This window comes from Cornus florida, unplaced genomic scaffold, assembly GCF_030987335.1.
Source record: "Cornus florida cultivar Cherokee Brave unplaced genomic scaffold, ASM3098733v1 CherokeeBrave_3.0.0_Hap2_Chr08, whole genome shotgun sequence".
NCBI classification, from domain to species: domain Eukaryota; kingdom Viridiplantae; phylum Streptophyta; class Magnoliopsida; order Cornales; family Cornaceae; genus Cornus; species Cornus florida.
The window spans coordinates 54407528-54479616 of record NW_026775578.1 but is presented as its reverse complement, the minus strand read 5'-3'; the positions used below and the strand labels follow the sequence as shown (position 1 = coordinate 54479616).

Genomic DNA, 72089 nt, shown 5'->3' with positions numbered 1-72089 from the left:
CGTTCAGCAGCTTAAACTTCTACTTCCACCATACCGATGGGCTCCACCCTCTTACCATCAAATCCTAACAGGGGATTTCCAGTGGGCTTGAGCCTCTCCGGCTTGATCTCGAGCCGATCAAATGTGTCCCTCGGCATGACATTCGCACTGCTTCCGGGATCGACCAGAACTCTGCGCACCAGGCAATCCGCCACTGTCAAGCTGACCACCAACGGATCTTCATGAGGGATTTGAACACGCAGCAGGTCTGTCCTGTCGAACTTTATCTGCATTGATGTGGTCTGTTGGTGTAGAGTATTCACACTGCCCACCCTTTTCTTCATCTGCGCTTGCCGTAGGCACGTTCGGAGTAGCTCATCTGAGTCTTCGCTTGGCTCTGGCCAACCATGAATAGCATTGATTATACGAACTGGCTGTGAATTGTGGGAGCTTAGCTTCTGACTCCTTTTTACTTGCTCCATTGGTCGGTTCTGTTCTACCGCCGAGCCTTGGACATAACTCGCGAACTCCCCTCTGGCTATCAACATCTCCACTTGCCTTCTCAAGTTCCTGCATTCGTTAGTCTGATGACCAAAATTGGAATGGAAAGCACAATGTTTAGTCCGATCCCTCTGTTCGAGGGGTTGCCTAATTGGCAGTGATGGATGAAACTTATCTTTGTTCTCCTAATATAACCTTGCCAGAGTGACCTTCAGTGGAGTGATCAGCTCTTCTTCCCTGGACCTCTTTTTGTTTTCCAGGAGGTCTGACGCTGCGGTTGAGCCTGCTTCTGCCTGATCTTTGCCTTGGACTTTTCCTCGGTCGATACGACCGACGCTGTCCGAGTATTGGCCGCCTCTTCTTCCTCCAGGCGTACAAAGCCATCGGCTCTTTCATTGAGTTCATCCATAGTCGTCGGCGTGTTTACTACCAGACTGGTATGGAACGGGGTGCCATGCGTCATGGCCAACATGAAGGCTTGAACTGCTGTAGAAGGGTGGCATTCAATCACCATACTCTTGGTGAGGTTAAACCTGGTGAGAAAAGCCTGGAGACGCTCGTCTTTGTGCTGCTTCATTGTGAATAGGCTCGAAATGTCCTTCGGCGGACGCTTGTTCCCATAGTACTGGCTTATGAACAGATCGCACAGGTTCCGGAAACTATCAATCGAGCCCCTCGGCAAGTTCTTGAACCAACTAAGCGCCGGTTCAGCTAGACTTATAGGGAAACATTTGCACATTAAAGAGTCGTTCTCCGTATTCAGAGCCATTTTCAACTGGATATGGTACACATGATCGATCGGATCGGTTGTTCCGTCAAACAAAATGAAGACTGGCATGGTAAACTTCCTTGGATGCAGAGCATTCAAGATCTCATCAGTAAATGGTGAATCAACCGTCCGAGCCGCTGTTCGAAGGGCTTCATTCTTTCTCTGGAGCCCAGCAGTAGCTCTATGATCTACAGATCTACTCTCCGAACCGCGATGAGTGAGCGTAGCCATGGAGGGTCGATAAGACGGATCGAATGACCGCTCCTCCACGAGCTCTCTTTGCCAAGGCGATACAACTCGGCGGCGATCAACCTCTATTACTTCCTCTCGGTTAAACCTTTCCTGATGCGGATCAAAGGTCATGGCTTCGTTCTGTCTGATCTGCTCATGTCGTGGATCAACGTGAGTCGATCCTTCATGATCCTCAAGTCGACGAACATTTGGCGGCAAATCGTCCATCCTCCTTTCATCATGGTGGAGAGCTGACTGATTGTTCTCTTCCTGCTCGCCTTGATGTGCGATATTAGACTGAATACCTCCTTCACCGGCCAGAAGTGGACGCGAAATCGCCAGCGTTTGCTGATGTTGCATTCCAGCTTTCAATTCTGCATTCTCTCGTTTGAGAGCTTCGATCAAGTTCATCAACTCCTCAAGCTTCGTTTGCTGGACAGCCTCCATTGGATTGGAGCTTTCACCTATCATTATTCCTGAACGGAGTAAAGGCATTAATCTCAAGTTCTTGAGTAGATCTGAGCTTCGTGAGTGCGAATTTTTTCAGATCTGGACTCGAATTATCGAATTATGCTTACGGTTGACTAGATCTGAATTCTCCGAATTCTAAATTCGTCAGATCCAGCCGCAATCGAACAACTCGTTGTTGCGTAGATCTGAAGCCACCTCCGTCAAAGCAACAGGAATCAAAATTCCTCCAGAATAGGTCACAATCTCTCAGATCTGGATCCAACTCCCAAAGATCGAGTTTCGTCTTCACGAATTGGTCTGAATCCACGCGATATTGATCAATGACCGATCAATCTTCAACGAATTCCCACGGACGACGCCAATTGAAGATGCAAGGAATTCATTTCTATTTTCTCTCTCTAGAATTCTTACACTTCAACAGAATGAATCTCTCTATTCATTACTTCTCATATTTATAGGTATTTACAAACACTAATGGACTGCTAGATCTGGCCCCGTTCTTCTGTGGGCTTTGGTCATTTCTGATGGGTTATTCACGTTCGGCCCATATGGCGGTATTTCCTTATGGGCTGGACCCAGCTGCTCGAATCGAATGCCATGTTCGCGAGTCATATTCGGCCCATGTCGCTTCTGGCATCCTCAAGTATGTTGAAAGAAGGCGATTTCGACGGTGATGGAGCCCTCAATCAGATGGAGTTCTGCGTTCTCATGTTCAGATTAATCCCTGATTTGATGGGTCAATCTGAATTTTTGTTAGAAGCAGCAATTCAACAGGAATTCAAACATTATTATTGATTTTTCTTTACTAATTTCTCTCTTGTTTACATATTAATCTCTGACTTATTCAATTGTTGTTGTTGGGTTCCAAAGTATACAGAAAATTAAAGAAAGAAATGAATCATTGGGCATCGCTTGATTAATTATTGTCTCTGTGTTTGAGTTTTTTTTCCTTCCACATGGTTAAATCATGGACTCTTAAAATCGACAATGAGGTTTCTAGAATAATGGGTTGTTAACAGGTATCAACAAAGGAAAGAATCATCCTTTTCATCAACAACATCCCAATTGAGACAACTAGGAATTTAGGGCTCACCATAGCTTAATATGTGTGTGTGACTCTGTGGTTCTTATCTGGTAAGAAGTTTAAAACAAAAGTTCCAAAACTCATTGAGTTGCTCTTAACACTAGGCTAGGTCACTTTAATTGGTGTTCAACACATTACCTTTTCTAAACCAAAATTCCCATTATGCAAGATCTGTTGAACAAGATTTCCATCTTTGCTGATACTCGAAGCTCCCAATTATTACTGTAAATGGATTGTTTTTGTACCATATGCCAAGGTACCGGAACTTCGCAGAGCTATACACATGTAAGGTGAGCTTCTCAGTATATATGTGGATTTATATATATATATATATGTGTGCGTGTGAAGTCGCAGAGCGGTCGCCACTGTGGCTTTCACCAGATTATACTAGGTTCGTTGGAGAAGGTGTTCGGAGGACGGTGATGTTATTGTAAAGAGAGAGCGGACAAAGGGTAAATTAGTAATTGTACTCTTTCCATTACCACCCTCCATCTTATATGCTTGTTAGGGAAGGTCAGTGTAAATTGATAAAACCTCAGGGGAGGTCAGTGTAATTATCCCTTAAAAATATTATTACCAAACAAATTTAAAAATAATTTAATTATAAAGAGTACATGTCATCAAACACCTAAAATATTTTTCACCAAATGTAAATTTTCTACATCTCTAGTTGCGAAAGCACTTCTTTTTCTAACAGCAACGTCAAACGAGCTCTTATACTGGATTGCGTTGTATGGTCAAACCCAAGTAAAATCACACTTTAATATGTTCGCTTTTCTCTAAGTTTGATAATATGGTAGTATTACCCAAGCGGCAAGCCCATTTAATATTCAAACCTAAGCTATAATAATATATATTACCTCTAAGCTCATTTAAAACCCAAACCTAAGGTATGAAGTTCCATTTTTTAGGGTTCTGGAGTACAACCAAAGGAGTCATCTTCTTCCCTTCCTTCTCTCACCATGGTATTCGCGTTTGTATTTGACAAGTGCAACAATATCTCTGATTTACAATTTTTTATTGTTCATTTTACGATAACACCAAAGATGCATTTATTAGCACATGCAGTGAACAATGTTATATTGTTATGAATGGGGTCAAGAAAAAAAGCTTTTCAATAGGAATTGCCAACAAATTCAAATCAAGTCTGAAGATGGTGACTAGTGACATATACCAAGGCTAAAATTGTCTAATTGCCACCCTTGGATGTCCTTACATACAGGGCAATTGCACCCCTATGAAAGGATGACCCTACAAACTAGGGCAATTGAAAAATTACAGGAAATGGAGAAACTAAAAATGTTCTTTGCACTTCTTTTTTGAATTTCCTAAAATGTTCTTTGCAAGTTTTAAAAACCTACCACCTCTATTATTTTGTCAATGCTTCAAATAAATTTCCCGATGTTTTATAGTTTTACTTACTTCTCAAAAAGTTCTAATTTATGTAATAAATTCATCTCGATGAGTACTTGACCGATTCTGCTAATCTCAACTATAAAAATTTAATAAAAAATTAGTTTTGTCCTTCTATATAATGTCTGAATTGACAATATAATTCATGAGCAAAATGATAAGATAACATGTCACTAAATTGGGACATTAATGGGAATTATGAGGATATTGACAAACCTCAAAAGAGGTTTCCTAAGTAGAATTTACCCAATTTTTAAAAGCAAGAATCTACTATCTTTCTTCTAATATTTCTTGTAATTAGAGATTTGAAAATTATGAAATTTACAAACAAAGTTCATTAGTTTAGACTTTTAGTAATACTTTTTAACTTTTCAAAATAAAATGTTGAGGGTTCAAGCTGCTTTAGGAAGACAAGGTGAGTGTATGAATTTTTTTTACTAAAATTAAAATAAAATTATCTCTAGTGATTATTTTTGACATTTTATTTTTTTATTTTCGCTGTCAAATAATCTTGAAAACAATATGAGCTTAGACACCGCGTCTTTTATTATTATTATTATATTTAGGTATGATCTTACACATTGCCCCTACAAGGCAAGCATGCAAAAGAACACTTTTTCAAATAAGGCAAAAATATGCAAAAGAACTCAAAGGATAAGCCACCAAGGCCTAAGAGGTCCCCCTCTCTTCCCCCGCCGGAGGTGTTTATTAGGCCCCAAATCAAAGGTTCTACAACTGAGATGTTTTGTATTCGTTTTTCTTTAAGATATAGGAAAGAACTTCAACTCATCCTTGATAGCATTTTTGAAGTGGAAACTTGGACGATAAGTGCTCCAATTCGGACGAGAACCTAGGAACGATCAGTCTTGCGTCCGGACGATCGGGTTTCTTATCTTGGCTGAGGTCTTGAAGAGCCTCTTCGCCCCCACTCCTGTGCCGGTTGATCGATGTCTTCCTTCCCTCTGTCTATGTTTGGGGTGTGCGCCTATGAAATACTATAATATCATTAAAATTGTAACAACCATAAAAGGTTATATCCGGGGAAAAAAAATTGTCAATATGTGATGCATATAATACTTAAAATAAATTACACAAATTAAACATGAAAGCTCATCAAATTACAGGAATTAAAAAAAAAAAAAAAAAAAAAGAACATGAAAGCTCCTCAAATTACCGAAAAAATAAATAAATAAAATAATCATGAAAGTTCATCAAGCAACACATGCCATATTGTTAACATAATAGTACGAAAGGATTAACTTTTCATCAAATCTGATTGATTCAATTGAAACTAAAGAACAAAAATTGCAAAGTAAATAGAAAACTCATATGCATATTTTTCATAGAATTAATATTACAAGCAAAGAACATAAAGAAAATTACTTAAATTTACATTCATAAGGCTTCAAGAGTGATTGTCTTAGCTTTGGATTCCTATGATGGCCACCTTTTTTGTACCGTCTCCTAGTGAGAGTCCAATTTTTGCTACCGATGACCAATGCTGCACTGCATGGTGTTATTGACTCATATTTACTATTTGATGAAGTTGTTATTATATTTTGAAAAAAATGAAGTTTATCAAAATGTTGAAGTGGACATAAAAAAATACTATTTATTTGCCCAAACTACTCTTACTATATTCATATAACACTTTTGTTTGGAGCATAGATGTACCATAAAATAATTTTTTTATAATTATAATAATAAACAAAAAGGATCAATTTTGAATTTTCCTTTTCATAAACATTGTGCTTGAGAAAAAAGAAAAAAAAATTAATAAAACACATCTTTATTAACAAAATCAAAAGCTATCACTAATTTGTGTTGGATAACTCAATTCAATGTTTAATTAATTAAATTTTTAATTATTAAAAAATTTAAATATTTTAGTAATATATTAAATGACATATATCTTGAGGCCAAGGTGAGTGTATGAGTAAATTTTTTACTAAAATTAAAATAAAATTGTCTCGAGTGATTGTTTTGACATTTTATTTTTTTATTTTGTTAAATAATCTTGAAAACAAGGGCATCTTTTTTGTTTATTTTCATTAGACCCTTTTTATTTATGTGGCTTGTAAACTAAGTTCATCAATATTATATTTGCCACCCTCAAATGCCTCTCAAGGACAAAATGCCAATACTATATCATTCCCTAGGTCACCTATATAATTTTCCTACGTTTGGACAGAAGGGTTACATGTAAAAGTAGAAGAAGGTCTGCATCACTTGGCTGTGACGGGGGTTAATTAGTATAACTTAGATGGATGAAGAAACTTGGATGGTTGAAGGAATAATGATTTGGTGAGAGTGAGAGTGAGAGTGAGAGTGAGAGGTGAGTTACAGAGTGCATCAAAGACTAGTTACAGCGTTCATATATACCAACGAACCACAGGGGCTGGGCAGATAACTTCATTAAGGCTGAACAGTTTTTTTATATATAATTATATATATACACACATTTAATAGATATATATTATTTATAGTAAGAAATTTCAAAAATAAATCCGATAGCATAGATGATTGAAATGGGAAAAAGAAATTTGATTTTGGATCAAATCATATTTATCAAATATATAGTTAGATATATATATATATAGAGAGAGAGAGAGAGAGAGAGAGAGAGAGAGAGAGATTTTTTGGAGGGATAGCAGGCTTTTGAGAGGGGTTTTGCACTACAGCTCATTTGTTGTGGTATTGGGCCTGAAAGTTTACCAATACCCTGAAACTTTGATAAAGATTCAATACGACTATGTGCTAGTGTTAGATTGCTCGCAAATTAGAGCCTGTAGAGCTCATAAGTTAGAGTGGTCTAATGTTTCCCAATTCATGTGATTCGAATTAAATGTCTATTAAATCTCTCTATCTGTCTAAAAAAATTAAAAATAACTCCTCGAGTAACTCGGGGGAAACGCGGAAGCCTTTGTTGAAGCCTTATCATCTTAATATGTCTCATATTTTACAATAAATTTGATTTTAATATTAAAGGGTAATTTTATTTAAGACCTTATTTGGGTAAGTCAAATTATTTATTCAAACAAGAAGAAACAACAGGCTACCAAAAGGCAGCCCAAAACAAGAAACAGAACAAGAAGGCCCCAAGGCCCAACAACAGCCCGCAGGCACAAAACCTCCAAAACAAACAGAGGAGGCCAACAAAGAGAAACATCAAAAAGAACATACAGAAGGAGCAAGCTCAATCAGCATCTCTAGTGCTATCAATAACTAGGAAGTCTCCAATCAGCAGCCACAGCTCGAGAAATCCTAGAATCTTTGAACCTCATGGAGAAAAGGCGGCCACGAATGCAGTCCTAAATAAGCTTCCAAACAACATGAGGAGCAGAGGACTTGCCTGCATAGGTACGTTTGTTTCTCTCTTTCCATATGAAGTAGATAGACGCTGAGAAGCAAAGTCTAGCAATTATAGCATCCATAGAGTTACACTTGTCATTTCAAACATTATCAATCCATCTTGCTATGAAAATATGACTAAGCTCACCACAATAGAAGCCACAAGTATGTTAAACATAATTCCAGATATACGAGGAGTAACTGTATTTGAAGAACAAATGCTCATGTGTTTCATTTTCTCTTCTAGACAGAATGCATTGGTTAGAATCGAAGGGTGTTGATATATTTTACCCTAAATAATAAATTTAATGAATGACACAAAATAACAAATGTAAATAAAGAATACCATTGTTATTTAATGAATGACACAAAATAACAAATGTAAATAAAGAATACCATTGTTATTTATCTTAAAAGCTAACAAACTTTATATATATATATATGTACATTGTGTATGTAAGAAAGTATCACACGCTTAAGAAAGTGGTTGAATACCATTCAAAAGTAAGTGGTCCCTAATATCAAATAAAAATCATAGAGACTAGAGAAATTATCAAATGATTCTTGGACCACGCCAAGTGGTCTACTTCAATTGTTAACATGATTTTCAATAACAAATGAGTTAAAGATAAATTAGAGATTTGAAATTGGAGAACATTTTCGTTAAATAAAATTGTAACGGATCAGTCATGTCCCAAAGACGTACGAATGAGGTAGTTCAAGGTAAGGAGAAATGCACTTTTGATTTGGGTACAGACAAAATTACAATAAAGAATTGATTTTTTTCCAGTTATTTACAAGAAACTCACACGCACCACATTTACACACCCACTTTACTCTTTTGAAAACTCGAACCCTCGTCAACCACTTTGAAAATTAGAGGAAATACCATTGGCCACAAAGACCTTGGTGAAAAAAAATATTTTATTTAATTATTTATTTGCTTGCAAGTACTTATAATGGTAATATCTTGGAATTCTACTTTGCATTCGTTTAATTCAACCACCACATTAAACTTTGTTTCTTTTATTTTTACTCTTGGAATTCTACTTTGTAAAGAAAATGGACTTAATTTAATAAGCCCATTTCCAATACATGAAGAAGAAAATTTGAGACAGGGAACTCCAATACATGAAGAAGAAAATTTTAAAAGACACTGCTGGTTCGTTTCCTATTTCATTTTTCTTGCTTGGTGTACCAGACAAAGGGATGGCACTACAAGTAGGAACTGCCTTGGTTGGATAAACTTGTATGGCTCAATTCAACTAACATCTGAACTGTGCATACTCATGCACCAACATCCCAATGGAGACACTTTTCTACAATGTCATTGCTGTGCTGGTTAATGATGCCAATGACTTGCATGTTCAAGCATTAGTCTTGAACAAATCAGTCGCAACATATCAAAATACTCACCCCAGCAAAAGCCAGTTCATAACACCAGCAAATCATGCCCATATGTCCTTAGCAAAATTGCATGAAACAAAACTATGATGCCTTTAATCATTCACTAGAAAGACTCTGCACACACTGATGTTAACAAAATACCCTCTTTTGTAAGTTAAACAGAATGGGATGTTTGTCCAAAAGATCAAACAAGTAGTGAAACAGGTTCTAGGCCTCCATTTGTTCTGCATTTCCCCCAAGCTCTCTTGAAAGTGAAAGAGCCCCCATCCCATTGCAACTTTTCATTCTCTTGAATAAAGAACACTGACTGAAGCTTGTCTTGAGAACGTAAAGAAACTAACAACAATGTGACCAAACCTCTGCAGCGAAGTGAGACCAGCACACCAAGGGTTATTGATAGGTAGAAGTAGACCTACTGTAATACACACATTGTGTATAATGTAACATAATATCTCTAACTGACCCGTACTAGTTTCCAAAAAACTGATTGAGAAGAAGAAGGAATGGAGCTCCAATAGGCATACCCTCTTATATATCATTACAATCAGATTTAGTCAATTCAGCATCCCAGCAAAAGATAGAAAACACTGCCGTCACAGGACACCTAGGCCCGCCCTTGTTCCAGTAGAAGAAAAAAGAAGGGAAAAAAATGGTGCATGTTGTTAGTGTTAGTTCTCGTATTTTTTAAGCAAATATCCTAATGTTGCATTGGGGAAAAAAATGGTGCATATTGTTAGTGTTAGTTCTTGTATTTTTAAAGCAAATAACCTAATGTTGCATTTGGGAGGACCGAATCAGCACCTTGGACCTCCAATTCCAAATCCAAAACGCCAATTCAGTGCTCCCAAACACCGCAATATAGTTGCAAATGATCTGCATAATAGAATACTTGTAGAAGTTGGGGAGAGATGTCCATAAATTAAGCAAATGGAATGTAAAACACAAATCATCTACAAAGAACTTATCCCAACAGCGTATCATGTAAGATGCTTCAAATGCAACAATGCAAACTACAGTATCATGAAACGAATTGAGATGGGTGAAACAATGCAAACTACAGGTATCATGAAACGAATTGAGATGGGTGAAACAATGCAAACTATTGAGATGGGTGTATATACAATCCATAAATCTGCGAAAAAACAGTGATAACACTATTGATCGATTAATTACAGAATTTAATTTAAAATCTACAAAATCTAATCCATATGATAGTCCATACACATATGTGGTTCCTACATTACTAGAAGGATATGCATAATTAATAAATAAATAAAAACTGTAACACACATGAAAAATATGTAAATCTATATATGAAAAAACCCGGGAAGATCGTGATCACATAATTGGTAGAACATTTGATTTAGGTCATGCAAAAGTTACCAAAAACAAAAACATGTAATTGCATTCACTAATCGCAGAGAAAACATGAGACCTTAAGTGCAAACATGTAATTCCATTCCCTAATCGCAGAGAAAGCATGAGACCTTACCACTTAATCGAGCCGTGGGTGACTGGTGCTCCGCATATGAGAGACAATAAGAGAGTTTTTTTTTTTTTGGGTACGAGAGAGAATGGAATGGAGGAGAAGTTGAAGAAGAAAGAAAAATCAAAATGAACATGGAATTAAAAAAAAAAAAAAAAATTGTCAATCAGTGCATCCGCGGGTGCTCTCTGTCCGTTTGTGACTTGAGTTTTGGCTGGCGAAGTATAATTTGCAGATCTTGGAATCCCTCTCTCTCTCATATTAAATTCACACTACATCATTTCCTGTCTTCTATGGCGAAAAGAATTTGCATAACGTGTGAGAATCCACAATGTCTGTCTTTGATCTTCCTCATCAGATCCTTCCAGAACAATGAGGTCCCACACGTTATGCAAATTCTCTTCGCCATGAAAGACCGTATGATAATATTTAAGAACTACACTTCCCACTGGATTGATTTGGAGTTCGATGGGAAGAGACGAAGAGAAGGAGGCGAGAGAGATGGTCCGTGGGGGTATGTGAGTGAGATGATGGTTACAGGATTAGGGTATTCAACCGGTTAGTGGGGTTAGGTGGGATAGGGATATATATAAACTTTAATTCATTCGTTTAATTCAACCACCGCTTTAAATTTTATTTTCTTTTATTTTTACTCCAAAAAAAAAGGGTAAAGTGCAAATAAGCCCCTGATCTTTACTCTCTTTTTCAAAAAACCCCACCAAACTTCTATTTTTCAAGTAAACCCCCTAAACTATCTAATATTTTGCAAAAAAGGCCAGGCGACACTGTTCCGTCGTCTAATTATCATGTGATCTAGGCTATATTTTCAAAATGACAGTGCTACCCTTATTACTGTTTCAATAATTAATGAATAAAAGTCCCAAATTGTCCATTTGTTAACCCTAATTTCGTTCATAAATCATCGTCTTCTCTGTGGAAGTCTCACCATGGTCACACTCTGCAATTCACTCCAAACTAAACAACTCCAACTGCATGTTCCATGTTCAAACCCCAATATGAACTATTCTTCCTCCACCATTAACACTGTAAGAACCCTTTTTAACATTTATGGATTCTCTTTGTTTTCCGAAAAACCAAGTATATGTCGACATGGCTATTCTTTACCCTCATTTTATTGGATTGGACAAATCAACATGGTATACAAAATCTCTGATCTAGCATCTAACAGGCCTCTGTTCAATATATATATATATATATATATATATATATATATATATATATATATATATATATATATATATATATAGCGATATTGAGGGTTGCAATGGAAAGTTCACTCTTGTAATGGGTTTTTAAAAGGGAGGAAAATATTGATGATAGAGGGGTTTTTTTTAAAAAAATTAAATTGATGCAGTGACGAGGGAGATAAAGTATCAAGATGATTGTTGAGTGGTGGATAACTGTTGAGTAGTGGTGTGGGGAGGTGCTAGCGATGATGGAGATTGCCAAACACACAGAAAATTTGGGGGCAAGCCATAGAAACAAACAAGCAGACGTTAAACTAATAATTTGGAAAAAAAAAAAAAAAAAAAAATCAACAATTTTAGGCTACCAAGAGCATAATCGACTTCCATTAAAATGGGTGAGAGCCCAACATCAAACTCCATGACCACCGGTGAGAAGCTTTAAACATCAACGATGCAATCACAATGACCCCGCTGAAATTTATTGAAGAACCAGCTCGTCGACAAAGTCGACTACCGAAGGTTGCAATTGGTCGGCGATATCGTCGGCAACAGAGAAGGAAAACGGAACAGAGAGCGTAGAGAGAGAGAGAGAGAGAGAGAGTTCTGTAGAGAGACCATGTTTGGCACTAAAACAAGTATTGTAAGGACGTGTTTGGCAGTTGTGTTAAGTGGTTATTGGTGATAAGGTGACGTGTTGTTATATTAGTATTGGATGTCAGATTACATTTGCCACGTTAACAACATTAAACGGCAGCGTTCCACTAAAGGGCAATCTAGTAATCTAACATTTTGGATGACCTCCGGTGACCGTGATATTTGATTTTGTACCTAAAGTACAAATTTTTGGTAGTTTAGGGGGCAATTATTAATTTAGGGAAATTTTGTAGAATTGACTAAAAGTTCAGGGGGTTATTTGCCCTTTACCCTAAAAGAAATGAAAATTTTGAAAAGTTTGAAATTTGAAAAGTTTTTAGGAAATGAATCTCGTCAATAGTGCTGACTCAATGAAAAGAATCTTCAAATTTCCTTTACTTTATTACTACGCGGAAAGGAGATGGGTCTCATCATTTCCTTTACTACGAGGCATTTAGGAAGGGCCAAGTAAAGGAAATGATGTATAACGTAACTGCCATTATTACTACGCGTGCTCCCAAATGCCTCGTACCACGTAATAGCTAGTACGGAGTAATATTTACTCCTACTGCATGGGCATTTAACCTCAAAAGGCATGGGATTACTTGTTTGTATCAATTGAAACTCATCTTCATAACTACTACACAGATGGCTCCCAACAAACCCAAAGCTCCCAACCTCTTGCAACCTCCATCTCTGAGAAATCCCATTGCTAATCACCTCAAACCTCCCTTTCTTCCACCGAATCATCATAGCACAACACCAAGCTATATCCCAAAATTTTTATCCAAGCAATCTCAGCATCCAAAACCCACCAACAGGCCTTCACTGTATCCAAAAACAACTACCACGCAAGAGCAAAATAACCATATTATTCAACCACCAAAACAAACAACACCCAAAGCCATCCTCAAAAAATTACCACCTTCAATCACCTCCCATACACAGATATATCCTCCACCAATCCCACCTTCAGTAGCTGGTCAACAACCTGTACACTTTCCTTCCCCTACCACAAAACTAATACGGCCAATTAACAATGCTACATATAACAGGAATAAACCAAAGCCACCACAACCACAGTCACAGTAACCAGTTCCTATAGGACAGCTCCCGAGGAATTTCAATCCTTTGCTTTACTCATCTCCAGCTCACCAAATCGACAGACTGCAAGAGCAACTCGAGTGGAAGGATGAGAATCTGGAGAAAGCAATGGAAATGTACAACCACCAAAAGAAGATCGTTGCAGAGCTACAAGCTGAGCTTGAAAAGCTTAAGCTACAGATCAACCACCAACAGTCTCCAACAACTTCTCCAGCACCTACTCCACCTCCACCACCATCCTCCACCACGACTATGGAGGCTCCTCCACCACTGGTGGCTGCAGGTTTGGTCTCAAATTCAAATTTGAATTTCAAATCTCTTTGTCTGGTCAACACCTCCATGCAGGCTACATCATCTCAGTTTCCCCAAAAAGGTAATAACAACACATGCTCTCCACATGGTACTTCCCCTACTCTCAACAACCAGCCTAGAAACATAGACCAACCACTTCCACATTATACACCATCAGACAAAATAGACAAATCAGCAGCTTTACCCAAAGACAACTCACCTACTATACCAGTTATGGCACATCTAGCACATAAAACAGATGCCCTACCAATAGATAACACAGTGATCCCTCTACCACACTATACATTTAATACATTGACTTGGTCAAATGTAGTCCAAGTAGGCACAAATAAAATGAAGTTTGAATACTTTGCCCCTACCTCTGAACACTCAACTGTCATTGAACCACTAAGAGAGGTTGTTAAAAAAGGTCTGGCTTTCTGGTCTTCCTACCACTTGGTGGGGTTTTCCATCCACAAGAAGCTTCCTCTCAAGGTTGTTCAGAATGCTGCAACAAAACTATAGGAATCTTTTGGGCTCACAGATACAATACCTGGGGAGGATAATTTCATTTTCAGGTTCAAGATTCCATCACAGGTGGATAATGTTCTCTTCCATGGCCCCTGGTGGATAGCTGGGCACCCCTTCTCACCAATGAAATGGAACAAGGTCAACCAACCTCAACAAACTCAACTAGGTTGCATACCTATCTAGACTAAGTTCTATAATGTCCCACCTAATTACTGGACTGCAAAGGGGCTAAGCCATATTGCAAGTGTTGTTGGAGAGCCTTTATATGCTGATGAAGCTACAGAATCAAGGACCAAGCTGAAGTTTGCTCGAATTTGTTTTAACTTAGATCTCAGCAAATCTCTCAAACAGGATGTTCAACTCAGAATGGATGATCTGTCCTTAGTGGAAATTAGAATTGAATACCAATGGTTACCAAAAATTTGTTCCAAATGCAAGGTTCTCAACCATTCAGAAGCCAACTGTCCTCTTACCTATATCAATCATCCCTATGGGAAAGGTGTTGTCTGCAACTCAAGACCTTCTTCCCCCAAAAACAAGGATCACAGCTCTGCAATTCAACCATCCACTGAGTGGATTACAGTAAGGAAGAAGAGGAACAAAGGAACTGCAATGGCTACTAAGCCCTCATCTCTCCTCACAGCTAAAGCTTCAAATGTTAACCAATTTTCTCCACTGCATCAGATCGACACCAATATGGAAGACTCTACAAATAACCTTGCCTCACCATTTCTATCACCACAAACCCAATCCTCCAACAATACAATTGTCAGTAACTCCATCTCTGGCTCACAATCCCATTCCACTTCTCCATCCCCACCACACTCACCTTTATGCAGCATGAAGCTCAATTTCTCCTCACCAAAGTCCACTCCAATCACCACTCACAAAAATAATACACCATCCATGCCAGTCCAATTCTCAACACCCACTGTCTCTCCAACCACACCCTTCCAGTACAAGAAGCTCAAGGAACATAAGGGCCCCAAAACTATTAGTTCCAAGCCTGTCAAGCATGCTCAAGCATCCAACTCTCCATTGCTGCCTACTTTATCTCTGAGTGATCCAGGCACCTGTATCCCACCAACACAAGGAAAGAGATTGTTAGCAAGGAGCTTAAAGAAATATGCAAGAATGAAAGCTGATATTTTTCAAGGGTTGATGCCAGAGGGTTCTTCAGTAAGCCCAAGGCATCCTGGAGGTCACTTCTCTCATACCTTCTCATGATTTCTTTTCTCACATGGAACATTAGAGGGCTGAACCAGCCCTCTAAACAATCAAAAATTAAGAAACTAATTTCTGAAAGGAAATTTGATTTGGTCTCTATAGTGGAGACCAAAGTGGCATCTTCTAATGTGGTAGCCATCCATAGATTTATAGCCCCTCAGTGGTCTATCACAGACAATTACCCTTTTTCAGACCTTGGAAGAATTTGGATTATGTGGAATCCAAACACCATTAACCTATCAGTCATCCACTGCAGCAAACAGGCTATACATTGCTCCATTTTTATCATTGGTCTTAACATCTCCTTCTTCACTACATTCATATATGCAGCTAACTATGTTATTGAAAGACAGATTTTATGGGATGATATCACCCACCATGCAGCCATTTTTGCTCAGCTCCCTTAGCTATTAATGGGGGACTTCAATGTCATTCCCAACATTGGTGAGAAGCATGGAGGATCCAGGAAGTGGTGCACAACAATGACAGACTTTAAAGATTGCCTTCAAAATGCTGAATTGGAGGACCTAAAATTCAGTGGTATTTTATACTCTTGGTTAAATAAGAGTATAGGAGATACATGCATTGCAAAAAAGTTGGATAGGGCTCTGGTAAATCAAACATAGTCTACTTCTTTTCCAATTTCAGAATGCCAGTTCCTCACCCCAGGTATCTCTGACCATAGCCCCATCTTGGTTACTTTAAGTCTTAACTCACCAATAAGACATACTCCCTTCAGATTTTTCAATGCTTGGACATCCCACCAACACTTTTACTCCTCAGTCCATGAAGTTTGGAGCACATATGTCAAAGGAACTGCAATGTTCCAAGTTGTTCAAAAGCTCAAACAACTAAAACCTATCTTAAGGAACAAATGTGGGAAAGAATTTTCAGTGATTGACTCCAAAATACATGCTATCCAACTTGAGCTCCAATCCTGCCAAATGGACCTGGACTCATCTCCTAGTGATCCCACCCTTAGAGAGTAGGAAACGGTCCTCACCACTGAATTCTTAAGATTGGGGAAAATCCAAGAAGATGTCCTAAGACAAAAGTCAAGAATGGTTTGGTTAAAGCTTGGTGATTGCAACTCAGCCTTTTTGAACAGTTCCCTCACTTCAAGAAACAACAAGAAGAAGATTGTGTCTTTAAAACTTGATGATGGCCAGACCATCCATGACATGGATGACATCAAATTTCAAGTGGTTTAACACTTTCAATCCTTACTAGGCCACTCCCCTCCTCCTACTCACCTTCTCTCTGACCTAGCAATCTTTATCACCAAAGTTGTCCTTAACTCCCATCACTCTTATCTAGTTGAAATTCCTTCCAACAGGGAGATCAAAAGCTGCATGTTCAACCTAAACAAAGATAGAGCTCCAGGCCCTGATGGGTTTAATGCACTCTTTTTTCAGAACGCTTGGAATATTGTTTGCAGGTCAGTCACAAAAGCTATCTCTGAATTCTTCAGAAATGGTAAGCTCTTAGCTAAGGCAAACAATACATACATTGCCTTAGTTCCCAAATGTCAAAATCCAACCTCTCTACATGACTATAGACCTATCTCTTGTGTTAATACCATTTACAAGTGTATATCAAAGTTGCTTGCAGCCAGGTTACAATCCACACTGCCAAATTTAACTGATCAAGCTCAATCTGCCTTTATCCATGGAAGGAAAATCACATATCCTATCCTTCTTGCACATGAGCTTTTGAGAGGTTATCATAGGCATAGCAGACCACTAAGATGTGCCATCAAGGTGGACCTCAAGAAGGCTTTTGATTTAGTGAAATGGGACTTCATCATAAGCTGCCTATCACTACATAATTATCCTCCTAAGTTTGTCTCCTTCATCAAAGCTTGCATCTCTTCTCCATCCTTCACCATAGCTCTCAATGGTGAATTCCAGGGATTTTTTAAAGGAAAGAGAGGTCTTAGGCAAAGGGGATCCTATCTTCCCTTTCCTTTTTGTCATTGTTATGGATGCATTCTCATCTATTGTAGCCAACTATGTGGGAAGGGTGTCTTCTTTCAAGTATCATTGGAGGTGTAAAGAGCAAAAAATCACTCACTTGTCCTTTGCAGATGACCTGCTACTATTTTGCCATGGAGACATTTGCTTAGTTTCAATCCTTAAGTCTGCTCTTGATTTATTTTGTTCAATGTCTGGACTTGACATTAACCTATCTAAAAGTGCAGTTTACTACTTTGGAATAGATGATCACACTCAACAACTGATCTCCTCTCTACTGGGCATTCAAGCAGCATCACTCCCAGTTAGATACCTTGGTGTGCCACTGATCTCCACAAATTTGAAGGCACAGCACTGCAGTTCTTTGGTTTGTAAAATCACCCACAGAGTCACAAATTGGACTTCAAGGTCACTATCCTATGCAGGTAGGCTGCAATTGATCAAGTCAGTCCTAGCATCTACTCAAAACTACTGGTGTAACATTTTTATCCTGCCCAAAGGGATCATTGATGAGCTGAATAAGATCTTTAGAAGGTTCCTTTGGTCTGGGCCAGAAATGAAACTTCCAGGTTCAAAGGTTGCTTGGAGTAGGGTTTGCACCCCTAAACTTGTTGGTGGGTTGGGGATTCCTAACTTGGAAATTACTAATAGAGTAGGTATCTTAAGATTTATCTGGGAACTTCAAACAGATCAATCCAATAGGCTCTGGATCAAATGGTGCCACTCTCATCTCCTAAAGTTTAGGAACTTGTGGTCTCTAAAATTCCCACAGCCTTGCTCTTGGAGCTGGAGGAAAATGCTACAACTAAGGCATACTGCTAGACTCTTCATTAAACACTTCATTGGCAATGGAGCTACTACATCTTTCTGGTGGGATAACTGGGCTCCAAGAGGGCCTCTATGCTCTAGATACACAGCCAACCTTCTATCAGAAAAGTGGATTGAATGAAAAGGCAAAAGTGGATAGCTTTATTGTTGATAATTCTTAGGCTTTCCCTACTGTCTTAACCAATGCCATACCGGAACTACTCACTTTACCTACTCCTTGCACATCCAGAAGTGATACTAAAAGATGGATTACATTCCCTACTGGCAAGTACTCTTTTAGCCACACAGCTACACAATTAGCTAAACCCATTCCCAATGTCTAATGACACAGTCTAGTTTGGCATTCCCCATCTATCCCAAGAATGAAATTTATTCTTTGGTTGGCTGCTCAATCTAAATTGCCAACCTTGACAGCAAGTCTATGGCCAACCACCAAAACATATGTCCTTTGTGCAACATGGCTCCTGAATCTCATGACCACTTATTTCTTAATTGCCCATTCATCTCTCCTATATGGCGTTTTATCAAAGACAAGTGTAGGATTCAGATAGCAATCACTAATTGGGAAAACCTTATACAGTGATTTAGTGCTCGATGGAATGCAAACACACCTAAGAATCTACACAGAAAATTGGGCTTATCAGCATTGGTGTACCATACCTGGGAGGAAAGGAATGCCAGAATCTTCAGAGGACAGAAAGCTTCACAGAGGATTGTTTGCGCCAAGATCTCCTCCACCATCGCTGCGATCTTGAAGCTGGGCCGTCTCAAGGATTGTTCGGAATCTAGATCTATCCTCATGAATTGGAACATCTCACCATCTTCTACAAGACCTCTTTCGCGCCCTCCAGATTGAATCTTGGCGGCGTAGCCGCGAATTGGTGTCACTGGATTGTATATGGTATCCATTGACGGCCGGTGCCGTTAATGGTAGTTATCATTTGGGTTTGGGTTCTCCCTTGTTGGGCTGGTTTCAATAACGTCATGCTGTTTGGGCTTCTTGCTCTTGGGCCTAAGGCCTCTTGTACATTTTCTATTTAATGAAAATTGCTTTAATTTTCAGAAAAAGAAAAAAAAAAACTCATCTTCATTTTTTATATTTTTAAATAAATAATAATAATCATATGTTTTATAATTATAGTTAAAATTGAATTAAAAAAAATCTAACTTTGACTTGTATATTATTTTGAATGAAAATTTAAATGTGCAAGAATCTTAAGTTTAAGTTGATGGTAAGTACCTTGAAATGAACTCGCGTTGTTTCCTTAATAGTCTATCATTTAATTTTTATGAAAGTTTCTAATCTTCCCATGTGATGTGGATCGTGCAACATGACTCATATATGATGGTTCACAAATCTCACACATACAAGCAAGTATGAGGATTGTAGACCCTCAAATGCCTATAACATTATGGTACAATGTAGATAATTTGGATTTGAAATTATAAATTAGGTCATCTCATCTAAAATTGGAATAAGACTCTCTCATTGTTGTACAAATAAGAATACAAAACTCTCAATTATTTTGAGTATTGCTAATAATATCATTTCTAAAGTAAATGGATAACAATAATGAAGGAAAGGTTTAAGGAAAATATATCCAAAACAGCATTTGTTTTGGGATTGTTTGGAGAAGCATTAATATTTTCTAACTAAAAAAAAAAATTTAATAATAATAAATAAATGAGAGATATTCTGAAAAAAAAAAAAAAAAAAAAGAGTTGCCTTTTCTTCTTTATATATGTGTGTGTGTGTGTGTGTGTAATATAGCACCTAATTTGAAATAAATATGAATTAAACTGTGGGTGATAACATGTTGTTGATGACTTGATGACGTGTTAGATGCTATGTTTCATAATATGTAAAGGCAATTTTGGGTGATGAGCTATGAAATAGAGACATTATATATGTGTCCGCAAATAAAAATAAAATTTTATTATTTTGAATACTTTTTTGATACTTTTAGACACTTCGTCGAAATTTCTTAAACATTTAGGCTAACACTTTTATATATTTCTAACACAAGCCTACCCCATAATCTTAAAAATAATATGAACACATTCTAAAGTGTTCAACTTTTTCTTTAAGAAAAATTGACATCATACACATATAATCACAAACAAAATAATAAATAATATTTGTTCATTTAAAATAAAAATACTATATGACAAAGAAGTAAAATAATTGTATACAATGATATAAAAAGTATTACAAATCTTAGTATAAAAAGTAAAAATGAATTAAAGTTTCATACTACTAGTAATAAATACATAAATATAAATACAAATTTATATTTATATTTATATATATTCATGTTCAAGCCGTATCTGTGTCTTACTTTTTTTTTAATTTTGACTTGTCAATCTATCCGTATCATATTGTATAGTTGGTTGGCATCGGTATCCATGCTAAATAGATAATGAGAAAAGATTGTCCTTCTTTGACCAAATCATTGCACTGGGCTAATGAAAATTCAAATTTCAAGAAAAGTGATACACTGGCTGTCTTTTCGATTTACATTTTACGGAGTACATGTTTTTTGTAAATTGGTGCTTTGACTATAACATCAACAAATTAACTCATGACTGGTCCGTCGACGACTGTCTGCTGACCTGAACTCGGGCGCATGCCTTCGCTCCGGATGATTGAAATGGAAGAAATTGTTAATAACTCAGTTCATGCTTAAGAGCATCTCCAATGCCAAATTGTATTTCGGGCTGCCAAATCTATATTTTGAGAGGAACTACAATGTCAAAATACTATATTTTAGCAATTTGGCTCCAATGGTGCATTTCATCCAAAATGTTATATTTTAGCAATTCTCACACTCTATTGAACCAAGTCCAACCCACTTCTAACTTTCCAATCCTACTTTAACTCTGACCGTTGATTTCAAAACTACCTTGCCATTTTAACCATTCATTGAATTATGTCCCACATAATATTTTTAGGGCAAATCATTTCAGCCTCCCCAATCGCCTCCATCTTTATTCTCGTTCTTGACTCTAAACTTGCCCTTACCCACCATACACATATACACATTACACACGTATTACACCCTCCTCTCCATTTCCTCCGGCCACCACCGCCTCCACTATCCTCAACCACCATCTTCTCCGACGATCAACTATCACCACATAAAGCCACACATACACACATATACATATATATATATATAACAAAAAAAAAAAAAGGGTTCAAATAGTAATTTGCAAAAAGAAAATTATTTTGGCAGCCACCACTACCACCCTTAACCACCATCACTTCCCAGTCTAACCTTTGTTCTGTCTACCCAACACCACCGACGGCCGCCACCGCTCACCCTATCTTTCTTTCTCTCTCTTCACTCATTGCCGTAATCACCACCCCCACAACCACCACCCTCTTCTCTTAATATGGGTTGCTATATATATTATTTATCCATATACATGCATATATATATATATATATATATAAACATATATAAACCTCTTCTCTCAATCTAGGTGTATACGAATTAGAATTTTCTGTTTAACGATGTGGGATCTATTCCCCAATTCACACTCAATCTGATCTAATTCGTTAATTTCACTCGCATCAATTCGAATATTCACGATGATTACCATCAAATTGGGGGGAATTCTGAGTTCGATTTTGTGGACGAGCTTGTTCGAGCCTCTGATTACATCAAAGATCAAGGCCTGGAAAAATCCCCAGTCTGATCAAGCCCTCACTCGAATTTGTCGCCATCACCACTGGAAAATCAGTGCTCCGTCCGCCTTCTCTGCCGCCGCCACCACTTATAAACCATAGAAGTCTCTCTCTCTGCAACTGCAAACTACAAAATCTACAAGAATCAGAAGTTCAAAACCCATATCTTTCAGTTTATCTATCTATTTGCAAGAATCAAAAGTTCAAGATTGAAGTCAGATTTGGAAATGGCAACAAACTTGTCGTTGCAAATGAGAGGGAGAGAGAGATCGTTGACGCAACCAGTCGAAAGAGGGGCGGAACGTAATGGACAGTCTCAAAGCCCTTCCAAACGGCGTCGTACAGAGAGAGAGAAGGCCTGCCACAAAAATTGGCAGCTCCTAGATTTGAGAAAAAATTTGGCATTCTCAAAATTTGTGAGCCCAAATAAAAGTCCATTGGAGAGCCCATTTTTTACACCGCTCTCAAATTTTGAGTTTAGCAGCCCAAATGAAAGGTGCATTGGAGATGCTCTAACATGTTCTTTTTTTTTTTTTTTTTTTTTTTTTTCAGATAAACAAGAAACTTTTAAATTTAGTTCTGGATCAAATTGTATTTATCAAATATATAGTTATATATATATATATATATATATATATATATAACCCCTTTCAAAAGCCTGCTCTCCCTCCAAAAAATTCTCTCTCTATATATATAAATATTTATATATATAGAGAGAGAATTTTTTGGAGGGAGAGCAGGCTTTTGAAAGGGGTTTTGCACTACAAGCTCATTTGTTGTGGTGTCCAATGTTTTCCAATTTGTGCGATTCGAATTAAATGCCTATTAAAAATCTGGCTGTCTGTCTCTCAACATGTATGCTTACCCACATTCTCATTATTTCTCAAATGTGCCAAACTCCAAACACACCACATTGTGAAGCCTAACGAAAATTTAGATGCTCTTTTAAGTATTTAAAAATCTTTCAATGCATTTGAAAACAAAAAATGCATCTATTTTGTCAATTGAAAGTACAATATACAATAATAACTTCTTCTTCTTTTTTTAATTTTATCTTTCCTGCTACATCTTGTGGAAAAACTCTAATATACTAGTAAAACACAATGCATGTGATGAAAAGTTATTTTATAATTTTAATTAAATAAATTATTAAAATAAATTCATTTTTCTAAATAATTGATTAGTAACCACATTGTGAAGCCTAACGAAAATTTAGATGCTCGTTAAGTTTTTACAAATCTTATTCTATACATTTGAAAACAAAAAATGCATCTATTTTGTCAATTGAAAGTACAATATACAGTAATAACTCTTTTTTTTTTTTTTTTTTTTTATCGTTCCTGCTAGGATGCTACAACTGTATTGCATCTATTTTTAATTCATTTTATTTATAGAAACTCTTTTATTTTAATTCACTTTATTTATTGAAATTCTATTATTTTAATTCATTTTATATCAATTAATAAAAAAATTATATTAATAAATAAATACTAAAACACTAAAATTCTTTACACTTTTAATAATAGTATTGATAAAGATATTTTTGGAGACAAGGTGAGCATGAGTAAATTTTTTACTAAAATTAAAATAAAATTATCTCGAGTGATTGTTTTGACATTTCATTTTTTTTTCGCTGTCAAATAATTTTGAAAACAATACGAGCATACACACAGTGCCTTTTATTATTATTATTATTATTATCGGATTTAGTATTATGTAAAATTTTGAAACAATTGTAAATAATTGTAATATACTTTTATATATATAAATATTGATCTTAGTAGATGTATATATATACATATATCTTGAAAATATATAATTAAAAAAAAAGTACAATCTAAATAAATAGATAGAAAACTAATATAAGAAAGAAAATCAAATTTTATTTAGTAATTTTTCAAATTTTCAAAAATTTAATTTCTGATTTTTTTTTTTTTGAATATTTTGATTCTATTTTTGTAAATATATATCATTAGTAGCTTGATGAAAGATTTTAAAAAAAATTGATAAATAATTCTAACTAAACAAATCCCGTAAGGTTTAATAATGATTAAAATAGAGAAGTACTTTTATAATTTATATATAATGAGTAGTTATAGATTTCTTTTTATTTATAACTAAAAATTTTAACATATATAATATCATTATTGTTGTTGTCATTCTTGCCATCGTGCTGTCACATTACTTTTAACTTCTTTTTTTTCCTTTCCCATGCTCCCAAAACTTGTTAATAGAGATTTATATATAATTTTAAATAATTTTCTTGTACTTTAAGCTTCGTTTGGTTAGATGAAAATAGTAAGAAAATAAAGAAAATATAATTTATTAAACATTTTAGGAGTTTGGTTAGAAAGAAGAGAAAATTTTGAGAAGAATCACCTTCCATAACCAACTAATTTTCCAATAAAATTTTCTTCAAAAAATAGAAGAAAATTTTGATTTATTGAGAAAGTTTTGTGAACTTACAATATTGCCCATAATGGGAATGGAAATGCAAGAGAGCTAGTACTACCACTGCTGTATTGCATATAACTATGATCACGTGATGTGATCATGTGACAATTTTTTACTTGCACATTAAGAAAATAGGATGATAATCTTGGCCAGCTGGAGAAGTGCTGCAAGTTTAAACATTCCTTACAAATTATGAAAAATGTGACTAAGTTTAAAATGGAAGCTTTGTGAAATTTTCAAGGTTAGATTCCACCAACCTCATCTATCATTTGTCAATGTTTCACATAGATTTTATAATTTTACTCACTTTTTATAAGGTTCTAATTTATGTAACAAAATTTTCTCACAGAGCACTTGACAGATTCTGTTAATGTCAGTTATAAAAAAATTGATAGATTACCCGTGAAGTGGTAATATATAATTTATGGACAAAACGGTAAAATAAAACGTTACTTAGTTAGACTACTAAAAAAAAAATTATGTAGGATATTGATAGACCTCAAAAGAGGTATTATAAGTGGAATTTACCCAATTTTAAAAGCAAGCATGAACAATCAATCTTTCTTATGATATTTCTTGTAATTAAAATTTTAAAAATTATGGAATTAACAAACAAAGTTCTTTATATTTAGATCCCTTTTATTACCAAAAATAAATAAAAACAAATAAAAAGTAAATTTCATACCAAAATTAAAATAAAATTATCTAGTGATTGTTTTGACATTTCATTTTTTTTATTTTTGTTGTCAAATAATCTTGGAGGGGGATATGAGCTTTTACACATATTGTTTCAAGTATATTAGCATTACATATACCTAAAACTCTTTTTAGAGCCCAGACACGAGGCACCAAGACACAGCCTTCATATTTATTAAATATCTTATGATTAAATCATGCATGCGTGACAAACTTTTTCTTTTATCAATTTGACATGGAACTGGCACACAACCCAAACTTCATTATTCGTTATCAAAGAGAAAATCATGTTAAATATGGTTAAATTTGCACATTATTTTTAACACATAGTTGTCAAATTAACTAGCATGCTCTATTAATATTTATTTCTTTGCTCATATTATCATCTCTCCATTCACTAACATGCTATCTAAAGAGATTTGAATTATTAAAAAAAAAAATTCATAACATCCGAATTAAAAACCTTGACAACATCTTGTAACAACTCATTCTTTGATGGTGCAGTCTTCTTGCGTTTTGTACAAACTTTATTATTTTACTGTATCACAATTGATGTCAACATCTTAAGTTATCTTTATGGTGGGAAATAAGAGCCCTCACCCATTGAGCCCAAAGGTCATTAACAATAAATGGCGGCCTGCTACTGCAGCATCAAGAATAAATGATGACCAGTTAACAAGAAACAAGTGCATGTTTTAGAGCGAGAAGGGTTGTGTATACAAAATATATACATGGGTTAGTCCTTCATCATACACCGGATTGTTTGCAAGCTTTGACGGGGATAGTCTCTGATTTGCCCTAGACTAAACGCTGTCATCGCTTCTGTGTTGGGCAAATCCCAGTGATAGGCTTTTGTTTGTAATTTTGTTGATATGTTGTTGGGCCCTGACCACTAATGGTTGGGCCGGCTTTTTTCTGGCATCTTTTGTAAAGTCCTACCGATTATACAATACTTACTTACCTTCCAAAAATATATATATATATATATATATATATATATATACGTGGGTTGGAATTGACAGTTGGGTATCTTTTTTGCTACCTAGTTGCTAATCCAATCATTGCTCGCCACGTCAAAAGAAAGAGTTGTACATATTGTAATTTTCGTACTTGTTTTAATGCTAGTACTGATATGAGCCGCATCACTATAATCATATGATGTGATATTTTAATATATATAATATTAATCTCAAGAGATGTTATGGTTTCATAGTCTTAGATAGCAGCACTAAAGATGCAATTATGAGCACATAAACAATGTTATATTGTTCGTGTATGGTGTCAAGAAAAAATGAAACATTTAATTGCCAATTCCTTTCCTCGACTGACTTCTAATCCAAAAATTTGAGATATAAAAAAGAAAGAACAAATATACATTCTTATTATACATATATATACAACATTTCTAATGAGCTGCGATTTCGTTATAAAAAAATAAAAAAAAACATAACATCCGAATTAAAAACCTTAATAATATTTTGCAACAATCCTTTCTTTTATGAATAACAGTGTTTTGAGGTATTCAAAAATCAAAATCTAGGACTAAAAACACACACACTCTCTCTCTCTCTCTCACACGCACACACTCTTTCTCTCTCTTCATGTGACGAGGCTGAATATGAAATGGCATTATAAATATTTAGGGACCTCTGATGAAAGTTTTGATAAGTTTTTCCCACAGCAGCAAGTTTAGGGCGTGAAGAAAAAAAAAACCCATAACATCACAATTTTGTCCAAGAGTTAATAATAAGAGAGGCCCTGTTATCATCACCCTTAACCTTTTGACCAAATGTAAATGTGAATCCACCCATTACATCACAATTTTGTCCTCTCTGCCGCTGAAAACTTGAATGATAGGGTGTATACAAAATTGAAGTTGATACTTATATACTTAAATAGCTTTCAAAATATTTTTAATTACCCAGGACCTAGTAGTCAAATTCACTAGCATGCTCTGTTAATAAGTATTTCTTTGCTCGTATTATTATCTCTTCAATGTCTTCGTTCACTTAGCATGCATGCTCTAAGTTATTACTTAATTTTTTTTGATAACTTATACAATGTTTCAAGCAAAACAAATCAAGATGCAAACTCTATTATTTGCTATGATATACACCCACCCTTCTTTTATAGTAACCAACCCACATGTGGTTTATTTTTAACTCCAATTAATTGAGAGTAGTATACATGTTTCTTATTCCGAACCTGTTATTTACTCAGCACAACACACTACAACTGCAAACAGGGCCGGCCCTGACCCAAGGTGACCAAGGCGGTCGCCTAGGGCTTCAAAATTTATGGAGCCTCAAAATTTATAGGCCCATGGATGATGGGCCACCAAAAAACAACCTTTTTTTTTTTTTTTAAGGGTGAATCATTTCAGCCTCCCCCAATCGCTTCTTCTCTGTCCTCGTTCTCAACTCTGAACTTGCCCTCCCTCTCCCTCTCTCTCTCTCTCTCTGTAACTGCAAACTACAAAATGTAGGAGAATCAAAAGTTCAAAACCCATATATTTCAGTTTATCTATCCGTATGGAAGAATCAAAAGTTCAAGGGTAAATTACACATACACCCCCTGAGGTTAGGTTATTTTTCAGTTTGATGAAAATTTTGATTTTAACCTTCACTTACACCCCAAATTACTTTTTGGACTCTGACACGTGCGAAATGACTAATTTACCCCCATTTGTTTAAATATAATTTAATATAAAATATCTATAACATTAATTTTCAAAAATACCCTTACAACAAAACCCACCAAATCATACCACTACAAGAATTTACGGTATTTGGGACAAAAAAATTTGTCCCTAAAGGTAGCCAAACTGTCCCTAATACCTTTTGGAGACAACTGATGCATCCGTCCCAATATGTAGCGTCCTAAAAGCCATTTAGGGACGGACAAATTGGGACGGAATAACCTTCCGTCCCAAATGAGTATTTGGGACAGGGACAAAGCCACCGTCCCTCCCAAATACGTATTCGGGACGGAAAGTTGTTCTGTGCCAAATAAGTATTTGGGACAGAAAATTGTTGTCCCTAACGTGCGCCTGTTATTTTATTGGTAATATGTGCGCCTGTTATTTTTGCTATTTCCATTTCTGTGTTTCAACCATCAAAAATATTAAGAAACTGAATTTCATATCAACACAAATAAAGAAGCTAAATTTTAATGACCATTACTTAAAAAAACAATGTACAAATCGCATTTACATCAATTGTACTCAAATAAGTACCAAATAACATAATATCTAGACATCAATATTTGAAATACATTCTTGTAATAACAAAAGATTAATCATCAAAATGTTGGTGGATGAGTTTGAAATGGTGAGTTTGGAACAAACAGGCCAAGCATCAGTGGCTGCAAATTATTTAAATGGCTGCCAACGGGTCTATAAAGTTGTTGCTGCTGCAAAACAAGGGTCGATATGCACCAAACTGTATTGAGAAGACAACCTTTGATACTCCAACATACTATTCACAATTGCCTTCAGTTCAATGATAAGACTCCCTCACATCCAAGTTATCGAATGCCTCTAATGATGATTGGGTCACCATATTGTCCTGCATTATCAAACAAATGAATGTATAACCATCAAACAGAATAAGTGAGTGCAAAGCTAAAATCCAAATAACAAGCAATACCAACAGAATAACAATGTAATCAGTATTTGAAAGTGATACACATATGTTTGAATGCCAAGGTCATTAAAATTTAGAATAACAATGTAAGCAGTATTTGAAAGTGATACTTTGGCAATTCTTAATGCAATTCAAGAAGAATTAGTTGATACATGTGCTTTATAGATTTTCCTCCATATTGCATCAGCAAGAGGCTTATATGTTAAACCATGTTCCAAGTCCAAGATCAAACAATGTACGAGTTAGTTAAAAGAACTGTTCTACATAATAAACTACATGCAAATTTGATTGACTATTTTCCTCAATAGTTTGTAAATCAATTGAATGTGATTGTATATCTTAACTCTATTTTATGAATAAAAAAGCTTTTATCTTTGCCAGAATAAAACAGAAACCAAAACTAAAAAAATAAAAGGATTTTTCAAAAATTATAAATTCTCTAACTCAGCCTTGAAGTTGGAAGCAACTTTTCTTATGACTCGGGCTATTTTTCTTATGCATACTTGATGACTAAAACTTTGCCTTCAAACCTAGAAAAGATGAAGATGGGTATAATGACAACAGAAATTACTTAAACATATAGAAGTACCATTATCTCATATAGAATTTTCTACAATCATGATTTACTAAAATAAACTCATAAGATCATTTACTCGAATGAAAATAATCAAACCTACTAAAGTGACTACTAGAACACAAACTTCAATATTTACAATTGAATTAACACAAGCATGTAGTTCACAGTTTGACCTCAATAAGAGAAGTGAAATATGTTTCTAGAGGTAACATTTAGTACTAATTAATATGAAATCTTGAGCTAGAGAAACATTCCTTGTAATTTGGGTGGCTTTATTTAGCCACTAAGCCCTTAGCCAATAAAACAATAACCTTCCACATCCTAATTTTACTAATTTACAATGACGTTTGGCACATTTAAAGGAAGAGCAAAAACTGAAAATTGATTATTATCCCTCTTTTTTATATTTTTGTATCCCTGCTTCAATAAAACTAATTTAAAAATAATAAAAATAAAATAAATGACAAAAAAAAGCTTGTAAAACCAAAACATCCCAATTAATTTCTATCAACTCTCTTTTTCCGTATTTCAAATTCATGATATCAGAATTAAAAAAATAATCTGTTTTCTGTTTTATTCATTGTCACTAGATTAATCAATTATCAATCAGTTAAGTTAGGAGAAATTGAAGGTTGCGATGGTAGGAAATCAAACATTTAAGCTTTAAATGGGCGTTCAAATTAAACACACAAAATTGAAGACAAAAACACACAGAGACATACAAATACATATATACACAAATCCTTTCAATGCTTGGAAAGATTACCTTCAGAAGGTTGGAGAACCGATCTATGCCGCCCTCTGTATTTTCTATCTAAACAAAACCTTTCTCTTCTTTTTCACTGTAATTTGGGTGTGTATCAAAGCATCAGGAAAAAAAAAAAAAAGGAGCTAGAGTTCAGAAAATAGAAACCTGTTTCGCCTGTCGTTACGAGTTCAGAATTACTGAATCGACACCAGATGTCGTTGCAGAATCAGTGAGAGAAGGATCTTTTGTGGCGCCGTTTGTTGTTCGGGTTACAGAGAGAGAAGAGAAAGGTCGTCTAGGGTTTGAGACAGGGAAGAGAGAGATTACGAGGGAGCTAGAGAGATGGGGTAAGGATTTTAATTATGGGGTGACACGTAATGCTTTGATCCTCCCAAAAACCCATTTTGCGAAATTTCCTCTTAAATTTTCCCACCACAAGGTTGGCGGGCTTATTTTTGGGTTAATTGGGACCGTAGGCCTCAACCGTCCCAAAAAACCCTAGCTTTTGAGACAGTCTTCAAAATGTCCCTAATTATCTGTCCCTAGTATCCAAAATTCTTGTAGTGTACTCTCTTTCTCCTCTCTCTCAATCAAAAGTCATCTGCCAAATCCATTACATAGTAATAAAAACCGTCATAGATTCCGGCTATTACGGTGCCACCTCAAAACCGCCACCATCATCCTTATGGCAAGTGAAAAAATTCATAAATAAGTTCCTAATCTATTGTATAACACCATGTACACAGATGTGGATCAATATGGATTGCCATTGAGTAAGGTGGGATATGGGGTTCTATGGTTATTGACTGGAGGTGGCGGTAGAGGGGTGAGATGGAGAGGGGGTTGTAGTCGAAGACTGAGCAGGTGGCGCCGGATGCTGGCGTTGACGGCGAGGATCTAGGCCATGGTGAGGACTGTGGCGGTACCGACTCGGAGCTCCGTCGTGAGGGTGGTATTTCGTCGGCCATTGCGCGTCACTTTAACGCATCACTGTTTCAACAAGAATCACCATTGGAGTCGCAGCAGACAGACGTCCACCATCACCAACGGCTTATTCTGTTAGACCACGGTGGAGTGTCAGATCTACTTACACCGACAGTAATTTCATGCGTCGCCGATGGAGTTGCAAATTATGGTCTCGCTCTAGTCAAATCCTGAAGTGCCGACGCTCTCTCTATCTTATAGTGCTGACGTAGTTGTGGTTTCTCACAGTGCTGCCACCACAGTGAACCTCCACAAGCCGTCGCCACTGCAACTGCTGTTCCGAGAGATGAAACAGAGAGGATCAGGAGTTTTAATTGGTATCGAAATCTCACCGCAGTACCAGTGGCCACACTTAGCTCGGGCAGGAACGATAAAGGCGTCGAAACAAATTGGACAACAGTCGTCGGAAGGAAGAGTGTTGGAATCTCTGTAACTAGTATAAGGTTTGGATCGGAACTTCTCATTCTCTCACCTCATTGTTTCTCTCACTAAATCGTCCCTCCTCCCACTCAATTCATCCACCACCTCGCTCTTTCTCTCTCTAAAAATGAATTTTTTTTAATCAGGAACAAGAACGAAATAAAGGATCTGACAAACCCATCACAATTTTAGTTTGGCACCCCCTGGCCGTTTTGTATGTGTGTGTATATATCGATATACATATATGTGTGTAATTTTGTATATATATATATATATATATATAGATATATGTTTGGCTATTTTCTATATCTATATAGATATATATGCGTGGAGTTAGGTTTTGTGTGGTGGTGGTGGCGAATTCGGTGATCGGGGATGATGATAGTAATAATGATGAGGAGGAGGAGAAAGAGGAAGAGGAAATTATATGTGGGGTAGTTTGGTCACAAAAATAGTCAACTGAATGTCAAAAGGTAACATAGTCATTTAACACCTCAAACTATTATAGCCCTACCAAAAATTGACATTTGGGGTCTAAATGAAATGTTAAATCACTAATTCAAATATAAGTGAAATCTAAAACCAAAATGTTAATCTAGCTGTAAAATGACCTAACCTTAGAGGGTCTGAATATAATTTACACAAAGTTCAAAACCTATTACTTTGTGAGTTTGAAAACTCTAAACACAAAATATCATTCTCACTATATCATAATCAAATCAATCAAATTCTGCAAAACCTGCACAAAGCCCAAAATCCAGACCAAAACAAAAAGTCTACAATACCCCTTTAAATTTTTGACCTGTAAATTTGATCATTTGACTGATTGGTTGTTTTGCCCTTTATATGTATTTATGCAGTGGGTTGCTATAAATCACCGCCACTCTATATTTTTAGGGCAAATCATTTCAGCCCCCCCAATCGCCTCATCTCTATTCTCGTTCTCAACTTTGAACTTGCCCCCCCCCCCCCCCCCTCTCTCTATGCAACTGCAAACTACAAAATCTACAAGAATCAGAAGTTCAAAACCCATATATTTCAGTTTTTATATCTGTCTGCAAGAATCAAAAGTTCAAACCCCACATCGGCATATCATTTCAGATTGTTAAAAAAATCAAACCAGATCTTTCAGTTTCTATAGCCCGCTGTTCCAGTTTGGGTTCGCCGTTCGCAAGCTTCAGCTGCTGTCTCTCAACTCTCAAGCTTGCCCCCCTCGGCCCTCTCTCTCTTTCTGCAACTGCTAACTTGTATGTATGGGTTTTGTTTTAATTTTTTTTTTCTTTTTCTAAATCAACTAATCAAGGTCTCTAGTTCTTGTTTTGCAAACTAAATCCTATATTTGGTGAAATTTTTTATGATCTTTTTTATATAATTTTTATTTTATTTTATTTTATTTTATGAATTTTAGTTATAAATATTTGTGAAGATAATGACTGAAACAGGATCTCCCTTTGCAGGATTTGAAAGACTAATTGATAAATTTGGGTTGAACTTGAGTCTTGAACAAGCTGAAGGCCATTATCGTGGATTATAATTTTTACAATTACAGCATCATACGGTCATACCATCTTTTAGAGTGCTTTCATCACTTCAGACTAGTAAGTCATTTCTTCAATTATTCAATATATATATATATATATATATATATATTTATATATATTATGCCAGATTTTTTCATGCTAATAATAAATTGGATGTTAACCGCATAAAGCATAAATCTATCAATTAATATGGGCACCCAACTATATAGGAAACAAAGTACAATATAAAGTAACAAAATTTTCATTTTTTGTAAACTTTTGTGCTTTGAGCAACTTGAGGAGCTTGATTGAGTGTTAGTGTAAAGGGGCTGATTACAGTAACAGGTATTATAGTGTCATATTCATTGCATTGCATTTTGAGGTAATCTACATTTTATTTCAGCAAACAAATATATATATATTTTAATTCTATAACTTCTATTTCGGTTTTTTTTTTTTTTGTTTGTCATTTATGTCTACAAGAAAATTTGAAATTGGGCATGAAAAAAAAAAAAAAAAAATAACGAGAGAGAAGAAAAATTGATTCAATCTCAAAAAAAACGCTATTCATAAGCTCTTTAGGAACAATTCACAATCAGAGAATTTAGTTGAAGATTTTGTGAATGAAGAAAATCTTAATGAACATGGAGATTTAATAAATGAAGATAGGAGAGGATCAAAATGAAAAAAATGTGAATGAACTTGAAGATTTGGTAAACGAAGAATATATGAATGAGAATGATAATCTTCCTTTGAACATTAATGATCTAGGAAATTAGAAAAATATTGATAAAAAAATGAGAGATTTATTAGTTGAAAGAGGTCCTCTGAGCGATGCTAAATTTGAAAATTTTTCTAAGGATTCAAAAAATAGACATTTATTTTTGTGCGTGTGAAACTTTATGTATAAAGGGCCTCACATTAAAGCTCGCCTAGGGCCTCTCGAGATTTTCTCAATATCAGGGCCGGCCCTGGCTGTAAAACAGGGGCTGGGCAGAGAACTTCATTTGTACACACATATAATAAATATATATTATCTATCTGTCTACCATTATATACACACACACACACAAGCTCCATAATATACACACACAATACCCTTCTCTCTGAACCCTTATCTTTCCTGCACTAAACCCTTCTCTCTAGTACGTCTCTCCCAGTCACTATCTATCTCTTAGAATATCTTTCCTGTTTTCTCTTTATTTCTTCTCCTGTGGGTGAGCATGAACTAACATACTAGTATGTAATGCTCTTACACTACACTTAAACATAATTGCATTGTAAGTATCTTTTGATAATTGTGAAGTTTGAGTTTTTTTTTTTGCACTTGAAGAACAAGTGTGTTTTTCTATGTTTTTTTAGACAGTAATAGTAAGTGCACTACAAAAGTGCTTTATATGGTGGGAATATCTTTCATAATTCTCTTATTTATTTGACTTTGTAATTTTAAAAGGATGTGGCATTTATACTACAGTTTTATACCTTAATACTCAAATTGATTTTTAAATAAATGAAATGATACAATTGCCTTTACTAAAATGCTATTTTTGGTCATTAAGTGTAGCGTTTTTTTAAATATCAGTAAAATGCCAAATTGCAAATATCATTTCTCTTTTGAAACTCTTTCGTTTCAATTTATTAATTAGTTTGTAATTATTTTTGTTAATTATTATGTTTCTGTTTTATGTTGATGGATACAGGTCTCTGAAAATGGAACAATATTTGGATTCCTAGTCATATATATAGAGTTGTGTAGCCATTTTCGTCTCAAATCTTAGCATTTTCCGTTGATATTGCATTGCAGGTTGGCAGTTTTCAGTTGCTGCACTGATAAACACCAGGTGCTACTATATTTTGCCTTCCTTTAGGTTCTCTTATTTTCGCCAAACTCAAAAATATTTCCAACAAAGTGTGTAAAATATGCTTTGGTTACACAGTGGTTCACAACATTGAGAATTTTGGAGTGAACCACTGTAGGATTCTCAATGTTGTGAACCACTGTGTAACCAAAACATATCTTTGTTGGGCATATTTTTGAGTTTGGCAAAAATAAGAGAACCCAAAGGAAGGCCAAAAATATAGTAGCACCCGGTGTTTATCAGTGCAACTGAAAACTGCCAACCTGCAACCTATGGCAACCCCTACAATATCAACGGGAAATGCTTAGATTTGAGACGAAAATGGCTACACAACTCTATATATTTGTTTATTTTCATTCAAGGAAAGCAAATGGAGGACTAAATATTTTATTTTCAGCAAGGATTTTGCTAACATGATTGTAGCTTATGAGAAGAGGAGTTTAAATATTTTACTGCACCTTGAAAGGGATGGGTGTGAGGCTGGGGTGGTTGAGACTAAGAAGGAGCTTTTGGGGGTGCATGACGTTGATATGATTGTAAGTGGGCTTGTAGCCTTTGTAGGGGTGGTTGAGGCTTTGGGGGCACATGAGTTAGTTTGATTAGATTAGTTGTAGGTAACTGCTACTTGATATGTTACATAAATTTATGTAGCGTGGGCTGATTATATGTATGTTGGGAATGTTTGAGATGATGTATTTATGGCTTATACTTGAGAAATATATTCAGATTATGATTGTGAGTGGGCTTATAGCTGGTGGGTCTTAAGGTGGCTTTGCTGGCATCTCAAGCCTTTGGAGCATGCAAGAAGAAGGCTCGTTGCTAGTTTTAATTTGCGTTCTTAGTTTCTGTTAATATGTTGTTCTATATAACAGTTTTAACTTTTGATTATGGCTACCTACCGGGCAAATGGTGTTCTCATTCATTATTGCTCTATATTTTCAATGCTTGATTCAATTGAAAAGGAAGGCTCGTTACTTTCGGATCATTACCACCATAAATTACAATCACCAGAACAACTTACACACAACAAAATACAAACTTGACCAGTACTGCAAACCTGAAACTGATGTCTAGTTCCCTTCTTACTGCCAATTATCCCTTTCATTTGCTTGTTCCCCTTTGCACTTGGACTGGAACGATAATCTCAGTTGACAAAATGAATCCCCCCATTCCATTAAAAAAACTGGCCAAACAATTTTAATCATACAATTGCTGAAGTATGTTGCAGGTCTGCCTGTCTTCCAGCAAAAAGCTGATACCAATCCTTCATAGTAGCGATTTTCTGAAGTGACCCCACACTGAACTGAAGCAGAATAATATACAGAGGCATTTGACCCTGCAGACAAACTTACCTGATGAATAAAGACCTATGTATAATATGCTTATACTTAGCTGCATAAGTGTGCAGAATTGTCTGCATTCTATTTAACAAATTATATTTCCCAAGCGAAAAGGAGGTTAACTCAATGTACAAGATTCAAACCAACAAAACACAAGTGTCATAAAGTCATGTATGATGAGATAAATTTTCTACTGAGATTGATAACTCCTAATATAACCATATTCACACTAAAGCTATAAAAATTGAATGATAAATGTTGCAGTTGTTTGAAGAACTTTGCTATCCAACCTATGCTACATACATTAAATGAAATATGTGTTGTCAGCATGACAGTGTAAATTACCATAAATATAAAGGAAAACCAAATCAATCATTTTTTTTCTCTCAAATGTCTTACCATTTGAATTGTGGGTTCCTCATTTTGGCCTCCATTTCTGGGCCGTTCTATGTTGTGTCTTCGGGCCATTTGAATGGTGTGGTAGGTCTTTCCATTTGAATTGTGGGGTTCCTCATTTTGGGCTCCATTTCTGGGCCTTGTATTGTGGGCTATTGTATGTTGTGTCTCCGGGCCTCCGTGGTTCATTGGTTAACTATTGCTAGCCTTGTACTACTTCGTTTCTTATTAATTGAATTTAATTTTAAAAAAATAAAAAAATTCTTCAAATATAAAGAGTTCATACAAAAATCATGCTCAATCTCTTTCTTTCAACTCTGTTCAAACAAAAACCATAAACATGATCTAGCACTAATTTCAATTTCATTTCAAAACAACCAAACAGATAACTAGAAAATCAGGGTGAAGTACAGCCACATCCCCTGAGATTTGGCAAAAGTACACTCAGATGAAACTTACCTATTTTTTGAACAAAGACACTCCATGAAGGTTAAAAAATGGACAAAGACACCCCTTTACATAAGAAATTGACCAAATTACACTTTAACCATTTATGAGACTTTTTTAACTTTACAATTTAATAAATTGGACCAATCTACCTTCATGAACAATTTATGCATAAAAAAAAGTAACAAAAAAAAAATTGCTATTTACTTTATAAATGTCCCAACTTCTTAAAAATGTAGACAATTTTTTAATCCAATACATATATTTCAAATAAATTATATTTTGTTATTACTTCTTTTCTTTTTCTTTTTTATTTTTAAATTAAGATGTTTAATTCTTTCATCTAAAAAAATTAAACTAATATTTTTTTCTTAAAATAAAAAATATGGTACCAGTATAACTTTATGCATCTTAAATTATATATTAAATATTATGCATTTTCCAATATAAAAGGAAAAAAAAAAAAATAAACAAAGAAAAAAAAAAAAAAAAAACAAAGGGCATGCATAAAGTTATACTAATACCTATTTTCTTTTATATTGGGAAATGCATAATATTTGATATATAATTTAAGATGCATAAAATTATACTGGTACCATATTTTTTATTTTTAAGGAAAAGAGATTGGTTTAATTTTTTCAGATGAAAGAATTAAGCATCTTAATTTAAAAATAAAAAAGAAAAAGAAAAGAAGTAATAACAAAATATAATTTATTTGAAATATATGTATTGAATCAAAAAATCATTTTAGAAGTATACATTTTTAAGAAGTTAGGACATTCATAAAGTAAATAACAAAAAAAAAAAAAAAAAATGTGAACAATATAAAGTTTTTTTTTTTTTTACTTTTTTTTTTAAGCATAAATTATTTATGAGGGTAAATTGGTCCAATTTATTAAATTGTAAAGTTAAAAAAGTCTCCTAAATGGTCAAAGGGTAATTTGGTCAATTTTTTATGTAAAGGGGTGTCTTTATCCATTTTTGAACCTTCAGGGGTGACTTTGTCCAAAAAATAGATAAATTTTCTTTGAGTGTCCTTTTGCCAAACCTCAGGGGATGTGACTGTATTTTATCCAAAAATCATTTGTTGAAAATCAAAATTTCCAACCTTATTGCCCGCAGGAAATCAGTGGGCCCAAATCGCTGCTTTAGATTCCCATTTGAGCTCCAATAGCTGCTTATGCTTTATAATCCACTACATGCCTTTATTAATTTTAGCCCTAACAGCACATGTATGGCAAATATATTTTTAAGAGAGAAACAGAGTTCAGTACATGCTGATAAATCAATCAGCTCCAATACACACATATTTATATATGTATAATATGCTTATATTTAGAGAGAGAGAGAGCGTTGACGCTGATTTTCTAGTTACATGACTACGTATTTCAAGGAAAACTATTGTCAAAACAGTTAAAGACCATAAAAAAAAAAGATAACTTTAAAATTCAATGACATTCCAAATTAATTTTAAAAAATCACATAAAAAGAAAAAAAATTCAAATTAAAGTCAAAGCACACAATATAAAAGAATAAAAACTTGAAAAAAATTATAAGAAAATAAAAACATAAAACAAAAATTACTATCACTATTAGCATTGATGGAGTTGAATAAATTATGAAATTTTGATAGTTCTTCTCTAATTCATTTTCTTCTATTATGGAGTTAAATAACTTATAAAAAATTACTATCTCCACTAAAGTGGGTTCAGAGAGTTGATCAAAGTTATTAGGGTAAAGTGCAAAAAAACCCCAACTTTACTAAAAAAAAATCTTCTTAAACTATTTTTTTACAATTAACTCCTTGAATTATCAATTTTTTTTGCAAAAATTACCCATCGATAAAGTTCCGTTTAAATCATGCGGCCAATTAGGCATGTAATGAACACATGTCAGCACTATATTTGAAATAGCAAACTTACCCACTGATGAAGTTACGCTTGATTTCTTTGGCCAATTAGGCACGCGAAGAACACATGCCATTATATTTTTAAAATTGCAAAAATTATCCACAGGTAAAGTTGCCATGATTTCTCCAGCCAATTAGGCACGTGATGAACACATGTCAGCATTATACACATAACTGTCACAAATAGGGTGTGTTTGGATAAATAGGGGATAAAAGAAAAGAAAAGAAAGAATAGTATTAGTTAGGAGAGAAAAGAAAATAAAAAAGAACGGATAATAATAATTTCTATTCGTGTTTGGATAAGACAGAGAAGAAAAAGAAAAAAATGATAGTTATTAATAAAAAATAAAAATAATACATTAAACGATAAAATCACAATTATAGTACCCAAACTAACTTTTCGATATGAATTTAAGCACAACAAAAGAAATTAACAAAATGATTCCAAGAAATTAAATTCACAACACAGTTACTGAACATTAACAGTCAAATTCAATGAACAATTTTTTTATTTATTTAAAAAAGGTAACATCCAGAATTACAATATTATATATATAATATGTATGTATGATATATATATATATATATATATATATATATATATATATATATACACACACACACATGTAGGAAATAAATCAAGAATACTTGAGTTCTTTCTTTAACTAATTTAGATCAAACAAAAGCACAGAGTCACTCGCATAATTCACATTGATATTCAAGAAACGAATTTATGGATGAGTGAATCCAATGGAGCATCAGAGAGAATAGTACTAGCAGTAGAGTGGAGATGGAAATCAATGGCCAGAGTCGAAAAAATTGAAAATATACAGTATACATTTGTATGTGTGTATATATTTGTTTATACTGTATAGGTTTATTAGTGTGTACAGAATGTTTCTTACTAATTAAGGGAATGTTTATACTATACAGGTTTATTAGTGTGTAAGAATAATATATAATTAGGACATAAATGAAATTACATTTTAATATGTTGATTATTTTTGATATTATCAATTTATTATTCTACTGTCCTTTCTTCTCAAATTGGGAGACAAGATAGGAAGGTAGTTACCCCTCCCCGTCCTCTCTTTTCTCTCCACTTAACTCAGCGAAGCACACTCCTACACTATCCTCTTACGCGATCCGATGGGAAGCGTGGGCGTGGAAGGTACGAGCGAGATAGTGAAGAATGAGTCAAGGAAGATGATACAGAGTCGTTGAGTATGTCATTGTCAGTGCGGTGAGGGATGGATTTGAGAACAAGGTGGTCGTGGTCCTCATCGCCGCTTCGCCGTTGGTGCTAGAGGTGGTCGGCGTCCTCATTGCCACTTCGCCGCTGATGCTAGAGGAAGTCTTCGTCCTCGTTAATGTAATTTTGTAAAAAAAGTCCTAACCCACTTTCGTTTCCCCCCTCCTCTCTCTCTGATCGATGCCGCCAGTCCACCCGCCTTCTCTCTCAATTTCACCACCGCCGTGTCCTCAGCCACCTTCTCTCTCAATATCGCCGTCCCGACCTCATCACCGCTGTGAACATGCTGTCGCCTCTACCGCCACCGCTGCGAACTTGCCGACAGCGCGCATCTCCATCTCCGATGCCGTGCTCATTGTCGCTTGTTCCAGACGCTTCTTCCGTCTGTTGGGTGGGGATTGTTGCAGCACGGCGACTGTGACACGGTGACTGCCGATGTGAAGCTGCAAGATATCCTCACGAGTCTTCGGAGTGATTTCTGTACTTGGCAACAGAGGAATAGGTTGGTTTTCTATAGAAGAATAAACCCTATATTCTTATTCTGCTTTTACCTACTTTCTTAGCTGAATTTACTATTATTCGATTATTTATAATATTCATCATACTTTATATATTCATATAAAGATTAAGATTATTGCAGCCTAAGTTGTTTTGATTGTTCATATTCACAATATATATAGTTTTTTTCATGGGAATTGGATTTGGTAGTGTCTCAATTAGATTTTAATATATAAAATTAATTTAATTGGAATAGTTTTTTCAAATATGTTATTAGCATATCTGTTATCTCCATTGTATGATGAAAGAGGTATTGCACCAAAATTTTTTTTTTGATAAGTGAAAGAGGTATTGCACCAATATCGCACCAATCTTGTTTAAGACCTCACAATCCCTGCCAAAGAACTTACTGGATATGACAATGGAGGAGTCAGATTGGGCATCGCTATATGATTCTGGACAATTTGGTTTCGCTTTTTGAATATGTTCGATTTGGTGCGGTTTGCAAATCATGGCAGTCTATGGCAATGGATAACAAAGTTAAATTCGTTCAAAATAAGTGTTCCACACAAGTTCCATTCTTGATGGTGCCACGAAAGGCGTAGTCTATGCAGCATCACTCATAATAAGCTATATGATTTTTAGTTACAGGTACCTTACAAAAAGAGGTTTTATGGTTCCTCACATGGTTGGCTATTTACGGTGGAAGAATCCTTAGGCGTAACTCTAATGAATCCATTCTCTGGCGCTACTATTGAGCTTCCTCCAATTATGGACCTCTCAGAATTCGAAGGTCCTCATCAGAATGGCAACGAAGGTGTTGAAGCTGAGTTTGAAGTTGTAAAGGTCATATTGTCAGACTCTGCTTCGTCTCCTAATGACTATATTGTTACCGCATATGCGAAATGAGGGTTGGAAATAACATGGAATCGTAATTCTTGATGGTTAAAGTGTCCTTGTAATGCAATCCAGCTCTCATCTATTGTGCTGTCTATATTCCTTCGGCCAAGAATTAAGACCACATTTTTTATATTTGATTTGCTGGGTTGCGCCAAGTAGCCTTGCTTGATTGCTAGTTACATGGTATGGCAATTTCTTGAGGTTGCCAGTTTATAATTAAGTTTGGTCAAATGTGGGTTCCTTATCATGATGCAATGTGGATTCCTTTTCATTTACTAAAGAATTGATTGACATTTTATGAAGGAAGCCGATGTAGTTCTTTGATTTTTTAATTCCCTGGCATGTCTTGAATTTACTCTTGAGGTCTCGATCATAATAATAAATCTGAGTTTGGTTGAAAGTAAATCTATTGGTGATCAATGTTTAGCATTTTATTGAGCTCTCGATTAATGAGTAGTCGTGTTCACTTGTGATGCCAAAACTGATTCCCCTGGATATGTTTTTATATGTATGGCTGTTACAGTAGTTCCTCAAAGCATGTGAAGATTGCTTATATATTCTTTATTAAAATGCTTTGCCAAATTTATATATAATATCTCTGTTACCGATGCATTGGGTTACTGGTTTAGATGTAAAGATTTCATTTCAGTGCAGACCAAAACCGAACAACTTGTCTTTCCACCTTCCTAACACATGTTTAGTGGTTTTTGCGGCTGTAACTCCAGTAATCATAATTTTTTTTTTCTTACACATATTTTCTCTTTCTTTAAATTAGTCTCTCATCCCTTGTATGTCCTGGATCTGCTAGTAACTCTTTTCCAAAAACTTTTTATTGCATGAAAGATGGTTGCTAGATTGAGTGATTCCTGCAGTGAGAATTTTCATCCTGGATAATTGCTGTAACGCAAGAGATTTACTATAAGCCTGACTTGTTCAATGAATTCTGAGTTTTGCTTTCATTTATTGTTCTCTTTGCAGGCAAGAATCTTAGCACTGAATTCATCATATATCCTCACTGCAAGTTAATGAGGAAATGATGGCAGATGTATATAGGAGTGTGAACGGAACTTCCGGCTCGAGAGACCCCTTAATTGGCTAACTCACTATTGACTAACTCATTTAGGAAAGCTGGAAGCACAGAGTGGGACTAATCGGCATCGGTCTAACTAAACCACTGCAGGAGCCCCTTTATTCCTGCCTTTTTCTCTTGCTGCTGACCGACACTCAAACTATTTTATTAGTTTTCCCCCACTTACCCCGAGTACTCTTCCGTGTAACTTATCTTTCCTGCACTACACCCCTCTCTCTCCCGTCTCTCTCTCACCACACACAAAGCTATTAAAGCCCAAAAATAACAATCATCTATCTCTTAGAATGTCTTTTTGACTCTATCTTCTCTCATAGATTACTCTTATTTCTCTCTTGCAGCCATTCTCTCTCCTCTCTCACTTCATAGCAAGAATAGAATTTTCATTGAAATACGTAGTCCTGTAACTGGAAAATCAATGTCAACTCTTCATTTCTCTCTCTACATATAAACATATTATACATATATAAATATATATGTGTATTAGAGATCATTTATCAACATGTACCGAACTCTGTTTCTCTCTCTCTCTCTTTAAAATATATTTGTCATACCTGTGCTTTTAAAGGCTAAAATTAATCAATGCATGTAGTCGATTATGAAGCATAAGCAGCTAGAGCTTGGATTGGAATCTAAAGTAGCTGTTGAAGCTCAACTATGTTTGATTGGGGTTCAACTATTGAAGTTTTCATCAAAGGATGTGTTCGATTTGCGCCGACTGATTTCCTGCAGGCAATAAGGCAAGAAAATTTGAGTTCCTGCGCATGATTTTCTATTTCTCTATTTGGTTGTTTTGAAATGAAATGAAAATTGTGCTTGATGATGTTTATGGTTTTTGTATGAACTCTTTGCATTTTAGGAGTTGAAAGAGAAAGATTGAGGAAAAAAAATGATTGATCTGGTTTTCCTTTATGTTTATTGTAATTTACACTGTCATACAGACATCTTTCATTTAATGTATGTAGTATAAACAAGTGCAACATTTAGGATTTATCAATCTCAGAAGAAAATTTATCTCATCATCCATGACTTTACGACATGTGTTTTGATGCTTTGGAATAATGCCAAGGACTTTCAGAAGTTATTTCGATGGTGAGGATAATAGACATTTTGTTAGGATAGAATCTTGTACATAGAGTTCACCTCCTTTTCTCCTGGTAAATAGAATTTGATAATAGTTAGAAGCATACACCAAGGAAGCTTAGTGCCCTGTAATCGACATGATTTGCTGACAAGTAATGTAGGTCATAACATAACCATTGGTTTGGCATGGTTTCTAAATCTTGTTTTGTTGCACATATTTGGCAGAATTTTCCGGTTTTGTATCTAATGGAAGAAAAATTAGAACATGTTGAGTGACCTCAAAAGGTGCCCTGTGGACTAACGCAGTCTATTTTCGGATTTGGTCTAGTAATGCCCTTCTTTTTGTCTGTTTTAGTTACCAGGGTAAGTTTGTCTGCACTGGTCAAATGCCTCTGTATATGATTCTTATTGCAGACAATTCTGCACAATTATGCAGATCATAAACACACTGTTGTGAAGTCAGTTTATAACAAAGTAATCTGATCAGCTGTGTTTCACAAAGTAGGTGTTCTTACCTGATGTTGATTTTTGAAAGCATAGATTGTTAGTGATAAATCTTAAATGAAGTTGGTTAAGTGATTCTTATTTTGGTGTAAACTTGATTCAACAATTATTGTATATTTGGGTGAATAAGTTTTGATCTCTCTGTTGGACTATACGCAAGTCTCCATTTATTGGATTCTGCAATTGCATGTTGGCATGAGTTTTAGCCTTTAATTACCAATGGCAATAATCATTAGCAGTATGCTTAATACAGTTACTGAATCCACTAATTTAAGCTTTATGTGGTGATGTTAATTTCATAACTTTTCCTTAATTGGTAAATTAGATAAAAAAAGGAAAAAAATTAAGTACTTGTGACCATTTAAAATTTAACTATATAGGTTCCTCCTCCTCTGCAACTTAGCAGAGGCCTAAACTAAAATTTCAAAATGCAAACTATCTTTCAAAAATTTATAAACTCAAATAGTGAAGTGGTGATTTAGTACAACAACATTTCTTTGCATTTCAGTGAGTCCTTTGATCTGTTTAATGCTTAAAAAACAACTGAGTCCTTTCCTCACTATTCAGAAGGTGTTCTAGTTTTTTGAGTTGAAAATAGAAAAGAAGAGTTGATCTTTTCCCTTATTTTAAACTCCAACCTTTGTGTATAGTCTTATTCTGCTTTTACCTACTTTGTTAGCTGAATTTACTATTATTTGGTCATGTATTCATATTCATATGATGTATAACCCTAATATATCTCCTTTTCAAGTGATTGGAGTGATCTACTTGTGTGTGTATATATATATTCCGGAACTTATATATACATACTATATATATATATATATATATATATATATAATTCATATAATTCCTGATTAGTATATTTTCATATAAAGATTAAATAATATTGCAGCCTTGAGGTATTTTTTTTTTTTATTGTTCATATTCACAATATATATAGTTTTTATGGGATTTGGATTGGGTAGTGGCTCAATTAAATTTTAATATTGAAAATTAATTTTATTAGAATAGTTTTTTCGAATTTGTTAGTAGCAAATCTATTATCTTCAGTGTATGATGAAAGCAGTATTGCACCAATGACTAATTCATACTATATCCAGCAAGTTTTATGTTTTTGTTTTTTTGTGAATCAATTAGTTTAAAATTGTAAACCCATTCGAATTGAGTATTGAGTATTGTAGATATAATGTATTGTGATTATATAAATTCTTTGATTGACATTGCAGTGCTATTAGCGAGATAAACATGATGAGTCAGATTGGGCATCCCTGCCAAAGAACTTATCGGATATGATTCTGGACAAGTTGGTTTCGTTTCTGAATATGTTCGATTTGGTGCGGTTTGCAAACCATGGCAGTGTGTGGCAATGGACAACAAACTTAAATTCATTCAAAATAAGTTTTTTAGACAAGTTCCATTCTTGATGGTGCCTTCGAAAGATAATAGCAATGAAAGACGTAGTCTATATAGCATCACTCGTAATAAGCTATATGATTTTCAGTTATGGGTGCCTTATAAAAAGAGGCTTTCTGGTTCCTTACATGGTTGGTTGTTTACTGTGGAAGAATCCTTGGGCGTAACTCTAATGAATCCGTTTTCTGGTGCTACCATTGAGCTTCCTCCAATAATGGACTACTTAGAATTCGAACCTCCTCGTCAAAATGGCGGTGATAGTGACGGAGAGATCTTATACAAGATTGATGCAGTTCCTCCTGAGGTTGAAGTTGCATAGGCTACATTGTTAGTTGACCCTGCTTTGTATCCTAATCTATATTGTTACCGCCATCTATAGTTGTCGTTCTAACTTGGCATTTATTTGGGTAGGAGATGAAGTTTGGACTTACATTAGATAAAAAGAGATTTCAGGTTTTCAAGTTGCTCGTAGAGCAATTTGAGCAGGGTTGGCCTATGTGGGTTGAAGTGAACAACTTGGGTGTAGACATCCTGTTTTGGGGAAATAACCATTCCATTTGTGTTTCAGCTTCCAAATGGCCCGAATGTCAGGCGAATTCAATATTCTACACAGAAGATTATAATATCATTGTATACTATCCCGCATCTGGGTGCCGCGACGTTGGTATCTTCAACATAGAGAATGGAAGCTTTGGGACCCATTACATACTTGATCCTTCACATAACCATATGCCACCTTCAATTTGGATTGTACAAACTGTTTTAGGAAAATGAGTATTAGACTTACTTTGTTTTTGGATTGTCTTTTGGTCAAATCTAATTTAATTTAGTTTTTTTTTTGCGCTTATCATTTTGTGGTAAAGTAATCTATTTTTATCTCTTGTTGTATCAAAATGTGAGATCAAGCTTGCAAGACCTTTAATTAAATATTATTGTGGTTGTTTCTCATTTCTTTATTTGTATTATAAATATTTCCTGAGCTAGAATATATATATATATATATATATATATATATATATATATATATATATATATATATATTTTTTTTCTTTTCTTTAGACCACATTTTTCTTATCTTTGATCTGCTGGGTTGCAGCCAAGTAGCCTTGCTTGCTAGTTACATGGTATGGCAATTTCTTGAGGTTGCCAGAGTATAATTAAGTATAGTCAAATGTGGATTCCTTTTCATGTACTAAAGAATTGGATGACATTCATGAAGGAAGCTTATGTAGTTGTTTGAATTTTTTATATTTTAAATTCCCTGACATGTCTTGATTTACTCTTGAGGGCTCGATCATAATAGTGGATCTGAGTTTGGCTTAATGTAAATCTATTGCTGATGAATGAATAGCTTATTATTGAGCTACTCGGTTAACTAGTAGTCTTCACTTATGATGCTAAAACTGATCAGCAGCAGATAATTTTTTTGATTCCCCTGTGTAGGTTTTATTTGTATATCTGTCACAGTAGTTCTTTAAAGCATGTGTAGATTAAAATGCTTTGCCAAATTTATATATATATTCTTTAGATTTAGGTTACAGGTTTAGATGATTAGATCTAATTTCAGTGCACAACTTAGTACTTCTGATATCATTCTGTTAATGGTGAAAGCTGCCGAAGCCAAAACCGAACGACTTGTTTAACACATGTTTAGTGGTTTTTGAAGCTGTAGCTTCAGTAATCAAAATTTTTTTTTTTTTTGTTTCTTACAAATGTTTTCTCTTTCTTTGAATTAGTCCCTCATTCTCTTGTATGTCCCAGATCTGCTACGAACTCTTTTCCAAAAACTTTTTCGTGCATGTGCATGTGTGGTTTGCTAGATTGAGTGGTTCCTACAAGTATGTATATTTTCTTTTGTCAGTACTATGAGCCTGACTTTATAATGAATTCTGAGTTTTGCTCTTATCTATTGTTCTCTTTGCAGGCAAGAATCTTAGCATTGAATTCATCATATATTCTTACTGCAAGTTAATGAGGAAATGATGGTGGATGTATAGCAGCGGTATAAATAAACCGCTGCAGGAGCCCCTTTATGCCAGCCTTTTTCTCTTAACTGCTGCCTAAGAGATATTGTGATCGCTGCTCAAACTATTTTATTAATTTCCCCCCAGTTACCCGAAGTAATCTTCCGTGAAACTTATCTTTCCTACTCTATGCCCGTCTCTCCTCTCTCTCGCACTACACACAAAACTGTTCAAGCCCAAAAAAATTGATAGAACAATCATCGATCTCTGAGAATGCCTCTCTGACTCTATCTTCTCTCATAGATTACTCGCGTTTCTCTCTTGCAGTCACCTTCTCTCTAGCTCTCTCTCTCTTCTCTCACTTCATAGCAAGAATACAGAATTTTCATTGAAATACGTAGTCCAGCCCTTTAACTGGAAAATCAATGTCAACACTTTCTTTCTCTCTCTACATATAAACATATTATACATATATAAATATATGTGTATTAGAGCTAATTTATCAGCATGTACCGAACTCTTGCTTAAAAAAATATTTGCCATACCTATGCTGTTAGGACTAAAATTAATCATTGCATGTAGTCGATTATGAAGCATAAGCACCTATAGGAGCTCAAATCAGAGTCTAAAGCAGCTATTGAAGCTCAACTGTGTTTGATTGGGGCTCAGCTATGGAAGTTCTTTCGATTTGGGCCGACTGATTTCCCCGCGGACAATAAGGTGAGAAAATTTGGTTGTTTTGAAATGAAATAGAAATTGTGCTAGATGTTGTTTATGGTTTTTGTATTAACTCTTTGCATTTGAAGGGTTGAGAGAGAGAGATTGTGGGAAAAAAAATTGATTGATCTAGTTTTCCTTTATGTTTATCGTAATTTACACTACATATTTCATTTAATGTAGTATAGGTTGGATAGCAGAGTTATTTAAATAAGGGCAACATTGATCATTCAATTTTATAGCTTTAGTGTGAATATGGTTATCTTAGTAGTTATCAATCTGAGAATAAAATTTCTCTCATCTGTCATCTTACATGACTTTACGACACTAGTGTTTTGATGCTTTGGAATAATGCCATGGAGTTCACCTCCTTTTCTCCTGGTAAATAGAATTTGTTAAAAGTTAGAAGCATACACCAAGGAAGCTTAGTGACCTGCAATCGACATGCTGACAAGTAATACAGGTCATAACATAACCATTGGTTTGGCATGACAGAGTTTTCCAGTTTTGTATCTAATAAAAGAAAAGTTAGAACTTGTTGAGTAGCCTTAAAAGGTGTCCTGTGGACTAACGCAGCGTATTTTCGGATTTGGTTTAGTATTTTCGAAGTTATTCCGATGGTGAGTAAAAGAAGGAAAAATATTAAGTGCTTGTGACCATTTAAATTTAAGTATATAGATTTTTCCTCCCCTGCAATTTAGCAGAGGCCTAAACTGAAATTTCAAAATGCGAACTCTCTCTCAAAAATTTATAAACTCAAATAGTGAAATGGTCATGTGGTACAACATTTCTTTAAATTTCAGTTAGTCCATTGATCTGTTTAATGCTTAAAAAACAATTGAGTCCTTTCCTCACTATAGTGATAGACGAATTTCAGTAAGGCCTATAGTGATTAACGTATTTTTTATTATTCAAATTACTTTTGTGGGTTGGGCTACACACGCACGGTGGGCTAGGGTTTAGATTTTCCTTGGGGGTAGACCTTAGAAAAGCACATTGGCGCATGAGTAACTAGGCTTGATATATACGATGCCGTTTGGTAGAATATCAACAACAAACGATGGTGTCTCCAAGCATTTAATAACCTAATATATAATCAAACTTTTCTCGAGCACGACTGGGGCTGCTATAGTTTTTAGGGTTTGCGCTTCGACGTTCTTAAACCCTAATCGCAAGAGAACCAGATCTTGTCGTGCAAAAATGGTGAATCCTGACAACTCTCTCTGTCTTATTTTTTCTGTTCTTTTTTCGTAGTCTGTATATTTTTCATCAATCTTTTTTTCTAGTGTTTGGTGTGTCGATGACATTTCTCAAACTTGTCACAGTTTGTTACCTTCAGCGTATGATGAAAGAGCCTTACTGGGTTGCGCCAGCCGCCAAGTAGCCTTGCTGGATTGGTAGTTACATGGTAGTTTCTTGAGGTTGCCTGTTGATAATTAAGTTTGGTCAAATGTGGATTCCTCTTCATGATCAAATGTGGAATCTTTTTCATGTACTAAAGAATTGGATGACATTCATGAAGGAAACCTATGTAGTTCTTTGGGTTTTTTATTTTTTATTTTTTAAATTCCCTGGCATGTCTTGAATTTACTCTTGAGGGCTTGATAATAATGGATCTGAGTGTGGTTGAAAGTAAGTCTATTGCTAATCAATGTTTGAGTTCGGTTGAATGTAAATCTATTGCTGATCAATGTTTAGCATATTATCGAGCGATTGATTAATGAGTAGTCGTGTTCACTTGTGATGCCAAAACTGATTCCCCTGTTTTTTTTTTTTTTGTTTTTTTTTGTATGGCTGTCACAATAGTTCTTTAAAGCATGTGAAGATTGCTTAGATATTCTTTATTAAAATGCTTTGCCAAATTTATATATAATATCTCAGTTACCGATGCGTTCTGTTAATGATGAAAGCTGCACAGGCCAAAACCGAACAACTTGAGTAACCACCTTCCTAACAAATGATTAGTGGTTTTTCAGGCTGTATCTCCAATAATCAATTATTATTATTATTTATTTATTGCACATGTTTTCTCTTTCTTTAAATTAGTCCCTCATCCCTTGTATGTCCTGGATCTGCTAGTAACTCTTTTCCAAAAACTTTTCCGTGCATGAAAGATAGTGTTGTGCATGTGTGGTTGCTAGATTGAGTGATTCCTGCAGTGAGAATTTTCATCCAGCGACGTGGATAATTGCTGTAACACAAGAAATTTACTATGAGCCTGACTTGTTTAATAAATTCTGAGTTTTACTTTCATTTATTGTTCTCTTTGCATAAAGAATCTTAGCACTGAATTCATCACATATCCTCACTGCAAGTTAATGAGGAAATGATGGCGGATGTATAGTAGCGATCTAAATAAACTGCTGCAGGAGCCTGACTTATTCCAAGGGATCCCTTCATTGAACGGAGATGGTGCAGGAGTGATGGACTTCCATTGAATTTGAAACATTAAGTACAAGATATGATGATGAGTTTGTTTCGGTTCAGAAATAGGGAGAAGTGCTGCTGCTGTTGGCGCAAGAAAAGAAATCTATGTAGTTTGAAGAATTCACTGGGCTTTCACAACTCACAAAATATATATAATCATAAGGATTATATAAACGGTAGAAAGTGAACCTGTCCGGAGGGTATTTTCCACGAACAGAGCACTGATCCTTGTTTATTTGGAAATATACCACTCTTATGCTTCGATTTTCATAAGAGATCTCTTGGACATAGAATTTATATCCATTCAAGTCTAGAGTTGTGTGATTGTTCTCACAATCCAGTTGGTGGTGAACGTCACCGCAGCTACGAGGATGGCCTTTCAAGTGAAAAGGGTAGCTGATGTTACCAATGTCTCCACAAGAAAGGGAGCACTGTTTTCTCACTATTACTTGGGCAATATAAGCTTCAGGAAAAAGAGCAACTACAAGAGCCATAAGCCCAACTATACTACTAAATGCTCTTGACATCATATATATATATATATATATATATATATGTGTATAATATGTGTGTGTGTAAATTCTTGCTTGTGGGTATTTGTATATGGCTGAGACAGACAAAGGATGAGATCAAAGACTGGTAGCGAGTTGGATGAAGATGAAGAAGATGGAATATTATTATATTCTATTACCTAGTGTAGCGCCAGGGTTTACTTATTAACAATAGACAGACAAAGGATGAGATCAAAGATGAAGATGAAGAAGATGGAATATTACAAAGATGAAGATGAAGAAGATGGAATATTATTATATTCTATTACCTACATATTGTTAATAAGTAAACCCTGGCGCTACACTAGGTAATAGAATATAATAATATTCCATCTTCTTCATCTTCATCCAACTCGCTACCAGTCTTTGATCTCATCCTTTGTCTGTCTCAGCCATATACAAATACCCACAAGCAAGAATTTACACACACACATATTATACACATATATATATATATATATATATATATGATGTCAAGAGCATTTAGTAGTATAGTTGGGCTTATGGCTCTTGTAGTTGCTCTTTTTCCTGAAGCTTATATTGCCCAAGTAATAGTGAGAAAACAGTGCTCCCTTTCTTGTGGAGACATTGGTAACATCAGCTACCCTTTTCACTTGAAAGGCCATCCTCGTAGCTGCGGTGACGTTCACCACCAACTGGATTGTGAGAACAATCACACAACTCTAGACTTGAATGGATATAAATTCTATGTCCAAGAGATCTCTTATGAAAATCGAAGCATAAGAGTGGTATATTTCCAAATAAACAAGGATCAGTGCTCTGTTCGTGGAAAATACCCTCCGGACAGGTTCACTTTCTACCGTTTATATAATCCTTATGATTATATATATTTTGTGAGTTGTGAAAGCCCAGTGAATTCTTCAAACTACATAGATTTCTTTTCTTGCGCCAACAGCAGCAGCACTTCTCCCTATTTCTGAACCGAAACAAACTCATCATCATATCTTGTACTTAATGTTTCAAATTCAATGGAAGTCCATCACTCCTGCACCATCATCCGCTCCTATCCATCTCCGTTCAATGAAGGGATCCCTTGGAACCTCATCTAGTCTTTTGAGCTGAAAATAGAAAAGTGAGACAAACTGTGTCTAGATTTTTTTATTGAGTGGCCTATTGTCATCTCCTTAACGTATGATGTTCAGTCTCATTATAAAGGTGTTGATGTGGTACCAAGTTAAGACTCAATATTAGTCGCTATCACTAGCAATGCCGGATGAAAATATGAAAGTATTGTAATATTTAGATGAATTCTTTTGCTAATATTCTAGCTTTCACAGTAATCTATTAGTAGCACAAAGAACACTATTGAGCTTGTGACTTTTTAGTAGTTTAGAGTTAAAATCATTTTTATTTGTTATTGATCTAGTTACTAATGCTTCATGTGTTCTTTGCATGACACTTATTTTTGTTGAGGTGTCTATGGTAGCAACTTATGCACTTCACAACCAAAGGGCCTCTAGCCCAATGGTACAATCTCTCTCTCCCCCAAACACCCCCACCCACACACACACACACTCCTTAGCCTGAACCAAAAGGGGAGGTTGAGAGTTTTAGTCCCACTAGGGACATATTACAGATAATGAGTGTGTTTTTGCTTTCCCAAAAAAAAAAAAAAAAAAAAAAAAAAAAAAAAAAAAAAAAAAAGAAGAGAAAATTATGCACTTCTTAAAATGGATGGCAGAACCATTGTTAGCTTTTATTTTTTATTTTTTTTTTTTTTTTTAATATTCTATTTTCTGGTTTCTTGAAGAATAGGATAACACGTGCCGAATGGTTGTCTAGAATTTTATTATGTTTTTCTATTTCCTTATGGTTTAATCTATATGTTAGGATGTGAGGCAGTTAAATTACTTTATATTACATATTTTGGAATAATTGCTCCCTAATTCAAATATTCTTTGAACTTGTTAGGAACTGAGTTTATATCATTTTGAAATTTAATGGAATAGACATCATGTTACCCTGTTAGTAGGGCTTCAATGTTTTTAGTTGTTTTGATCATTTGAGTGGACATCAAACTAAGAAGTTTCTAGATTAATCTCAGTAATTATCTTTTTAGTTTCTGCCAGTAACATGTCAACTAGCTACTTTTTTATATATTTTTTATATTTGTATTGATACATCATTATATTTTTTTTGCCATTTTGTAGACATTTTGTAGCAGCTTAAGCAGTCATAATTGCTGAGAATTCTCAAACTATATGGCAGCAGTTTATCTGCTGGAAAAACCCAGAATTAGCGTGGGATTTTCTAAAGCCGCTATTGAAGCTCAACTGTGTTCGGTTAGGGCTCAGCTAGTGAAGTTCTTAACAATGCATGTGTTCGGTTAGGGCTCAGCTATTGAAGTTCTTGTGGGGCGATAAGGTGAGAAAATTTGATCTCCTGCAGTTGATTTTCTATTTCTTTGTTTGGTTGTGAAATTAAATGGAAATTGTGCTATATGATTTTTATGGTTTTTGTAAGCGTTCTTTGCATTTTAAGAATTGAAAGAGAGAGAAAATAAATTTGGTTTCCCTGAAGTAAGCTAAATACCTTTCTTGTTTTTGGCTTGGTAGGGGTGGGAAATTTTGGTGAGATTTGCTTCAATATTTTAGGCAAACTGCTAAGATTCAACTATGATAAGTCAATTTTTGCTCAGGAAGTGAAGAAGCTGTACGCCGAGCAGTTTCAAGCCTATTGAACCTGTCATTTTTAAATCTTTCGAAGGGTATGTTGTGTTGTTGGAGCCTACTGTGTGCCAAAGTAACAAAACTTGCTACATAGCCAATTTGCGCTTCCTTGCCTTGGTATTAGAGTGGATTTTAATTCGTGAATTAAGAGGGATGTGTCCTTCATCTTACTGAAATAATAATAGGATAATAGTCCTTTTAATTCGTGAATTTTAATTCATGCTTGAGCATATAAACATGTATATTGTATAAAAATATGTGTGTATTAGAGCTGATTTAGCAGCATGTACAAAACCTCTTCTCTTAGGGCTCGTTTGGCAGCCACAGTTGCTTTGTGCTTTTACTTTGACCCGAAGCAGAATTAATGTTTTTGCATTTAGAGTGTGTTGAATACTGTTTTGAAACATGTTTGGTAACGTCTATTTGTTGTAAGATTTTAGAGAGCGAAAACATAAAAACATGTTTGGTAACGTCAATGCTTCGGAAGTAAAAATATGAAAATATGTTTGGTAACGTCCATGCTTCAGAAGCAAAAACAAAAAAACATGTTTGGTAACATCCATATTTCGGAAGCAAAAAAATGAAGCATGTTTGGTAATGTCACTATTGTGAAAATAGTAAAAACAAGTCATAAAAAATATGTTTGGTAACGTCAGTATTGTGAAAATATATTTTTGGCAATGACGGTTTGTATTCATATATTTTATTATTTAAAATTATTTATAATAATATGAAATTATGTAAATAATATAAAAAATTTGTAAAAATTTTATTCAACAACCAACAAAAATCCAATTTAAAGTTCAAACATTAAAATTTAGAATAGTTTGTAATATCAAATTATATTCCTATTTCAAAGTTTAGAATATTTGTATAAGTGGTATTACTTTTATTTTTAATAAATAGAGAAAATGAGAGAGAATTAAAAATTTGGAAAAAAAAAAATTAATTTCTTCAAAGCTAAAATGATGATATGTGTGTGACAGAGAGATAGAGAGTTGGATAAGGAGAAAAATACATCTTGAAACTTTTTTTATTTTTTTTTAATCCCTATTACTACTATTTAAAATATTTGAACCTATTTGTCACCTTCACAATAAAATAAGGCATTTTTTTGATAATATCACACCATGTATAAATCAAGATTTGGATAAGTGTAGTGTTGAAATAATTGCATCCAACCCATCATCTTAAGAATTGTCTTGGTGGGAAATGGGTGTAAAGAGCTTTAATGGAGAGAGAGAGAGAGAGAGAGAGAGAGAGAGAGAGAGATTGTGTGTGATTTTAGAGAGAGAGAGAGAGAGTCATATATCGTGGAGTGAAAAAGCTATTTCATTATTTTGGCTTCTCAGAGTAGCGCATGAACAATGTTAACAAAAGATGGCCATAAATCCTCCCTATAAACAATCCCAGGGAAAACACATCATCTAACCACAATAAAGTTACCATCAGTTTCCTGAAATAAAAGTTTCAAATTTCTTGTTGAACATTTACAATATACTACACTAAAACATTGCAATAAAAATTATGAAGTTATTGCAATAAAAATTACAGAAGGAAAAATAATATATATATATTTGTTTATATGGCAATTACAGAAGGACTGAAGGAGTATATGGTATATATCTATTTCCTAAACCTCAACTTGTAAACCAATCATATATATAGCGTCGATGAAGGCAAATTGGAAGGCCTTTTTCAGGACTTGGCATCATATCACCCATGATTTTCTCATTGTTGTACTCACTGTCCAGTACACCTGCAAATTCCATATCACATATACAAACATTAGAATTGGAATATATATATATATATATATATATATATAGGTTAGTGGACTATAATAACTGGAAAACAGAAAAAGAGTACAGAATTACAAATATTCATTTCGTTGACAGTTTTCTAAAAATAGTGTTCAGAAAACTGAATTAATTAAAAACAACAGTCGATTTCCAGAAAAGGGTTTTTCAAAATTCTTGAGAAGTATCTTCTAAAAAACAGGACAGAACAAATCAATATCTTCAATTTTCACTGCTATTATGCATATTAGAGATACAAAATAATCTCTCTCATTCATTCATGACCAACTATATGTATATCACGGCTATGTGCATGCAAGGAAACGTGGGATGCATTCACATGGTACCCAAAGAAGCAACAATCCCTAGAGTTAATAAAAGAACAAGTCGAATAATATATAATTCAAAATCAAAAGTAGAGAAAAAGCTAAAAAAAAAAAAAAGACAAAGTAGTTCAGAATTATCAGTGTATATATATACACACACACACACACAAATATGAATATGACACATCAAATTTGATGCAAAAAGATGGTAATGAGTACCTGATATTTGGACAAACCAGTCTGCCGAGACAACAAATGCTTGTCAGCTTCGCTTGGATACCTGATTCACCAAAAACACAGTATGACATAAGATCCTCTTCATTCAAAATTTATCAAGACAAACAGCATTAAACATTTCTTTTAGGACTCCTTACTATGTATTAATATTGTTCTTTAATTGATCACTACTATATACACACATATAAAGTATTAATAGTACGCTCTCATCATGAGTTTGTATACTCCACCCTGGATTCAATGATTGAGAGTACAAACTCACGTAAGAGTTCCTGCAATTGTGGGTCGTTACAAGAGGGGTAGATTAAGGACCTAGCAGTTGGGAAGCTAATTGTAAGCATTCTAAACATAGTTCACATCATATACATAAATATATATACACAAAACACAGACTTGTTTTGCAAACCCTATACATGTATATAGATTGTTAAGACTTTAAATACGGTTTTATATTTGATTCTTTTTTGCATCAAATAAAATATAATAAATAGAGTAAAATTCAATGATTAATTATGTACACCGATTTATATAGCATCAAACACTCATATATAGCAAGGCCACAGACCTGTACAAACCCAACAAGGGAGAACAATATATACAAACAAGAAGTAGGGAATGCCCCTGTAACCGACCCATGCACAATTCATTGAAGAATCACACCATTATAAAGATATCTAGGAATTATCTCAAAATCATCATTAATATATACAACCACTAATTTTTACCTCCAAAAACCTAATATAATAGCTCACTTGATGTTTACTTGGGCTCGACAAAGCCTAAGTGATATATGCAGCACTAAGTGTAAATAAGTACCAAAAGAGAAGGGAAAAAAGGAAGAAAGGCCATTAAAATTAATGTATGAAAAAGCTGAAATCCCGAACTCTACAAATTCAAAAGCAATGAAGAGAATGAGTTCACTATAAACCAAATTTTGTCACAACCATAAACTACTAAACATGCATGAAAGAAACCAAATTGGAAATATAGAATCACTGACTATTATCTTTTATTTTTGTTTATTCTTGGCAACTGACTGATCTCCATCAAATCTCCATCAAATAATCAGTAGGTAGACTGAAATCTTATGCAAAAAAATCATATCAAATTGCCAATCAACTCATTCAAGCACGAAATGATAACTTCAACAAAATTGAAATCTATAAGAAAAAATATTTATACAACATATCATTAAACTCATATAATCATAACATGTATATACGTATTTTCTTCTACAGGACTGAATGATGAGAGATTTTTCAAAAGCAAATCAAAAGCCTAAATTGCAAAACTCAATTATTTACAAAGTTTCAGAATTGAGAAGAACAAACAACAAATTGTGAAGTGATGAAGAAATATGATTCAAGATTTGAAACTTACAGAGATTTAAGGGCTTCAATCTATTGTTGATGGAGAAAATAACAGGTTCTGTGATGGCTGTGATACTTTTAAACACTTCGCTTCTTCGTATCTTAGGGAGTCTGAACAAGGGTAATCTAGTTTATGAGCCCCAATCCCATCCTTTCGCCTCACGAGATAGCATTTGAACACGGATCAACAAGGTAAGCTAAGTGGATGATGTTGATGGTTCAAGGTGGTGTTGATGGGTTTGGCTGACTACCCGGGCAGATTCAGATGAAAAGCCTCAGACCTAACGAGACCAATAGGTGCCTCTTGGGCTCAGGTTAACAGACCGGCCGATTTTGCACCAAACTTGTTAGACGAGGGCACATCTAACAAAGATAAATCTAGGGTTTTTTAGATAAAAAGAGGCGAAAACTGAGGAGAGATTAGGAGGAAGAAGGATAGTGAATTTTTTTGTTTTTTTATTAGGGATCGGGTAGTGAATTTGATCAAAAGATCAATTTGCGCTAGAGGGGAACCTGTGTTAGAGCTCAGAAAAGGAAGAGAGGAGAAGAAAGACGAGAGTTCAGAGAAGAACAGAGATGAACCACACACACACACACACACAGATATATATACACACACACACGTACCTGGGTTATTTTGCCTGTGAAGGTGAAACTCGCGAAATTTGGGCTTAGAGGATTAGATCCAAGCAAAAGAACGAAGACGAAATAGGAAAAAATTACCATCTGAAGCTCGGTGCACAGTAGAATCGCCTCCGAATTGCCCTAGGGAGGGTTGATCTCGGTTTGCTTCTCAGATTTGTGGCAAATATTTGGAAATATTGCTACAAGTATTTGGGCCACTAATGGGCTACAGTGCAGAAGCATTTTACTGCTACAGTTGTGGAAGCAACAAGAAGCATCAAAATGATGCTTCTAAAAATAGGCCCAATAATGGAAGTGTTTCAGCAGTGTTTGAAAGCGTAGCAGATTTCATCAAACATGCTTTGGGCAGAAATTTCGCTACAGTTACTGGCCCAAAGCAAAAAACAAGTGGCAGAAGCAGCCACCAAACAGGCCCTTATTTTTCCTGAATTGTACAAACCTCTCTTTCTATCTCCCAATGAAACATATTTTCCATACATGTGTTTTTAGCACTAAATAAATAAATGCATGTGGTTGATTATGAATCAAAAGCAGCAGCTATAGGAACTCAAATCTGAATTAAAAGCATCTGAACTCAAATGATGCTGGCCAGCTAAAAATTGATGTAAACGTCTTAGGTTATCTTTATGGTTGGAAACAAGAGTCCTCACCTCGTAAAACATCACTGTAATTGGACACATTCAGTAATTTACTGTGTCGTAAAGGATCATTGCAGTCGGTCACATTCAGTAATTGTTTTAAGCTGTTATAGGATAAATGGGTAGAATGAGTCACTGTCTGCAGTATCAAAGGTAAATGCTGCTGGCCAGCTAACAAGTGTTCTCTCTCTCTCTATAGATATATATATATATATATATATATATATATATTTATGAATGGATTGACATGTTTTCTTGGTACTGAGGCTGTGTGTTGTAAATTCTGGTTTTATTATTCATTTACCCGGAAGAGCAAGCTTATGGAAAGCTCATGGTCCAAAAAAATCTATCCCGAACCAATTGAGTCCTCACCCACTGAGCCAAAAGATTATGTTTATGGTTGGAAACAAGAGTCCAAATATGCTGGGAGGCAACGTGTAAGCTGAAAAAGTATTCTTCTGCATGATTAGCTACTTAAAGAAAAACACAGTCCTAGTAATAGAAATAGAAAATGGAACTTTAAACCTGGATTAATAGACCATAAAATAATGCACTTGCCATCAAATATCACCATCTTTTGTTATGAGAGCTTGGTAATGCTCTTCATCTTCTTTGTGTTCTTTTTAGTCCAGTTCATATGTATCTCAAACTCATAAAACAAACTTTTTTATTTTATTTTATTTTTCTGGTTAGTAAAATACTAAAACAACTTATATTCACATAATTATCAGAACAACATAATTGCAATCTTTCACAAATTTTTTTGAAGAACCGAAAACACAAAAAAAGAAGAAAAGAAGAAAAAATTACTAAGATGAAGCGCTCATGTAAAGGGCTACCAAGGAGGCATAAAAACCATCCTTGATATTGATCAGAGCATCGTGTTTCCCTTTCTCCACGATGACTCCATTTTTAACCACCAGAATAACATCTGCATTCTTGATGGTGAACAATCGATGTGCCACCACCACTGTAGTTCGGTTCACCATGACTAATTACATTTAGGCCTTTTTGGTATTTAATGGTTACCAATTTTAGATTACTAGAGATAGAGATTTTGAATGAAGTTAGAATTATGAACTTTTCAAACCGCGGTTTGAGTAGTGGTTGCATATTTTAGGTAATTATTTTTTCTTAGACAATTTTATCCTTTTTTATTTTTTACAAAGACAATCCCAGCCATTCTTTTATAAAGTTAATATTATATATCAAATATAGTTGATATTGTATTTAAGGATATTATTGTAAAATTAATTTAATTATAAAGAGAACATGTCATCAAACACCTATTATATTTTTCACCAAATGTAATTTTTTTACCGCTCTAGTTGCAAAAGCGCTTCTTTTTTCTAACAGCAACGCCAAACGAATTCTTACACTGCGTTGTGTTGTATGGTCAAACCAACACATCCCCATTCACGCATGTATTGTAATCTAATGCAGTTTATTAACCGTTTCTAACCAATCCTCAACCATAGGTTATGTTAAATAAACGAAATTTTGTACTTTACATATAATCTTTACACTAAGATATTCACGTTAGTCTAACGTGATACACATAAACACCCAACTATAAATTAAAAGGGAGGTATATCTATTTGCTGTGAAAACTTGAATGATAGGGTGTATACAAAATTGAAGATAATGCATTATATACTAAAATAGCCTTAAAAAAAAAAAAAAAAAAAAAAAAAAAAAAAAAAAAAAAAAATTTCCAATTCATATTTATTAAATATCTTATGATTAAATCAAGCATGCATGACAACCTTTTTCTTTTATCAATTTGACATGGAACTGCCACACAACCCAAACTTCATTCTTCGTTATCAAAGAGAAAATCATGTTGTTAAATATTGTTGTATATTGTTAAATTTGCACATTATTTTTAACATATAGTAGTCAAATTCACTAGCATGCTCTATTAATATGTATTTCTTTGCTCATATTATCATCTCTCTATTCACTAACATGCTTCTAATGAGATTCGAATTATTAAAAACCTTGATAGTACCTTGTAACAACTCTTTCTTTTATGAATAACAATGTTTTGAGGCACTCAAAAATCAAAATCTAGGGCTAAAAACACACTCTCTCACACACACACTTTCCCTCTCTTCATGTGATGAGTCTGAATATGAAATGGCATTGTCCATTGGTATTTGAAGGGCACATCATTGTCCTATTAGCTTTAGGGACCTCTGGCGAATGCTATGAAGAAAAGTGTTAACACCTAAAATATAATTCGAAGCAATTAGGCCACGTGGTCAGAAATCACGAGGCCTGAACTTTGGGTCAACCCATGATCATCGAGGCGAAAGATTAATTTCTAATCATGGTGATCAGATTTAAGGTCGGAAATTAAAAAGAATGGAATTCTTAGGCCATTAAGACTGAGATGAGGTTTTGAGCTCATAACCGGCCATGATTAATTCTCTCAGAGTCACTATGGCCATGATCCAAAGTCTCATAACCAGTTATGATCAAGATTCTCTCAGTCACAATGGTCATGCGACCCTCAGTCACAATGGTCATGATCATGAATCTCAACCAAGACTCTCAGTCACAATGATCATGAGACTCTCAGTCATAATGGTCATGATCTTGAATCTCAACCAAGATTCTTAGTCACTATGATTATAACCAAGACTCATAGCCAACTATGGCCATGGTTAGGAGTCTCAGGCATTTATCTCTCAATCATTATGACCTAAGAAAGTTTCTCGATCAACCAGGGTCGAGAATCTCTACTAATGATCGAGAGTACGCCCAATTGATGGACAAGCTCAGATTAAGATGGATCTAATATTTCTTCAGGTCATAATCACTTGAAGAATCTTTGATATGATTCAAATGAAGACCGGCTGTGAATCCCAATATATTAAGAACCCAACAAGTCAGGTCTAGAAACGTAAAGAAAGTTTGAAAATAAAAAATGACGACTTGACTATGTCAGAGGTCCAGAGATTCAGAACTACAGATGGAAGGTTCTCACCTACATCTAATGAGGAAGGTCAGAATTGTCAGTAATCAAATGATTCAAAGCCAATGCACAGATCAAGCTAGACATGACAGGTGCATAGAGCTAAAAACGGCTTGAAGACCAAAATCATTAAGCATGAAAGAATATGCACCATTTAGTCAAAAAATACTATGTCAGACACATTTATATCTGTCCATAGAGAGATGTGCAAGTCAGTCAACCTGACCAGCTTAGCAAGATGGTTAGGAGAAGTCATTTTCAGCTTACAACCAATTAATTTCTAGAGAAACGATTTGAAAGGGATAACACCAGATGGAGGCTTCTATAAATACCCACTCAAGTTTCACAAAGAGGAGGTCCAGCACCATTTCTAAAGTTCAACCTTTAGCATTCGTATCACTTAGCACTTAGTTTTAATTTGCTCAAGTTCAGTTTATCACTATCAATTTAGTATTTAGTTCATCTTTCAGCATTTAATATTTTAGTTGCCATTTCAATCAAGAGTTTGTACTTCATTCATCATGGTAATCAGTCAAGTTCAATGAAGAAAGATTTGCAAATTAGGGTATATTTATTATTCAATTAATTTGCTTATAATTGATATTTATCTTGAATGTTTAAAGTCCTTTCTTAAAGGCAATAACAACCTTAAGAAGAGGGTCATTCCTACTCTCCAACTTTCGCCTGAATCACATTAGGTTGGCGACCCAACCCGATAGAAATAGTTTGGCAAGAAATATTCGAGTCCATCAGGACTCTGGCACGTCCGCGTTTTAGGTCAGCCATTCATTGGCTAGCGACCTCAGACCACTTTGCGAGCCAAACAAAAAGAAACCAACTAGTAAAGCTACCTATTTTTAGTCTCAAGAGTAAATACTAAGAGAGGCTTCATTACTATCACCCTTTACCTTTTGACCATTATATACACACACACACACAATACCCTTCCTCACCTTTTTTTTTTTAGTTTGAAATTTTAGTTTTATGTTGATTATGGTTTTTTTTATAAAAAAAATTCAAACAAATTTCATTTTGATTGATTTATCTAATTTGACTGATGTTACCAAGACATTGTAATTTGAGGTATTTCCAGTTTGTTATGTTTCAGAATCTAACGTTTACTCTCATCTTGTACAGGCTTACTCTTGTTGGTAATATTTTTCAGTCAATAATTATTTTGTTTAACATCAGTGTTTGTTTCGGAAAGAAACATTAGTTCAACTACTGCAAATATTTAGTATTTACACTCACGTCGGGCTTCGAGTCTTCTTTCCAGAGTTGCTGAGTTTGCTCAATTTGGAGTTCCGAGTAAAAAGTTATGCCCAAAATACTGAAGCGGGTTCAGAGTTTTCAGCCATGCTCGAACCCGAAGTGGTGGTGCTCGAGCCTTAAAGCTCGGACTCAAGCTCTGGGAGCAAAATTGTTTCGAAACGTCTTTTTGTTGATGGTGCTCGATCTTCTTTTCATGGTGCTCGATCCCAAGGTGTTGGGCTCGAGCTTTGAGGCTGTAGGCTCGAGCTCTAGGTGTTAGTGCTCGATCCCTGAGGCTTGGCACGAGGTCCTGGGAGCTTGGATCAACTTTTCACATTCTGACGCATCATGTGCTCGAGCTTTAAGGTAAAGGCTCGAGCACCCTTAAGTTAGGCTCGAGCTCTAAAGTTCAGGCTCGAGACTTCTGAACTTAAATTCTTCCAAAATTCACCATTTTGACTCCCGGCTTGCTTCGGATGACCGGCAACGACGCGGTAAACTCCATTATTATTCTTTTCATCATAAAAGCCTGGTTTTAACTACTTCTTTGGGAAAACACCTAAAAACATGAAATAAACATAAATCAATAGAAAATAGGATAAATGTATCACTTTAGGTCTTAACATACGTATTAAGGGGCTCGAATATGCAATATTTAGCGCTCATCAGCTACCTGCCGGGTAAATGGTGTTCTCATTCATTATTGCTCTATATTTTTAATGCCAATTTCAATTGGAAAAGAAGGCTCATTGCTCTCAGATCATGTCTGTATCATTACACCATAAATTACAATCACCAGAACAAGTTACACACAACAAAATACAAACTTGACAAGCCTGAAACTGATATCTAGTTCCCTTCTTGCAGCTAATTATCCCTTCCCAAAATGTATCTCTCTTCTTCATTTGCTTGTTTACCTTTGCACTTGGACTGGAACCATAATCTCAGTTGACAAAATAAATTCATTTTGCCCCCCAATTTCACTAAAAATCATATCAATCATTTTTTTCTCTTAACAGTCTTACCATTTGAATTGTGAGGTTCCTCATTTCGAACTCCATTTCTGGGCCTTGTATTGTGGGCTGTTGTATATTGTATCTCCGGGCCATTTGAATTGTGTGGTAGACTAATAACGGCCTTACCATTTCAATTGTGGGGTTCCTCATTTCGGGCTCTATTTCTGGGCCTTGTCTTATGGGCCGTTATATATTGTGTATCCATGCCTCCATGGTCCATTGGTTAGCTATTGCTAGCCTTATACTATTCCGTATCTTATTAATTAAATTTAACTTTAAAAAAAATAAAATAAAATAAAATAAAACTCTCCAAATGCAAAAAAATCATACAAAAACCATACTCAATCTTTCTCTTTCAACTCTTCAAATGAAAAGGGTTCAAACAAAAACCATAAACATGATCTAGCACAAATTTTAATTTTATTTCAAAACAACCAAATAAATAAATAGTCCAAGGTTATCTTTATGGTTGGAAACAAAACTCCTCACCACGTAAAGGATCACTGCAGTCGGTCACATTTAATAATTTACTGTGTCATAATGGATCACTGCAGTCGGTCACATTCAATAATTGCTTTAAGCTGTTAGAGGATAAATGGGTAGAATGAGTCTTTGTCTGCATCATCAAAGGTAAATGCTGGCCAGCTAACAAGCGCTTTCTCTCTATATATATATTTGTAACAACCCGAACCCGGGAGGGCCCGAATCGCTAACCGGGTCCCTACCCAAACCTGAGGTCATCTAAGGGCACTATGGTTCATTCCAAGGTCGAAACATAATATATGTGTCATCCCAAGGCAATATAAAAAAAATTAGATCACTAATATAAAAGATGTCAAAACAATCCACTAACCCCATTCAAACTTGTGGAGGAGCGTCGTACGCCACTTCCTTTTCGTGACCTAAAAAATGTAATAAAATAAGAGTTAGCACAACGGCTCGGCAGAAGTCGCCTAAGGCGTCAACTTTGGACTCCTTTTAGCCACGTAACATATATAGGACGGGAAGGAAGTCGGGGTCATGCAATGGGAATTCAAATCATACTATAACATAAACGAACATTTCCATCAACCAACAACCACATTCCAACGAATGACGTGCATGATATGAAATGTAATGCACCCTGTCCCATACTTGGTTTCGAACGATTCACTTTTCACTTTTCGAAAATCACTAACTGACTTTACTAAAGCGAGATTGATAGCTACCTATTTTTAGTCTCAAGAGTTAATACTAAGAGAGGCTTCATTACCATCACCCTTTACCTTTTGACCATTATATATACACACACACAAAATACCCTTCCTTAACTATCTTTTTTTTTTTTTTTTCCTCTCTAAATCATATTCTTCCTTGTTTGGCAATGCATTTTTAGGATCTCGCGAGTTTATTTGTCTTAAACCTGAATCATATCATTTCATATTGAGGTAATCTATATATTCTTTTAGCAAAGTTATTTTTTTATTTTTGGAATTTTAGTTTTATGTAGATTGTGGTTGTTTTTATAAAAAAAATTCAAACAGATTGCATTTTGATTGATTTATCTAATTTGACCGATGTTACCTAGACATTGTAATTTAAGGTATTTCCAGTTTGTTATGTTTCAAAATCTAACATTTTCTCTCATCTTGACCAGGCTTACTCTTGCTGGTAATATTTTTCAGTCTATAATTTTTTTGTTTTGCATCCATGTTTATTTCGGAAAGAAATATTAGTTCAACTGCTGCAACTATTTAGTATTTACACTCACGTCGTGCAACAAGTCTTCTTTCCAGACCTGCTGAGTTTGCTTAATTTGGAGTTCCGAGTAAAAAGTTATGCCCAAAATACTGAAGCGGGTTCAGAGTTTTCAGCCATGCTCGAGCCCGAAGTGGTGGTGCTCGAGCCTTTGGATTGGTTTCCTAGCTTTTGCTAACAATTGAGCTCTTAAGGAAATAAAGAAAGATGATTTTTGGTAATTCCCGCATGTTTTTTCGACTTCCAGGATGTCCAAGCTTGAGCTTTTGAGTCCCAAGCTCGAGCATCAGGTACAAGGCTCGAGCCTCTAAGAACATACCTCGAGCCTGAGCGATTTTGACTCATTTCGAGTGCGAATTATGAGATGGCTATTAGAGACAAAAATGTTGGGCTTCGTGTCTTCTTTCCAAAGCCGCTGAGTTTGCTTAATTTGGAGTTCTGAGTAAAAAGTTATGCCCAAAATACTGAAGCAAGTTCAGAGTTTTCAGCCATGCTCAAGCCCGAAGTGGTAGTGCTCGAGCCTTAAAGCTCGGACTTGAGCTCTGGGAGCAAAATTCTTTTGAAACGTCTTTATGTTGATGGTGCTTAATCCTCTCTTCATAGTGCTCAATCCCAAGGTGTTGGGCTCGAGCTCTAGGTGTTAGTGCTCGATCCCTGAGACTTGGCACGAGGTCCTAGGAGCTTGGATCAACTTTTCACATTCTGACGCATCATGTGCTCGAGCTTTTAAGTAAAGGCTCGAGCACCCTTAAGTTAGGCTCGAGATCTAAAGTTTAGGCTCGAGCTTCTGAACTTAAATTCTTTCAAAATTCACCATTTTGACTCTCGGCTTGTTTCGGATGACCGGCAACGACGCGGTAAACTCCGTTATCATTCTTTTCATCATAAAAGCCCGGTTTTAACTACTTCTTTGGGAAAACACCTAAAAACATGAAATAAACATAAATCAATAGAAAATAGGATAGATGTATCACTTTAGGTGTTAACATACATATATTAAGGGGCTCAAATATGCAATATTCACTGCTCATCAGCTACCTGCCGGGTAAATGGTGTTCTCATTCAATATTGCTCTATATTTTCAATGCCAGTTTCAATTGAAAAAGAAGGCTCGTTGCTCTCAGATCATGTCTATATCATCACACCATAAATTACAATCACCAGAACAAGTTACACACAACAAAATACAAAGCTGACAAGCCTGAAACAGATGTCTAGTTCCTTTCTTGCAGCAAACTATCCCTTCCCAAAATGCATCTCTCTTCTTCATTTGCTTGTTTACCTTTGCACTTGGACTGGAACCATAATCGCAGTTGACAAAATGAATTCATTTTGCCCCCCAATTCCACTAAAAATGATATCAATCATTTTTTTCTCTCAACGGTCTTACCATTTGAATTGTGTGGGGTTCCTCATTTCAGGCTCTATTACTGGGCCTTGTATTGTGGGCTGTTATATGTTGTGTCTCCAGGCCTCCATGGTTCATTAGTTAGCTATTGCTAGCCTTGTACTATTCCATTTCTTATTAATTTAATTTAACTTTGAAAAAAAAAAAAAAAAACTCTCCAAATGCAAAAAACTCATACAAAAACCATACTCAATCTTTCTCTTTCAACTCTTCAAATGAAAAAGGGTTCAAACAAAAACCATAAACATGATTTAGCACAAATTTTAATTTCATTTCAAAACAACCAAATAAATAAATAGTCCTAGGTTATCTTTATAGTTGGAAACAAAAGTCCTCACCACGTAAATGATCACTACAGTCGGTCACATTCAGTAATTGCTTTAAACTGTTAGAGGACAAATGGGTAGAATGAGTCTTTGTCTGCATCATCAAAGGTAAATGCTGGCCAGCTAACAAGTGCTCTCTCTCTATATATATATTTGTAACGACCCAAACTCGGGGGGGCCCGAATTGCTATCCGGGTCCATACCCGAACATGAGGTCGTCTAAGGGCACTATGGTTCATTCCAAGGTCGAAACATAATATATGTGTCATCCCAAGGCAATACAAAAAAATTAGATCACTAATATAAAAGATGTCAAAATAATCCACTAACCCCATTCAAACTTGTGAAGGAGCGTCATCCGCCACTTCCTTTTCGTGACCTAAAAAATGTAATAAAATAAGAGTTAGCATAACGGCTCAGTAGAAGTCGCCTAAGGCGTCAACTTTGGACTCCTTTGAGCCACATAACATATATAGGACGGAAAAGAAGTCGGGGTCATGCAATGGAAATTCAAATCATACTATAACATAAACGAACATTTCCATCAACCAACAACCACATTCCAACGAATGATGTGCATGATATGAAATGTAATGCACCCTGTCCCATACTTGGTTTCTAACGATCCACTTTTCAGTTTTTGAAAATCACTAACTGACGTTACTAAAGCGAGATTGATAGCTACCTATTTTTAGTCTCAAGAGTTAATACTAAGAGACGCTTCATTACCATCAACCTTTACCTTTTGACCATTATATATACACACACACACACACACACAATACCTTTCCTCACCTTTTTTTTTTTTTTTTGTTCTCTCTCTCTAAATCATATTCTTCCTTGTTTGGCAATGCATTTTTAGGATCTCACAAGATTATTTGCCTTGAACCTTAATCATATCAATTCTTATTGAGGTAATCTATATATTCTTTTAGCAAAGTTGTTTTTTTATTTTTGGAATTTTAGTTTTATGTTGATTGTTGTTTTTTTTATAAAAAAAATTCAAACAGATTGCATTTCGATTGATTTATCTAATTTGACTGATGTTACCTAGACATTGTAATTTGAGGTATTTCCAGTTTGTTATGTTTCAGAATCTAACATTTTCTCTCATCTTGTACAGGCTTACTCTTGCTACTAATATTTTTCAGTCTATAATTATTTTGTTTTGCATCCATGTTTGTTTCGGAAAGAAATATTAGTTTAACTGCTGCAACTATTTAGTATTTACACTCACGTCGGGCTTCGAATCTTCTTTCCAGAGCTACTGAGTTTGCTAAATTTGGAGTTCCGAGTAAAAAGTTATACCCAAAATACTGAAGCGGGTTCAAAGTTTTCAGCCATACTCGAGCCCGAAGTGGTGGTGCTCGAGCCTTTGGATTGGTTTTCTAGCTTTTGCTAACAATTGGGCTCTTAAGGAAATAAAGAAAGATGATTTTTGGTAATTCCCGCATGTATTTTCGACTTCCAGGACGTCCAGGCTCGAGCTTTAGAGTCCCAGGCTTGAGCCTCCAAGAACATACCTCGATCCTGAGCAATTTTGACCCATTTCAAGTACGAATCCCTAGATGGATATTAGAGACAAAAACGTCGGGCTTCGAGTCTTCTTTCCAGAGCCGCTAAGTTTACTCAATTTGAATTTCCGAGTAAAAAGTTATGTGCAAAATACTGAAGCAGGTTTAGAGTTTTCAGCCATGCTCGAGCCTGAAGTGGTGGTGCTCGAGCCTTAAAGCTCGGACTCGAGCTCTGGGAACAAAATTATTCTGAAACGTCTTTTTGTTGATGGTGCTCGATCCTCTCTTCATGGTGCTTGATCCCAAGGTGTTGGGCTCGAGCTTTAAGGATATGGGCTCGAGCTATAGGTGTTAGTGCTCGATCCCTGAGGCTTGGCACGAGGTCCTGGGTGCTTGGATCAACTTTTCACATTCTGACGCATCATGTGCTCGAGCTTTTAGGTAAAGGCTCGAGCACCCTTAAGTTAGGCTTGAGCTCTAAAGTTCAAGCTCGAGCTTCTGAACTTAAATTCTTCCAAAATTCACCATTTTGACTCTCGGCTTGCTTCGGATGACCGGCAACGACGCGATAAACTCCATTATTATTCTTTTCATCATAAAAGCCTGGTTTTAACTGCTTCTTTGAGAAAACACCTAAAAACATGAAATAAACATAAATCAATATAAAATAGGATAGATGTATCACTTTAGGTCTTAACATACGTGTATTAAGGGGCTCGAATATGTAATATTCACTGCTCATCAGCTACCTGCCGGGTTAATGGTGTTCTCATTCATTATTGCTCTATATTTTCAATACCAGTTTCAATTGAAAAAGAAAGCTCTTTGCTCTCAGATCATGTCTGTATCATCATACCATAAATTACAATCACCAAAACAAGTTACACACAACAAAATACAAACTTGACAGGCCTAAAACTGTTGTCTAGTTCCCTTATTGTAGCCAATTATCCCTTCCCAAAATGCATCTCTCTTCTTCATTTGCTTGTTTACCTTTGCACTTGGACTGGAACCATAATCTCAGTTGACAAAATGAATTCATTTTGCCCCCCAATTCCACTAAAAATCATATCAATCATTTTTTTCTCTCAACGGTCTTACCATTTGAATTGTGGGGTTCCTCATTTCGACCTCTATTTCTGGGCCTTGTATTGTGGGCCGTTGTATATTGTGTTTCTGGGCCATTTGAATTGTGTGGTAGACTAATAACGGTCTTACCATTTCAATTGTGGGGTTCCTCATTTTGGGCTCCATTTCTGGGCCTTATATTGTAGGCCGTTATATGTTGTGTCTCCAGGCTTCCATGGTCCATTGGTTAGCTATTGCTAGCCTTGTACTATTCTGTTTCTTATTAATTGAATTTAACTTTTTTTAAAAAAAAAAAAAAACTCTCCAAATGCAAAAAAAAAACTCATACAAAAACCATACTCAATCTTTCTCTTTCAACTCTTTAAATGAAAAGGGTTCAAATAAAAACCATAAACATGATCTAGCACAAATTTTAATTTTATTTCAAAACAACCAAATAAATAAATAGTCCTAGGTTATCTTTATGGTTGGAAACAAAAGTCCTCACCACGTAAAAGATCACTGCAGTCGGTCACATTTAGTAATTTACTGTGTCATAATGGATCACTGCAGTCGGTCACAGCAAATAATTGCTTTAAGCTGTTAGAGGATAAATGGGTAGAATGAGTCTTTGTCTGCATCATCAAAGGTAAATGCTAGCCAGCTAACAAGTGCTAACTTTCTATATATATATATATATATATATATATATATATATATATATATATATATATATATATATATATATATATATTTGTAACAACCTGAACCTGGGGGAGCCCGAATCGCTAACCGGGTCCTTACCTGAACCCGAGGTCGTCTAAGGGCACTATGGTTCATTCCAAGGTCGAAACATAATATATGTGTCATCCCAAGGTAATACAAAAAAATTAGATCACTAATACAAAAGATGTTAAAACAGTCCACTAAACCCATTCAAACTTGTGGAGAAGTGTCGTCCACCACTTTCTTTTCGTGACCTGAAAAATGTAATAAAATAAGAAGTTAGCACAACGGCTCAGTAGAAGTCGCCTAAGGCGTCAGCTTTGGACTCCTTTCAAACACGTAACATATCTGGGATGGAAAAGAAGTCGGGGTCATGCAATGGGAATTCAAATCATACTATAACATAAACGAACATTTCCATCAACCAACAACCACATTCCAACGAATGACGTGCATGATATGAAATGTAATGCACCCTACCCCATACTTGCTTTCTAACGATCCACTTTTCACTTTTAGAAAATCACTAACTGACTTTACTAAAGCGAGATTGATAGCTATCCCTAGTTCCAATTCTGGTAATGCCTGACAACCGTTAAAGGACCTAGTATCAACTTTTTCACGCCCTACACCGATCCGCGCTCTCTCTAGGTCAAACTAGCCCCGGACTCGTGAAATCCGGTTTAATTTAGGAAAACTTCACCTTTCGAATAATACTTTTCCTTTTTATAAAACTCCCCTTTTTAGAAACCTTTTCAAAACCCCTTTTCTTGCCATTACATGCGAT

The 72089-nt window shown here is 35.2% G+C and overlaps 2 long non-coding RNA genes across 3 annotated transcripts; one reads left to right on the top strand and one right to left on the bottom strand.

Moving 5' to 3' along the window:
* Nucleotides 1-45752: 45752 nt before the first annotated feature.
* Nucleotides 45753-46757, top strand: LOC132271759 (uncharacterized). The gene is made up of 2 exons (XR_009469823.1): nucleotides 45753-46239; nucleotides 46324-46757. It is a non-coding gene; the product is annotated as an uncharacterized LOC132271759 (long non-coding RNA).
* Nucleotides 46758-55703: 8946 nt separating this feature from the next.
* LOC132271760 (uncharacterized) lies at nucleotides 55704-58803 on the bottom strand. 2 transcript variants are annotated; one of them, XR_009469825.1, is made up of 4 exons: nucleotides 58621-58803; nucleotides 58004-58506; nucleotides 56606-56666; nucleotides 55704-56020 (listed from the first exon to the last, which is right to left on the bottom strand). It is a non-coding gene; the product is annotated as an uncharacterized LOC132271760 (long non-coding RNA). The 2 variants fall into 2 exon arrangements; XR_009469824.1 differs by having other exon boundaries at nucleotides 58004-58801.
* Nucleotides 58804-72089: the final 13286 nt, after the last annotated feature.